Here is a 72,089-nt window from a genome sequence, read left to right as displayed (position 1 = left end):
CATGTGTGCTGGCTTCAACAGGGACACTGTATTTCCCTCTACTGTGCAGAACAGAGTCAGCCATATTTCACTTTTTTTTTTTTTTTAAACATTAGTAATGCATTGCACACACATACCCAGTGTCACTTGCTTAGAGGAGCCAGCACCAGGGTCAGACTGTACAGCACTTGCAATCCCATCCATAATCGGCCGCCCCTTGTTGTTACTCAGTGCCAACTCCTCCGCCACAGTGTATTCTGGAGGAGGGGGCCCTCCCCCAGTTTTCCTCATGTCACACTTTTTTCTGTTTGCTGCAAACAAGTGTTTGTGATTAAATGTTCACAAAAGTAATAAAAGGTTTTGGTAAATACTCACCACTTTTAATTATATTTTTATATTTTGTTTTGATCTGCTGCCAAGAACATTTGAAGTTGGGGTTGCATCTAAAAATCAAAGAATATCAATCTTTCTTAGGATGTAATAGCCTATACATACATCTACACACACACACACACACACTTATGTATGCATGTATATATCAGCACGAATACACATTTTAATTTTTAGCATTTAATACATTTTTAATATGATTATCCTACATAAATTTATATTGTTTAACTTAGCCTACGCATTAACGCAATCAGCAATCTTCCTCCAAGATTGTTCTCTTGCTTTGGCAGCAGATACAGTGTTACTGCGTGCTTGAAAAACACTCCTATATTCTTCATATTTCTGAATAATAATCTCTTGCTCCTGCGCGGAAAAATATATAGCTCTCGCTCTATCCATATCGAACACGATTGGTTGTTCAGTGTCGACGTCACTCTTTTATGTGCACGCGCGCGTGGAGTAATCATAGCTTAAGGATCAAAGCCTGAGTTGACAGAGAAAGTTGGTGAGCTGCGTCATGGTACCAATAAAGCCTGATTGCATCGGTTTGGTTTTGTCGACTCAAAACCAATCCTGTAACCCCGAGTTTGTTCAACTACCATCATGGTACAGGCCCCTGCTCTAGACTGAAAGTGTTACCAATCCTAATCCAGTCAACATAACCATTCAACCTGAGTCAGGAGAACTGGACGGGCAGAAACTCTCTTGCTGAGACAGGAGCTTCAAGAGCCATTAAAAGTTTCAGTAATCTGACCAATACACAAAAAACAGGACTGGCAGGAAAGGAGACTCTTGCTGGAGACTCAATAATCATCTGAAATCAGTCTACTAAACTGTATCAGTTTATATACTATTGTAGTGGAAACCTAAATTAAACATTTAATAAATTTGTAACACTACAATTTTAGCTAGCTTACTACACACTTTATGTGCATCTAACAAAACATTTGCTCACTGTGACACAGAACAATGCTTTCTAATATGAGTCACTAGATGACTTGATTGGGTGAAACTCTTCTCACACTGAGTACAGTCGTACGGCTTCTCTCCAGTATGAACTCGCTCGTGTGATTTCAGAGATCCAGAACGAGCGAAACTCTTGTCACAATATGAGCACTTGTAAGGTTTTTTTTTTTTCAGTATGAATTCTTTGGTGCCGTTTCAGATTCTCAGCTCTAATAAAGCTCTTCCCACAGTCAAAGCACATATAATCTCTCACTTCATTATGTGTTTTCTGGCAGAGTTTAAAACTTTTCAGCCATGAAAAACTCTTTCCACAGAGAGAACACACATAAGGCTTCTCACCTGAATGAACTTTTAGGTGATCTTTTAGATTTGATGATGAAATACATATTTTTCCACACTGATCACAGTTAAATGTTTTTTCTCCAGAGTGACGGAGCAGATGATAACTGAGAGATGATGCTTGAGTAAAACTCTTTCCACACTGAGTGCATGTATACGGTTTCTCTCCAGTGTGAAGTCGCTCGTGTGATTTCAGGTTTCCAGAATGATTGAAACTCTTGTCACAATATGAGCACTTGTAAGGTTTTTCTCCAGTATGAATTCTTTGGTGCTGTTTCAGATTCACAGATGTAGTAAAGCTCTTCCCACAGTCAAAGCACACATGATCTCTCACTTCATTGTGTGTTTTCTGGTGCAGTTTAAAACAGTCCAGCCATGAAAAACTCTTTCCACAGAGAGAACACACATAAGGCTTCTCATCTGAATGAACTTTCAGGTGTGATTTTAGATTTGCTGTTGAAATAAAATCTTTACCACACTGATCACAGTTAAATGGTTTTTCTCCAGAGTGAATGCGCAGATGATAACTGAGAGCTGATGCTTGAGAATAACTCTTTCCACACTGAGTGCATGTATACGGTTTCTCTCCAGTGTGAATTCTCATGTGTATTTTAAGGTTTCCTTTCTGTGAGAAACTCTCTCCACACTGAGTGCATGTATACGGTTTCTCTCCAGTGTGAATCCTCATGTGTGTGTTAAGGTTTCTTTTCTGTGTGAAACTCTTTCCACACTGAGTGCAGGTGTGCGTCTTTTTGGCTTTTGTTCTTTGAATTGTAAAGTTACGATGTTCCTCCTCCACTTCATTCAGTTTTTGTCTTTGCTGTTTCACTCTCACCTGGTCTAAAATACACAGAAATACAGTTAGAATCAGTTCAAGTGAACCCTTATTTAATAGCAGAAAGGAACAGAGATCAGATCTTTCACTCTTTGTTCTGTCATTCACTTGTTAATATAGTCAAAATATGTTTGACAACTGCTATATACAAGGTTATGATCATTCAGATGCATTTCTACATCATTTATAATCCATATACTGCTTAATAATTCACATCTACCAAAGCGTCAACAATGAAGAATCAAGAATGGACACCAACCTGTTTGTTCCTCAGTATCTTCATGTTTTATTCTGGATAGTTCTGGATCACTCATGTCTTCAATCTCCTCTTTAATAAACTCAATATTTAACAGCCACACATTTATTGGTGTCAAGAGGCTTGTGAAATTTCACTTCCATCGGGTCTGAAACATATTAAAACATTAAGTTGTTAGAATGAGTTCAAGGAGGATAAATGTGAATTTTCAAGCAAACCCTGATTTAATAACAGAAAACAAGTGAGATCTGCTTATCAAATAATATGCTTATATAATATTTTTGATGTACTAAACGGTTAGTTTTGTCATCCTCTTGTTAATAGTCAATATGTGAACGACAACTGCTGTACACGATTATGATATAATAAGTGTATTTATATTCCTAGATTATTTGCTTATTTTACAGCAAAAGTTCATAAAATCAGCCATAATTTTTTTAAAGGAACACTCCGACTTTTGGGACTGACTATACAAATCCCAACATGTAAATAGGAAAATGTTTGCGCTATTTTGTCACTTATTTGGATTAGTATGCTAGCTGCAACCATTTACATCCAGTCTTTGTGCTAAGCTAGGCTAGCGGTGGGTGCGTCAGATAGAGTTACAGCACGCACGGACATGAAAAAGGTATGTATGGACTTATCTAACTCTGGGGGATAAGGTGAATAGGCTAAAGTCCCAAAAAGTCAGAGTGTTCCTTTAACGTTTAAAATAATGTTTTGTGTAGAAGGTAACTATAGAATTAAACAAGAGAATCTGGTTATTCAGACAATAGGCTAAATGTTTTGTCTTTAAACTTTCATATAAATCAAAATTACACACCAGTGAATTTAGTAAAAAAAAAAATGTCTTTAAATATATAGCAGATTTCACCCAGCAACACAAATGAATCACATCTGCAGTTTATTGACAGAGGACAGACAATGAACACAGTTCTTTCCAAATAGAGCTATTCAAGTCATCTAGTGAAATTGTTTTCATATCGCAGAAAAATAAAATAACGCAATTCCAATTTTTCCCAATATCGTGCAGCCCTAGAGACAATAAACACACACACCTTCAGATTCACTGTCTTTCTGCTGAAGGATGCATGAGAAAAGACATTAATTACTGTCCTCCCTAACAATAAATTCATCCAATACACAGGTCACGGATAAAAACATACATTAACATCAAAATAAAAACTAAACCCATTTAAACGATATTTCCACAGACTCAATCCACCAAAATGATATGTGGAGATTTTTTTTTAATCGCGCGTTAATTAAAGTCCAAAAATACATCAAACTGTTGGCAGAAAAACGCATACACCATACATAATAATGGCACTTCTATAATATAAACTCAAAACTTCACTTAATTGTAACGAGGCTTCCATTTGCAGCTTTATTGTAATCTTGGTCGTAATATCAGGGTCATTATCCAGCAAACACAACATAGAGACAAAGAAACTCGTAATCTGAACACAGGCATAAAGTCAGGCAGCAAACTTACATAAATCAGTCCACAGTAGAAAACAGTCCAGGACAGACAGCAAACAATCACGAAGAGAATAAACAGTCCAAGAGTAATCCACGGGAAGACAAAACCACTGGAAGAAACGCTCAGAGATGTTCACCAGGGCAAAACAAAACTTCTTCTTCTTCTTCTTCTTCTTTTTTGTTTTATTGGCAACCGCACTTTACAGTGCATTACTGCCATCATCAGGTAGCTTGGATCAGAAACACCTCCTCTTTCTTAACATTTCTACCCCTCCCCACCCCTAAAGAGAAAAAAAAAAAAAAAAAAAAAATTTAACCCACTGACGCTGCGTGTTCAGCTCCTCCAGTTTCCACCCCACCTCCCTTTAACTCCCACTTCTCACCAAACCTTACTTAACCTTCGGATTAACTTTTCCTTGTCCCACACTTTACTTCATACACATCTCTCTACAAGCCTATACTTATTAATCCTACACTCTTTTCATTAAACCTGTATTGTTCAGAAACTGAAACAACACATTGACTGTACTATTTCCTACATTTGAGTCTAATATATTCTTTAATGTTAACTCTTTCCCTTCATTTTTCCATACTTCTTCTCTTAGCACTTCTCTTTCTTCTTCATAACCCTTACAATTAATAATCACATGTTCCACAGATTCACTCTGTCCGCATTTATCACATAATCCTGTTGGATGCTTAGATATTAAATGTAATGTTTTATTCAAACCTGTATGTCCCACTCTTAGTCTTGTAATTATACTTTCCTCCCTTCTATTTCTCCCTTTTTTCCTCCCTTCTCCCACTTTCTTTTGTATTGCATATAAATGTCTCCCTTTACTCTCATTATCCCAATATTGTTGCCACTTTTTAATCACTTTCTCTTTTATTACTGATTTTCAAAACAAAACTTCCCACTGAGGAACTTCTTCTTCTTCTTCTTCTTCTTCTTCTTCTTCTTCTTCTTCTTCTTCATCTGTGTTTTTTTTATTGGCAGTTTGCAAACAAAGTGCATTACCGCCATCTTCTGGATTGAGGTACAACTCACTGGGATGTCATTTTATTATGTTACTAAACAAAAAATAAATACATAAAAATAAAATAAAATAAAATAAAATAAAATAAAATAAAATAAAATAATATAATAAAACCTAAATCCAATCTGCAAGCTCAGTTTCTTTCATAAAGATCATAACATCCTTAATTATAGATTGCGTGCCAGGCAAACTCAATAGGTTTTTTAAACTCAATCCATTTTCCGTTGCCTTCTCTAGTTCTTTCCTTTTTTCAGAGTACTTTCTACACATCAAGAGTATATGTTTTACATTCCCCACTTCTCCACAATAAATGCATAATCCAGTCCGGTGTTTTTCTATTAACTTTCGGCAGCTGTTTAATCTTGTTCTATTCTCAACCTTGTAAGCATAGTTTCCTCCTGTCTTCTTATAGCTGTTCTTTTTAACCATCACTTCTTTCTGGATGCTTTATAAATGTTTTCCTTTCTCTTTGATCCCATGTATCCTGACACTTTTTATTTATAGTATCTTTAATAATAACCTTAATTTCTAATTTGCTAAGTGGAACTTGTATAATTATGTTCTCTGCTTTCAGGGCTTCTTTTGCTAATGTATCCACCTTTTCATTTCCCTCAATACCCACATGCACTGGAATCTAGTAAACTGTACATACATTTTTTGTTGAGTTAATCTAAAAATGAATGCTTACATACAGATTTTCCACTCTGAATACTTGATAACGAGGACATGGAATCTGAGCAGATTACTATCATATGCGGTTTAACTTCCTCTGACCCATTGCAATGCTAAAATAATGGCCATTATTTTAACTGAGAAGACTGAGAGGTGACCTGAAGTTATTTTTTGGATGTTAATGTTGTATTTTGCGATGAATAAAGTTGCACCCGTCTTGCCAGTTATTGGATCTGGATCCATCTGTGTATATCTGTATTGAGTGACGACATCATACCTGGTTTCTACTGTTGGATATTTTGATATATGCCTCTAGATTTTACAATGTTTTTTGTTTCATATTTACTATAAGAAAGCAGAAGAACCATGGGTGGACGGCAGTCTTACTTATTGTTTTGCATCATGCAATATTGTTTATTCCCATCTCTTTTGCCTCTTTTCCCCCATTCCATCCAAAGCTATGTTAGTACGGCCATACTCCCAACTAGGGTTGCCAACTTCCGAAAAGAAAAATGCGGGACAATCGTGGTTCTTTACAGGAAAATAAGGGACACTGAAAATATTTGTACTGTATCACACAGGAGGCTATGATGTCATTTCAGGTTCGTATGTGTTTAAAAGGTTCTCAGACATAAACATATTTGTTTTGTTTACTTTTTTTGTAGCCTACAATTTAATTCTAAAACGAATTTTAAGGTCACGCAAAAAAGTCACATTAATCACACACAAAACATAGTTCAAAATAATAGCATTTATCTGAAATATAGCATTAATGCATTATACACTACATTTTTGAAATTAAAGAAAGTAATAGCCTACTTTTATTCAGCAAAGACGCATTAAATGAATCAAAAGTGACATAAAGACATTTATAATGTTACAAAAGCTTTTTTATTTTGGATAAATCTCATTTGAACCTTCCATTCGTCAAATAATCTTGACTTATAAAAAAAAAAAAAAAAAACATTAATAATAATCAGACATGTTTCCTGGGCAGCAAATCACATCAGCATATTCCCTCGGGTAGATTTTATGTTTTCTTGCGTGGCTGGATGTTGCACTCATGAACAATAATCACGTTGTTTCAATTCACCAAAACTGACTCGCCGAAATCAAAACCCTGCCGGACAGTGAAAGGGATTTGCCGGATCGAACCGGGAGCGACCAGACAGCTGAAGATTCTGTTCGCAAATTAAATTATTTGTCCCAAAAGAATAATTAATTCTCAATTAATAGTTTATTGGTATGGTCTGATGCTCGTGATTGGATGATGACCGGTGTCGTGGTCATTCTCAAGTGTCGTTTTGCTGTTGTATCAGTCAGATCAGCGTAGCACTCAATAAACAGGACAAGAGAGGTCCCGCGCGGGACAAATAAATTAGGCCCAATAATCGGGACGCCCCGGCTAATTCGGGACAGTTGGCAACCCTACTCCCAACACTCTTCAAGTACCTTTTTTGTAGAGTGTGTCATTTCATGTCCCTGCAGATTTGTCCAGTTTGACATTGCCAATTTGAGCCCCTGATCTTTAATGGCATCTCTCCTACTTCTACTTGCAATGAGGCTACAGGTGATGTTGACCACAGCCTGCAGGCCCTGAACTTACATGTGCTCATGCAGGAGAGAGAAGACTCTCTCTCAACCAGAACAAAGGACAATCTCAGGAGTTCGGCCCAACGACTCCAATCACCCACTCTTCCGACTTCCTCACTTCTCCTGGGTGCTCGGCGTGGCCTCAACAGGGCCCCAGGCCTTGACCAAACCAGCCATGTGCTCCTGGAGAAAGAGAACTCTCAACCAACTTCCACTTGACACTGCCGGAACCATCAACGACTTCAATTTTCAACAACTTCAAGAATTGTCCCCACACTGCAAAGCTATGCAAGTATCAATTCAATGAACTATGAAAATGAAATTCTGATGGTTCTTCTCATAGTTAGATGGATCTTCTTCATCGTTACATTTCGGGTTTCCAACTTCATTCCATCTCTCACTCCTTTTCCTACACATGTATTTATGTATGTTTGTTTAGTTTAGTTATGTTTATGATTTAATTAATAAAACTCGTGCACAATATGTAGTTGGTTCTGATTTTCTTGCAAAAACAAAGTCTCTTTTACGATCTTGCTACATGCTCAAAGCGCTGTACATGCTAAGAAATAATTATTCTTCTGTGGATAAATTAGAATAAATTAATAAATCAAAGAGTTCGTTGGATGAACTGATTAATTGATTGTAATATTAATTTAGCCATGTGAAGTTAATCCAATTAACTGACCCAAATATTCATAATTGATCATAACAAGTTATTATTGACTATTAATATTTCATAGAGCTAAGTTCGTTACAAAAGTTTGTTGTGTATTTACGAAATGCAAATTGACCTTTCTGTGTTTCCTTATACCCTCCTATGTTACGTGATTGTTCTACGTAAACACCGTAGAGTTTGGTGTAGCATTCGTCAAAATAAAACGGCAAGCACTGGTTTACACTTACTCCTGCCTCTCGTGTATTTATCTAAAAACATATAATATATAACAAAGTTAAATTGTTATTATTCTGAAAATAAGGCCTTGTTTACACTACTTTAAAAGCAAGGCACAAAGCAACGCAGAGCTGCTTGTCATTGGGTTATAAGCGTGTCCATCCGACCTGTCCTTACGAGTGTGTCAGCCAATCAGATATCGTCTTGGGCGGGACTTACGCCCCGTTCTCCGGTTCTTGCACGTAATTAGCATAGTGTTCACATGATTGTGTGTGCTCAAATATCTAAGAGTTTAGTTAAACACTTTAATAAGCCAACTTTCATAGTTTAAATATGGTGCATCCTTTATATTAAAATTCTAGAAATCGTTTACCTATCAAGTAGGTAGGCCTACCAAATAACATATATTTCCCATAGTTGAGGTTGAAGTTAATAAGGATTTAGCTATGATAAATGTTTAAGACACAGAATAAACGAAGGTGATATAAAGCATACATAATACAGAGGATATACGAGGCAACTTCTGGTGATTAGTTCTTATAACTGAGGTAGAAAAACCTAAGAATAGGCTGTAATAACTGTTAAACACACAAAAAGAACTCCACAGGTTATATAAAACATACATGATACATAAGATATATGTGAGGTAAATACTGGCGATCAATTCAGGTTATTGGAAGCAATTTTGAGACCGTTGTTGGTTAGAAACCACAAGTGGGTTAATTTCAGTCTATTGGTTTTGGAGACAAAAGTCTCTGTAATTTACAGCTGCAGAAAGGAGGTGTCCCTGGTTTAAGGTTTGTGGTGATTCTGGACCATTGGGAATGCCTTAGCACCCTTCGTTTCCTGATAAGGCTATGGATTTATGCATTGGGGTCACCACAGGGTTTCTTGGCCATTTGCTCTTAAGTTTGGGGAACAAAGAGAAATCTTTTCGTGCTGTCCTGGCATCGCTGGTGTGAGATTAGACAGGCACAGAAAGGGAAAGGGGGCTGACATCTCCTTTAGACATCTTGGCACCATGAATGCGTTTTATGACTTACTAATGGTGCGATGGGGAATCGTTCCGAACTGTGGGATGCGATGTTGTGTTCATTAAATGGCCTGTTCAGGGATAATCCTACAATGTTGTTTTAGCTAAAGGGATTCAGTTTTTTGTATTTAATAATTTAGGGAACAGACCCAGTCTCTATATGATGATATCTAGGTCAGGGGTTTTCAAAGTGTGGGGCACCAGGGCATGCCAGGCGAGGCGCGGAGAGTGGTAAAAAATTATAGCCAATTAGTTTAAATTAATACATTTAAAAAAGTTAAATTGTTATTATTCTGAAAATAAGGCCTCGTTTACACTGCAGGTCTTGATGCCCAATTCTGTGTTGTTACCTTTATCCTATATTTTTTTACTGTCCGTTGTAGCGACAATGACTTGTTTTGGGGAAATTATTAACTCAAAGGGGGAATGCTATTCATAAGATAATGAATATGCATTATCGCATACACAAATTAGATTATCCCAAATAGGAAATAGGCTAAACCTCACCGTATATGAATCATTAACACGATTGCTCGTAGTAATTATTAATATAGGTCGGTAAAATCAGTTCAATTATCAGGGTAAATTTTCATGTGATTCAAATTTAGTTTATCACGCAGCAATCTGTCCGTCCGGCAGGCAAAACTTCCTTATCACAACTTACCAGCCTGTAAACAGCGGCAATAACTTTCCTGTGGCCACAAGAATGATATTTTCGTGTAAGGCACTTTCGATATTTCGATAGTTAAACCAAGTAGAGCTTGTAGCTTAAATCGACATTTTCAGGGATTTCAAGTTTATGGAACAATGAGACAGATTCAATTCAAAGGATTATGAAATTTAATAAAACAAAACTAAGGATTACATAAATCACGCAGGAGTAAATATGTATAGCAAAAACAAACAATTACCAAAATGATTGCAATACGAAATATTGGAGAGAGAAAGTTAGAGAGAGAGAGAGAGAGAGAGAAATCTTCTCAGGACAGAACAGTTCAAACAGTTACTTCAAAATGAGACCCCAAAGGCTTTCTGGGAAGTTAATCTAGACAACCTTGAAACAGCATTTCTTTTAGATTGTACTTGCTTTGACATGGCCCCTTTTGTGCAGCTGGTTTGAAAAGAAGCTTAGTGTCCGAAGTTTCTTCCGGGCGGAGGTAACTTAGATTTTGTGAAACTTAGATTAAAACAAAATTAGAAAACGACGAAGAACTCCGGCTGGAGTTCATAGTGGAAAGTGTGGCCCTCTCTCTGGTGTAGAAACTGCAAAGAACAGACGTGGCGCTCCGAGTTTTGAAGGAGGTAGAGGTACGCCTTTCTTACCTGCCTGATCCAATCATTTGGGAGGAGGCGTGGCTGCAAACTTCTTTGCTCGCGAAGTACACGCCCTCCAGGCAATGTACAGAGGAGACAAAACTGGGTCATAATACACTTATAAACTGGTATTAATAAAAGAATGCATCATGTTGCACTTTGGGTTAAGGATTCAATACCATTGGATTTCTCTGATCACAATATTACCACGCACGGTATTCCTGTGAGCTAGTAAGATAAAAATACATGATTCTTCGTGATTAAACGCATATCAAGTTTGATTATACACCATAAAGCTTATAGTTATAGCAATTGGTCACATGGGGATCGTGAAACACACAAGAAAAACATTTCATACATTTAAAAAGGTACTTTGACCACACGTGGTCACAAATGAGTGTTCCTGTGTGTGTGTGTGTGTGTGTTATAGGGTTCATTCAGCGTTCGGCGGACGTGGTGAACTTTTGCTCACCCCCCTCTCCGGGGAATTATATGTGTGTGCGTATTCTTTTGAGTTGATGAGTTTAACATCGGAATAGTGGTTGAACATCTGGTTACACAATGTTCGTCTTGTGAGGTGTCATCTTCAGAGGAGACCCTGGGGAGTTCCCCTGCGGGGTCTCCAGCCAGAGCGGCGCCTTTTGGTCACATGTCTGTAAAACAGGGCATTCCTTTGTTTACTCATTAGAGAAAAGCGCCGCGTGTGCGAATCAGAATCGGTAACTTAATCAAGTCCAAACACCATTTGCTTTGTGTCACAGTCCATGAAGAGTGGAGCTGTGTTTGCAAATTAGAATCCAGTAAATCAATCAAATGGCAGAACTGGCCATCTGCTTGCTGTTACACCGTTTACACATTCTTTCAACTGTATCTGATTCATGTGTTTACACTTGCCATATATTTGAAACATTGTGCATGCTTAAAGGGTTAAATTCTCTTGCACAGATGGACGAAGGCGAAACATGCTTGATGCTAGCTCTGCGATATATGCGAAGTTCGCCAAACATCATCATGATTTTGAGGTGGAGGACGAAAAGTGCCATCATTGCCGCCTGCGCATAATGCTTCAGTTATTGTGTGCGAGAGAGATCTCAGGATTGGTGGGAACATATTGTGTTTAAATATTGTGTTTAACGAGGAGCAGTGGGTCCGAAATTTTATGATGAGCAAGCCTGTCACGATATTAGATATTGGGGGGGGGGGGGGGGGGGGCGGGGGGTTGTAGTTATCAGTCAAATTAACAAATGAATTTTTACTTTGTTTATATAGTTTTTCTTTTTTACCCAACAAACATAAGGGTACTGATAAACACAAGGCACATGTATTTTTACTTCTTGCGTACTCAATATATGGCATTTTTTTGTGAAGGAAGACAAGCATGTGAAGTTTATCTGGTTTCAAACTGAAGCGAAACACTGTCTGAATGTTTCCTGAAGAACTGAAAAGCTCTTAAACCTATTGTTGCGCTGGTGCCAATAAAGTCATGCAGATAGCAGATTTGAATAAAAAAAAATCAAGTGCAAATACAAATACAAAAAAAAGATGAGTAAAGAAAATGGGGTTCTTAATAATCACCCTTAATAAATTCTATGAACACAGAAACCCCCTGTTATCAGGTTAATGTCACGTTTCCCATTCCATGACTAATAAAATAATCGCTATCTATTCTCTGTAAAATTGCGTAATCCGCGGGGTGATGGACACGGAGATGGGTAAAAGGGTTGGTGGCTATCACATTCTGCAGCGCCACGTCGCGTGTAGGACAACTCGAGGTGTCGCACACCGGACGCGCACTTTCTCAGTTTATGGCCAGCAGTATTCTTATGTTTAAGGACATTATGAAATGAAGATAATGTCTGTACTATGCTATGATTGTACTGTACAATTAAATACAATAGTTGCTGAGTGTGAGCTGAACACTTTACCTCAGAGCGTCCGTTAACTGAATGAATTGAGAATATCACCTGAATATCACCTTGAATTTTCATTCAAGCAGCTGATTTCTGTAAATGAATGTAAAACTAAATGTATATTGCAGCACAGGGTGAAGTCATTTATGATGATTTGAGACAAATATAATGTACATTTAATATAAAACTATGTAAATGGCGCTCTGTGTCACGGCAGGATTTTAAAGGTCCTGAGCCGTTGCTGGGCGCCGCGGACAGACGCTGAATGGCACGCCGGTGTGTGTACACTCGAAGTGAAAATGTGTTCGAATTTTAAAGACGTGGTACTGCGCTTCTCGTCCGGTGTGCGACCCCCTTTAAAGTGCTGTTTTCTTTTGAGCCGAAGAACTCCCATACAGGCGAGCTTACTTTTTTCGCGTGTGGACAGTGTTTCACTCTCTCGCTCAGACGACATTCTTCTCAGAGCTGCGCGGCCCGGGCTGCGTCTTCTTGTTTGATAGGTGTCAGCGGGTGCAATACAGCCACCTGAGAGGTCAACCAGGTACTCGCGCTAGAGTATTTACGTGTCATGTTATCATAACAGTCCTATTCATTTTAAACATCGTGGTTATCGCCAATACCGGTATATTGCCACATTCTATATTAACACTATGATAGTCTCTATAGTCTCTCTGAGCACACTCAAAACTCGATAAGATCTTATCTGAGCGACAGACACCAGTGTGTACAAATGAATAACATCCAATCCACGTTTAGAGCTACCCCGATGGGAGTGCCGCAAGGGTCTATTTTGGGACCCTTGCTTTTTAGCATCTATATAAATGACCTCCCTAGAGTGTGTTCGGACGTTGATGTAATCATGTACGCTGATGATACGGTGATCTTCACTTTTGGGGAAAACGAGCTGGAGGTTGCTGACAAATTATCAAAAGAGATGCAAAAAGTTTCAGAATGGTTGCAGATGTCTTGTTTGACCTTAAACGTTGATAAAACGGTCTCAATGTTTTTTTCAAATAAACGTAAATTACAACTAACTCCAGAAATTCAAGTAAATGGTAAAAAAATTAAGAATGTAAATGAAACAAAATATTTAGGTCTAGTACTTGATTCGAACCTTGGTTTTAAAAGTCACATAAAAAAATTGGAAATAAATTAAAATTTAATTTGATGAACTATAAACATTTTAGAAATTCATTAACTACGGAAGCTTCAAATATATACCTCAGTACTATGATTATTCCACATCTACTGTACTGCATGTCTAGTTGGTCGCAGGTGTGTAAAACATCGTTAAAATTACTTGAATCATTATATGAAAGGGCCATGAAAATTCATGATAAAAAGCATCGCCAGTACCATCATTGTAAAGTACAAAGTAAATATAACTTTTTGAGTTTTGAAAACCTCATTAAATATAATCAAATTTCTGCTTTATTTAAAATTATTCATAACATCGCTGCTCCCTCTTTGAGAAAATTTGTCACATTAAATTCGGAGAGAATTTCTAGAGCCACACGGTCGACAGTCAGAGTGCAGCGTTCCGAGACGTAGAACCACATTTGGTCAACAATCGTTCTCTTATAAAGCAGCGAGCCTTTGGGACACTCTCCCAAACGAAATTATTTCATGCACAAGCTATAGTACATTTACACACCTGACCAAACAGTGGTTATTATCAAAGCAAACCTGTACGCACTGAATGACTGTGATATGATTGATGTAAACTGTGAGTGAGTGAGTGATAGTTTCCTGAAGGGGAGAGTGTTTTTATGATGTGAGTGAAGTAATGCCTCCATGTGTTATTCTGTATATATTTTATGAATTTCTGTAAGTATAACATCAACCTGTTCAGGGACAGCGGGTGGAAATTAGCATTTTTTGCTATAACCTGGCACATGACATCTCTTCTTCTGTAGATTAATGTTTTTTTGTGCATTGTCCCTGATCAAATAAAGAAATTAAACAAATAAATAACACAATGTCGATATTTCATGCTTTGAATATAACGATTATCGTCAACACCGGTATATTGCGACACCCCTAATTTATACGTGTCAACGTTTGTCCACATTCCTCACCGACGACGTTTCGTCGGGCCATCCGTCCCTCTGCCGATGCGCGTCGGGGTTGCTCTCGTCATTAAACCGCGGAGACGTTGCCTAAAGCCTCAGAGAATCCAAACTGCCTGTTTACATGACAGTCGCATTGGCACATATCTGATTTATATCTGATTCATTTCCACATATGAATGAGGCCTTAGACCAATCTCGAAATATCCGAAAGCAAGCGTTTTTTTCCTGTTTACACGGTCATAGAACACATCCGATCTGTGTCACATATGAGCAAAAAATCGGAATTGGGTCACATTTCACTGACAGTGTAAACGAGGCCTAACTGCACTTTTCATGTTAACACAAACAATGATAAAAGTGAGGAGATAAGAGTCTGGCATTGCATTAGCTGTGTCCCAATGTGAAGGCTGCATCCTCCGAACGCCGTATTCGAAGGCCGATTGCGTCACAGCGGCGCGACGAAGGCTACCCTGATTCAAAAGCGACGCCAAATGCACCCTTCGTTTTCCCTTGAAAGAAAGGATACATAAACGGATCCTTAGCGGCCTATCATACCCCATAAGTCATTGCGCTGGTGACGACAGCATTTTTATTTTAACGCCGACTGTCGCGAATTCGCATCAAACCCCTTCCATTCAGTTTGCAGGCGAGATAGCGTGTGTATTCTCCCAATGCCTGTTTGTGCACATTCGATACATACCTAGGAACCTTTTGCACGCACTGGTTTCTCGTAGGACCGTTCGGAATGGGAACTACATCCGGTTCACGCAAGCTAATGTTTTGGTTCGACAAATCAGCATATCAAGGCCGCAAATGTGTGCTAAGATAAAAATATTTACCATCTTATTGATTGCTTCTATAGCTATGTTATTAAAATAGACTTCATGTGACGAATATTTTTTACGTACTTTGTAGATTTCTGTTTGTAGCAAATTCGCAACATTCGTCTATAACGGCTGGATTCGGCTATAATGGCTACCTATAATAATGCTGTATTTACATGCATTTTATTTAGGCAGATTATTTCTATAATTACAAAAATAGCATATTAGGATATAAAAGCAACTCCTGTCCTTTGTTTTAACACAGAACATAATGAATACAACAACGTTCTATAGGAAACGACCAGGCGGACTTAAAATCAGGATTCCATCAGTCGAAAGTGACGACAGCTGTCTCAGTGACAGTGGGGATAGTGACGAAGACTACACTCCTACACCAGGTGATGAAATCAGCGATGGTGAGAGTACTGACAGCAGCAGCAATGATGAAGACTCCGATGAAAATCATGATGTACATCCTAGCACCAGTGCTACTGCTGCAAGAGGGAAATCAGCTACCACTGCACAAAGAAAAAGACAAAAGGTAGTATGGAAGACAGTGAAGCAAAATAAGTCCTCAAAAGACATTCCAATTTGGCATGGTGCTCTTCCAGATGCTGATGCAATCAGATTGCCCATTCACTACTTTAGAGACTTTTTTGATTCTGATCTTTTGGAAACTATTGTGGAACAAAGCAATCTTTATTGCACACAACAAAATCCAAATGGTTCCCTCAAAATGAATCAGAATGAACTGGAGCAGTTTATTGGCACAGTAGTGTACATGAGTGTTTTTCATTTACCAAGGTCAAGAATGTACTGGTCCGGTGCATGTCGAGTGCCGCATGTTGCTGATGTGATGTCCCGAGACAGATGGGAAGAAATAAAACATTTTATTCATTTCAATGACAACATGGCACCCAACAACAGTGATAGACTTTTCAAAGTCAGGTCACTTATTGATTCACTCCTCCCCAAATTTCAGGCTCTCCCTCAAGACCAAATGATGAGCAAATGGTGCCTTTCAAAGGAAAATCAAGTCTCAAGCAATATATCCCCAATAAGCCTTACAAATGGGGATACAAGATCTTTGTTCTTTGTGACACAAAAGGCCTGGTGCATTCATTTAACATCTTTGCAGGGAAAATTGAGCCTGTACCAGGACTACCAGACATTGGGGCAAGTGGAAACATTGTGCTAAAGCTTGCACAAGTTATCCATGGTGCTGTCAATCATCTGGTGTACTTTGACAACTGGTTTTCCTCCTTGGATTTGTTTGTTGCTCTTGCAAACAATGGGATACCAGCTCTTGGGACTGTACGGCAGGGTCGCCTGCGAGGGTGCAGTTTCAGTGCAGACACAGAAACGAAGAAGAAGGGAAGAGGCACATTTGAAGAGCAACAGGTTGTTGTTGACAATGTGGAAATAAGAGCACAGGGGTGATTGTTGCAAGCACTTTTGCCAGTGCACAGCCTGTTTCCAACATTGAAAGATGGGATAAAACTCTGAAACAGAAAGTGACTGTGGAATGCCCAAGCATCGTCAGCCTGTACAACAAGTTCATGGGCGGCGTTGATGCTCTTGATGCACTGATTGCATATTACCGCATCCACATAAGGTAAAAAAAGTACTACCATAGACTCTTTTTTCACTTTGTGGACATGGTCATTGTCGATAGCTGGTTGTTGTATCGGCGGGATTGTGAGTCACTGACGGTCCCAAGAAAGAAGCAGAAGGATTTGCTTGCTTTCAGAACATCTATTGCACAGGCACTCTGCATGCAAGGCAAGGATCTGTCAAAGAAGAAGAGGGGGCGGCCTTCATTGGATCTTGAAAGGGAGTTTGAGAAGAAACATCGAGGTCCAGCTACGGTTATACCGACACAGGAAGTCCGTTCAGATGCTGTGGGTCACTGGCCAGTGGTTGAAAGTGTGCGACAACGCTGCAAACTCCCACATTGCAAGGGCCAGACTGTAGTCAAATGTGCAAAGTGCACTGTTCACCTTTGCCTCAACAAAAACAATAACTGCTTTCGTGAATTCCACATGTAAGACTGCTTCATGCAAAGACACTTCAAGTGACATGGTCACTTTCCACATGACCCAGTATCGCATGATACATGAAAACTTCAGTAATTGTTTGAGAACTTTGAAATCTAAAAGCAGGTAAAAAGTTAAACAGTGTAATTTACTTGTTATAGTGTGCTTTTTGTTCATTATGCACTGGAGAAACTGTTACGGTGTGCACGGAGATGAACCCAAACGCAGACGGTGTACAATGAACTCAGGGTTTATTGGGACAAAACAGGAAAACAAAACCCACGAGGGGGCAAAACAGACGAAACAAGGGATATAAGACTGGCAAGACTAGACTTGATAATGACTGAACAAGAAACAAACAACACTTTGTATAAAACTAACAATGACTACTAACTACGACTTTCAATGACAAGACTTTCCACAGAATACTCACAGGTAACATTTGGCAATGAACCGACAAAAGACAGCGAAACACAAGGGGATAAAATAGGGAGACTAATCATGACATGACAGGTGACACAGATAAAGCAATAATGACTAAATCAGGATAACAAGGGGGCGGGGTAAAGAGACGAGACAACACAAGCACATGACCAAAACACAAGGCCATGTGCTTGCACACAGAACATGGGTCTGTCATGATCCTGCCGCAATACGAGAAAATCACGGACATGATGGCAGAATCATGACAGAAACAAGGAAAGAGTTTGTTCACTATGCACTAGAGAAACAAGGAAAGAGTTAAACAGTGTTATTTACTTATTATAGTGTGTTTTTCTGTTAACTATGCACTGGAGAAACAAGGAAAGAGTTTAAACAGAGTGTAACATGCTATGTATAAATCTACTGTCAATGTTAGGGAGTAGGAGAATGTTTTGTTTCTTGCTGTTGTCAAGATTCATTAATTAAAGTTTAGAAGTTATTACAACTTTGTGACAAGAATAAAATCTACATACCTGAGATGGGAAAATGTGTTTTTATTAATTTTACCATTTTGTAAAAAAATTGACCATAAATGCCTGTTGTCGCTAATTTGCATCATACCTAAATTTATGTCTATTCTATGCTATAGAAAAATTAACAATCTCAACTTAATTTAGCATCAGCTTGGAGCCAGAAACACACATAATAATTTTTTTTATATAATTGTAAATAAATTCTGGCGTCAAGGGGTTAAAAAAAATGACGGCCGAGAGTTAGGTGGTGGACGGCAAATTCACATTTAAATGTAAGTATTATGTTAAATGTAAGTATTATTTAAGCATTATGTTTTCATTTACTTAAATAGCTAGCGAAACCAGAGGTAAAATCCATGTTTTTCTTTCTTATAAACTTCATCTTAACTCCTTCTTTAACTTTTTTTCACTTATATTTTTTAAAAGGAAAAAAATAATTTCTGTTCATTATTTACTTTTATGCAACTTTAAATGTGTAAATAAAATAATTCATTGCTCTGGAAATTATTTATTTTTGTAATGACAGTCATAATTTCTACATGAAAAATTCTTCTATACCTTTTTTTTTCCAATTAAAATTGGTAAATGAAAATAATTAGGTCTAGGCTACATAAAAGTACTTTTTCCAACTATTTACAACATACTTTAAGCATCCCAAAAAACAACATATATTTTTTAACATAATTAAATTTACAGTATAAAATAATAAAAAATTATTCAACATGGTGATGAAAACTAAAACTAAAAACCAATCCACTTTCTTGCGCCTGAAAAAGCCTGAAAAAGTTTGCTCAAACTAATCTCGAACTTTTCCTGTTAGCAACTGAAACCGGCTTTGTGCAACAGGCCACAGGACGTTTTTATTGTTTTACTAGAGACAAAGAACTGCCTTACACTGACAGCTAAATGACAAGTCAGAAAGTTACAACTTAAAAACAACTTCCACAAAACTAACGTCACATAATTAAAGTTTATTTCACTATACGTTTGCTTTATCTGAATTTCACAGTTAATTTTAATTATTGAATCTGTAGAAACCCTTTACTCACAAAATCACACATTGTCAGTAAAATTGTCATTTTATTTGTTGTTATTGTGCATACATGTAATCACAGGCTTTATGTAACTAAAAAAACAACAAAAAAATATATTCACATATTAACAAATAACTGATTGTTGTTGTTTTTCTGCATTTGTTTCCAGCCTCTTTTAATTTTGGTATTTATTTGAGTAAGCATTCTATCAAAATAATTTTCAATAATATTCTTGTTCTCTAACATAAAACACAAATCTCGTGGCATTCACATCATCACTAGTTTATTAGCTAGCTACTTATGTGCATCTAACAAAACATTTGCTCACTGTGACACAGAACAATGCTTTCTAATATGAGTCAATTTACTTCTTGAAGATGTGAAACTCTTCTCACACTGAGTACAGGCGTACGGCTTCTCTCCAGTATGAACTCGCTCGTGTGATTTCAGGTTTCCAGCCTGAGTGAAACTCTTGTCACAATATGAGCACTTGTAAGGTTTTTCTCCAGTATGAATTATTTGGTGCTGTTTCAGATGCTCAGCTCTAGTAAAGCTCTTCCCACAGTCAAAGCACATATAATCTCTCACTTCATTATGTGTTTTCTGGTGCAGTTTAAAACTGTCCAGCCATGAAAAACTCTTTCCACAGAGAGAACACACATAAGGCTTCTCACCTGAATGAACTTTCAGGTGTTTTTTTAGTCTTGATGATGAAATAAAATCTTTACCACACTGATCACAGTTAAATGGCTTTTCTCCAGAGTGAATGCGCAGATGACGACTGAGAGCTGATGCATGATTAAAACTCTTTCCACACTGAGTGCATGTATACGGTTTCTCTCCAGTGTGAATTCTCATGTGTGAGTTAAGGTGTCCTTTCCGTGAGAAACTCTTTCCACACTGAGTGCAGGTGTGCGTCTTTTTGGCTTTTGTTCTTTGAATTGTAAAGTTACGATGTTCCTCCTCCACTTCATTCAGTTCTTGTCTTTGCTCTTTCACTCTCACCTGGTCTAAAATACACAGAAATACAGTTAGAACCAGTTCAAGTGAACCCTTATTTAATAGCAGAGAGCAACAGAGATCAGATCTTTCACTTTTTGTTCTGTCATTCAATTGTTAATATAGTAAAAATATGTTTGACAACTGCTATATACAAGGTTATGATCATTCATATGCATTTCTCTATCATTTATCGTCAATATACTGCTTATTAATTCACATCTACCAAAGCGTCAACAATGAAGAATCAAGAATGGACACCAACCTATTTGTTCCTCAGTATCTTCATGTTTTATTCTGGATGGTTCTGGATCACTCATGTCTTCAATCTCCTCTTTAATAAACTCCATCTTTAACAGTCACACAGATTTCAGCTGCTACTCCTGGAGTTTGTCCTTCTCTTGTAGGATGATGGGAATATTCCCAGTATTTATTGGTGAATTGTTGTGGGAGGGGCTTCACTGCAGGTGTGAACTGTGATCACTGTGTTTTTATCCAATCTGCATTTAAAAAGTACAGGGCCATCATGTTAAACTGAGCAGCTGAAAAACCTCTTTGTCTCCAAAAGTTCCCTGTTTTCAGCTCATTCATTATGGTGATGTCTGAGATCTTCTGTAAATTTGCACATTAAATTGTTTTATTGGTGTCAACAGGCTGAAACAAACTACAGTATCATCACCTTTAACTTCAGTTCTTGTCTTTGCTCTTTCATTTCCATCGGGTCTGAGACATTAAAACATATTAAGTTGTTAGAATGAGTGGAGGATAAATGTGAATTTTCAAGTGAACCCTGATTTAATAACAGAAAACAAGTGAGATCTGTTTATCAAATATCATATTTTTGTAGCAAATGTTAGTTTTGTCATCCTCTTGTTAATAGTCATAATTTGAACGACAACTGCTGTACAAGATTATGATCTAAGTGCATTTATGTCATATATTCCTAGAATAATTGCTTATTTTTCACAGCTCTTATGATTGGTATCTAACAACACTGTAAACCCTAATGCTCAAAATAATTAATTGGTTTGAGTAGGACAAACTTAAATTAAACAAATTAGTTCAGTCAAATTAACTTTTATGAGTATTTAGCACTTTCTTTTTCTTTCAAGTTCACTGAACTGATATATTTTAAGTAAACTGAACTGTTTCATTGTTTTGAGTTTTATGAAATTATTTATTTTAATTTAGACGAACTTAAGTTTAACTGAAACAGCTGGGATGTCTATTTCCCAGCATGCTTTGACGATGGCACTCGAAAGGGAGAGTAAATGCTAAAATTAAGTGTAATATAATGTTTTTTGTGTGTAAGATTAATGTTATGTGTGAGATTTAGTAGTGATTCATGTTTTGTTATGCTCATTTAGAAGAATTTCTGTTAATGTTGGCTTTAGGATAGTTACCATCATGGTGACAAGTGGTGCATGTAGCTTGATTTGAGAGCAAATAATCCATTTATATTGCTGTGCTCATACAGCAAATGTTTCTGTATAACATACTATTGCTAATATGTTAGCATTTACTATGTTAGCAGATTAGCTTATTAAAGCTAACTAAGTTTATACTCATAAAAGTATTTTAAGTTCTGCCAACTTATTTGGGTTTACAGTGTGCATAGATTTAAGTTATATTAACTGAATGGAATTAGTACTATTAACTTTAGTACTATTAACTAACCATTTACCCAAGTTATCATAACAATAAGTTATTGAGTTACTTGAACACAAATCAAATATTTTTTTAAGCTTAAATTGTTTGAGTTAATAAACTTAAATGATTTAAGGCAATCGGTTTCCTCAAACGGTTTGAGTTGAACTAACTCATCAGGTTTTACAGTGAATACATATATATATATATATATATATATATATATATATATATATATATATATACAAACTAAGCCAAACAGTCAGTAATTATCATGCATTTGAACTAATTGAAACCATTCATAAATTCAGCCATGATTTTTGTGTGTGTATAAAGGTAACTATAGAATTAAACAAGATAATCTGGTTATTCAGATAATAGGCTACATGTTTTGTTTTTTAACTTTCATTTTACAAATCAAATTACACACTAGTGTATGTTGTAAAAAAATTGTCCTGTAAATATATTGCAATTTTCACCCAGCAACACAAATGAACCAGTTTATTGACAGAGGACAGACAATAAGCACACACACCTTCAGATTCATTGTCTTTCAGCTGAAGGATGCATTAGAAAAGACACATTATTACCATCCTCCCTAACAATAACTGCAATTCATCTAATACACAGGTCACAGATATGGCTAAAAACATACATTAACATCAAAATGAAAGCTAAACACATTTAAACGACATTTCCACAGACTCAATCCACCAAAATTATATGTGGAGAATAATCAAAGATCAAAATTAAATCATAATCAATATTTATGATCATTTTCTAATAAGAAACATGATCTAAATTGTATAATCATTTGAAATTGGAGTCAGATTAAGCGCAGAGCTATGGTAAAATTGAAACTAAATTCTACAAATTAAGTGAACTTCACAGAACGCTGAAAAGACACACACAAATTATGCCTTCATTAAAAAGAAGATTCTATAAATTACAGCAAAACCTTTGCCTTTCAGACGAGGCTCATATTTATAGCAGTAATCTTGGGGGTAGACTCCATTTAAAGTAATGTAATTGTTTGATTTTAGTCAGGTTTCAGTCAAACACAGCACTTCTACCAGAAAGACTCGTGAGAATAATACTGTAACAATTAACCATTTATTAACGGCCCAGCAAGCAATATGATATAAAGTTCTTTGGCGTAGCTCGTAATCTGAGAGTACGGACTCTGCATTTCCTGCCTGAAGACGAAGGCAGGGGCGCAGCCGACCCCCAAAGAACGGTAAAGAAAAGTATACCCACCAGTCGCGTATCCTGTAGTGCCTAAAACATAGAAAGAAAAGAGAGTTAATAATGAGCATGAACATGGAATGCATCATAGGCCAATAGCTAATTAGTAAGAGGCCACTTGATCATAGTGAGAAAAGTGAGCCTGAAAGGTACTATGTGAAGACGTGAATAATGCATTTATGCATTTATATTCTGTTGCTTTATATACATTAACCTGTTAATGCAACCCCATTTTTGAAAAATCCCCAGATATAGCATACCCAAACTAAAACAGATACAGTTCATGAACCCTTTGTATTAAAAGCACAAGTAAGATCTCATTTGAAAGCTGACACCTGGAAGTTCATTGTAAATGTAGAATTAATTATTGTCATAATGAAAAAAATGGTATAAATAGCTTCAAAGTTTTGTAAAGTTATTATACATTTATTTTTATGAAACATCTTCATGAAAATAAAATTGAAGTTGGCATTGTAGCAATCTAGAAATGCACTGCAGCTAAAGCCACATGTCTAACCATGTTATATTTAAAATCTGAAGATGATAAGTCTAAAACTCTGTATTTAGTTCAATGTTTTTCAAGATCATGTCATATGACTTTATTTTGATTACTCTAAAATGCAAACTGGTGTTTATTGTCATCTTATAAGCATCTATTCAGTCTATTGCCTCTTTTGTTTTGTGATGCAAAAACGAGCCCCATTCAGTCTCAGTCTCCCCTGCACATATTCACACCTCTCCAGCCTGGTTATTGCTCTAAATATGCTTTTCTTTTGTCTGCATTATAATCACTAACGACTAGCAATTCACACTGTTTCAATCCCTCATTTCTTTTATAAAAGTTCTCACTTCACAGTGAAACTGTATCAAATGCCCTTTTTGAAAAAAGAAACATTTCAGTAAGCATTCTTATTTAGAAAAAATCATAAAAATGACAGCGAAGTTAGGTAACGTTAGCAGCCTAGCAGGTGCACAGAGCTAGCTAGCATGTTAGCTTAGCACACCATCAATACACGACAATTTATGAGATTAAAATCATGTTTTACTCTAAACTTACTTTATAGTGCAAGTCGAGTGTTTTAAATAACTTTCTGTGATCTGATTTGGCTTCAGATAAAAAATCTGATAGAAAATATATTATTTTATTGTATTCTGCACATTTCTGTGATCTGATTTGGCTTCAGATAAAAAAATCTGATAGAAAATATATTATTTTATTGTATTCTGCACATTGTGAAAGTCTATTTCGATTAGCATTACATTATACATATAATCTATTATTATGAAAATACCTGACATGGCTCGAAGAACACAGGTAAATCAAATATCATTGCAATCATGTTTATTGTCTTCAAAACGAATCGGTTACCTAACGTAACCTCGGTTCTCTCTAGAAGAGGGAACGAGTATTGCGTAAGCTAGCTTACGCTGCGGGAAAGATTCATCTTTGCTGAGATATTGAAGCCAAAAATTATTTCATAATTTGTATCCATACACAACGCAGTTCCTCTGCGGCAGACCTAGAGCAGGCTAGCTAGCAGCTCATTGGTTCGCTCAGAGAGAACTGCTTAAGCCTATGGGAGAGCGGGGCTGAACCCGCTTCCAATGAGAGGCGCCCGCGCGCTCATTGCGTCATGGCCCGCCAGAATGGGCTTGGCTATGGAGTATATAACAGTCTCTCCCAGGCTTATTATGTTGATTTATTTCAGCGTGAAGCGAAACGCTAGTAGCGCAAGCACGGCCGGGAACGCAATACTCGTTCCCTCTTCTAGAGAGAACCGAGGTTACGTTAGGTAACCGATTCGTTCTCTTACGAGAGGTTCTCTCGTATTGCGTAAGCTAGCTTACGCTGCGGGAACACCTGGTCAACGCCGTGCGCGCTATGAATCCACTCATGAATCCCAGGGTGATACCGGGGGATTTTTAACGTGGAGTGAATGTATTATGAGGCCGGCAGAGCGGGCACATGAAGTGTTTAAGCATTTAAGGAGAGCACAAGGGGCGAACCGGTTGTGAGGGACTCCCAGTAATGCAGCTTCTTAGGGAGCTGGTCGTTTAGACAGCTAGTAATTTTGCCTGCAAGGCGGGAACTTCCAAGTTGTAAAACCTGACAAAAATGGACGGGGAGGCCCATCCCGCGGCCACACAGATGTCATGAAAGGAAATTCCACAGGACCATGCCCACGATGAGGCCATGCCTCTAGTGGAGTGCGCCCTGATGCCCAGAGGGCAGGGCAGGCATTTAGATGCGTAAGCAGAGGCGATAGCGTCTACTATCCATCTAGACAGTGTCTGTTTAGAGGCGGCCAGACCTTTGGTGCGCCCCCCAAACGACACGAAAAGCTGCTCAGCGCGTCTGAACGCGGCAGCGCGCGTAGTGTACAATCTCAGAGCCCGCACCGGGCAGAGGAGATTGGCGTCGCGCTCACTATCGGATGAAGGCAGAGCCGATAGAGAAATAATCTGAGCCCTGAACGGGGTACCAATCGCCTTCGGGACATAGCCATGTCTAGGTTTGAGAATGACAACAGAATCATTCGGACCAAACTCGAGACACGCGGCGCTGGATGAGAGCGCGTGAAGATCCCCCACGCGTTTTACTGAGGACAGAGCCGTCAGAAAAACGGTTTTGAGCGAGAGGTATTTCAGGTCCACAGACTCGAGCGGTTCGAACGGGGGTGCTTTCATAGCTTCGAGAACTATAGAAAGATCCCAGATAGGAACCGAAGGGGGGCGCGGAGGGTTCATCCTCTTAGCTCCCCTGAGGAAGCGGATGACTAACTCGTCTTTGCCCAGGGACTGAGCGCGTCGGGGTTCAGAGAACGCCGCGACGGCTGCCACGTAAACCTTGAGAGTGGAGGGGGACCTGCCCTTGTCCAGCATCTCTTGAAGGAAAACAAGCAAAGACGGCACCTCGCATGACCTTGGGTCCAGATGTTTGTCGGTGCACCATTTTGAGAACACAGACCATTTAGACGCATAGAGCCTTCTCGTGGAAGGTGCTCTAGCCTGTATGATAGTGTTTCTTACTCCTTCTGGCAGATCAACGAATAGTCGTTGATCACCCATGCATGTAGCGCCCAGCGCCGTGGATGGGGGTGCCAGATCGTGCCGCGAGCCTGAGAGAGGAGATCTGCTCTGACTGGGATGGGCCACGGGGCTGTCTGCGACAGCTGAGTGAGCTCCGGAACCCAATTCTGACTCTCCCAACGCGGGGCTATGAGGAGCACCGAGTGGCGTGTGTCCCTGATCCTCTGAATTACCTGTGGTAGCAGAGCGATCGGAGGGAATGCATAGAGCGGACGGCGAGGCCATTCCTGGGCTAGCGCGTCCTCGCTCCTTGAGAAAAATATTGGGCAGTGAGTGTTCTCTTCTGACGCGAAGAGGTCTACTTCTGCTCTGCCGAATAGCCGCCACAGTATTTGGACCGTTTGTGTGTTCAGGGACCATTCTCCTGAGGAGATGAGGTTCCTGGACAGTATGTCTGGGCCGTCGTTCAGATGGCCCGGCACATGCGTCGCTCTGAGCGAGAGCAGGCGGCTCTGAGACCAAACTAAAATGCGGTGTGTCAGTAGGAAGAGATTCCTGGACCTGACACCGCCCTGACGGTTGAGATAGGAGACCACAGCCATGTTGTCCGAACGGATCAGGACGTGGTGTCCCCGAATGTGCGGGAGGAAGCGCGAAAGCGCGTTCTCGAACCGCAAGCATTTCCAGACAGTTTATGTGTAAGGGGCTTTCCTGTGTCGACCAATGGCCGAAGGCCGGTGAGCCCTCGCAGACTGCACCCCAACCCGTGTTGGATGCATCTGTCGAGATGACTTTTCGGCGAGAAAAGGTCCCCATCGTGACGCCTTGTCGAAACCATTCTGCTACTGTCCATGGCTGCAGCGCCGTGAGACATGTCTGCGTAACTCTGATCAGCTGGCGGCCCGTGTTCCACGCGCGGTGGGGTACACGGCTGTTTAACCAAAGCTGAAGCGGACGCATGTGCAGAAGGCCCAGCTGAAGCACAGCGGAGGCTGAGGCCATGTAACCCAGCATCCTCTGAAACGTTTTCAGAGGTGAGCGGGTGCCCATCTGAAACGAGGCGGCCAGTCGCTGTACACTGCGCACGCGCTGTGTAGACAGGCGAGCCGTCATCGTGACCGAGTTCAAATCTATTCCTAGAAAGGAAATCGATTGACTGGGTTGAAGGGAGCTCTTTGTCCAGTTGACAGAGAGGCCCAGCGTTTTCAGATGGTCGAGGAGAACTCCGCGGTGCGACAGAAGCTCCGTTTGTGATTGGGCCAAAATCAGTCAGTCATCCAGATAATTCAATATGCGCAGCCCCTGGCTCCGCAGGGGGGCAAGCGCCGTATCCATGCACTTCGTAAATGTGCGGGGTGCCAGAGATAAGCCGAACGGGAGAACGGCGTATTGATAAACATGACCCTCGAAGGCGAAACGTAAGAATGGCCTGTGACGGGGATTTATCTGGATATGAAAATAGGCGTCTTTCAGGTCTAGCGAGATGAACCAGTCCCCCTGACGCACCTGCGCGAGGAGTTTCCTGGTAGTGAGCATCTTGAACGGTCTCTTCATGAGCACTTTGTTCAAAGACCTGAGATCTAAAATCGGTCTGAGGCCGCCGTCTTTCTTGGGAACCAGAAAATAACGGCCGCAAAACCCAGACTCGGTCATAGATGGTGGGACTCTCTCTATGGCGCCCTTTTGCAACAGCGTCGCAATTTCTGAGCGGAGCGTGCCGGCGGCCAGCGGGCTGACAGTAGATTCGAGCCGCGCGCGCGCACGAGGCGGACGGCGGCGAAACTGTAACAGATAGCCGTTCTTTATAATGCTTAGCACCCATGGGGAAATGCCTGGAATGGCTTCCCACGCTTTGGAGCATGCGGCTAGTGGCCGAATGGCTATATCGCCCTGATTGCTGCACATAGCGGGCTGGACACAGTGTGTGGGCGCGCTTTGAATGTGTGTGGCAACGGGATTTGCACTCAGAGAGGAGTCTATGGGCCGTGGAACAGAGCGAGCAGAGAGGGGACACGCGCACGAGCTCGCGGGCGTGTTTATGTTCTCTGATATTAGAGCGGGCTGTGCCCGTTTCATGTGATGGGGCTCTGATAGAGACACGGGGTATGTTATGCTTGTGTGTATGGGTGAGCACATGATTGTGGGCAAGTTTTTTACACAACTGGCAAATTTTCTCTTTTTGAGATTTCTCTGGGTAGCCGTAAAAACGGCTTTTTGTCGCTCGCAAGCGGGCTGGGACACTGGCTTGTTTGTGGCGGTCAACACTACAGCAGTCGGCGAAATAACGGGGACTGGCAGAGGGCGAAGCTTTGACGGCGGTCCGGCCGCAGCGGGAGAGCACCGTCGTTTTCTTGACTTTGCTAGGCAGACTTCTGATGATCAGGCTTCAGGATGATCTTAGGTCGCGGGCCTCGTGGGGGCGGCGGTCTGCAGCGGCTGTCAGAGCGAGAGCGAGGGCGGCCGCCCTGTCTGCGCTGGGCTGATTGAGTCTGCGGAGGGGGGCGCTGTGATGGAGCTCTGGCAGGAGGCTCGCGAGAGCGGCCCGCGGAAGAGCTAGCGCGGCGGGGCAGAAACAAATTCATCGCCTGAGTAGCTTTCTGGACCTCAGAAAAGCGATCGACGATTCCCGTGACAGCAGATCCAAAAAGGCCCGTCGGGGAGAGGGGCGCGTTAAGAAACGCGGCGCGCTCAGCATCTCCCATGTCGGCGAGCGTGAGCCATAAGTGTCTCTCGGCAACACAAAGGCTGGCCATGCATCTTCCCAGAGCTTGTGCGGCGGCTTTAGTGGCGCGAAGGGCGAGGTCCGTAGCACTTCTCAGATCCATGACAGCGGGGGAGGGGTTTCTACCGCCTTCGGCCCACTCACGGAGAATATCGCTCTGTAAAACTTGGAGGACAGACATTGAATGTAGCGCTGCGGCGGCCTGACCGGCGGCGGCGTAGGCGCGAGCATGAAAGCTCGAGGTCGCTCTGCAAGCTTTCGAAGGAAGCGTGGGGGAAGAGCGCCATCTAGCAGAGGGCGGGCAGAGGTGTGCGGCGACCAAGTCCTCGACGGGCGGCATGGCTGAGTAGCCTTTCTCGGCGGCTCCGTCCACCGAGCGCAGCGAGGCGGAAATATCAGAGCGGTTTCTAGCCGAGAGCGGGGCATTCCAGGACTTCGTCAGCTCTGCGTGAAGTTCAGGCAGGAATGGAGCGGCCCGGTTGCACGCGGGGGTCGAGCGCCGATGAAAAAAGCTGCCGTCCATCCGGTTCGGGGCCTGCTCGGGTGGAGGAGACCACTCGAGACCGAGGCGTTCGACGGCCTGTGCGAGGAGGCGCATTAGTTCCTCCTCTATTCCGGCGCGGATCCCCGCCGATTCTCTCGTGGATCCGAGAGATGACCATTCTTCACTGTCAGAAGCGAGCAGTGAACAGGAGTCCTTCTCCTCCGCGGCGTCATCGGAAGCGACAGAGCGGCCACTCGGCGGCAACTGTATGTCCGGCAGGGGCGGGGAGGGAGAGCGGGAAGCGGGAGGCGGCGGCGGCCCGCATTGTTCCGCTGGGGGCTCCGGCGGCCTCTGGGAGCGGCGTTTTTTCTTACGCGGCGAAGAGGAAGGCGGCGCGGGAGCGGATTTCACTGCCAGAAGTCGTGCCCGCAGGGACGACAATGGCAGGCTCTCACAGAAATCGCATCCTCCATCCGCGAGGGCGAGTTCTGCGTGCTCGAGTCCCAGGCAGAGAGCGCAGATGACATGGCGGTCTCCGTCCTCGAGACGAGCGCGGCAAGAGCCGCAGGAAAAACGAGACATCTTTAAAAAGACGCTCGGCTCTTTTAGGTATAATAGAGAAGGATACAGTCGTCGGATGGCGCTAGCTTGCAAGGGCGGCTGAAGGTGGCGAAGACGGCCGGCTTCTTCAGGGTCCGGTAGCTCGCTAGAGAGATGCCTTTTCGACGGCGACGGCTTTTCTCAGGACAGCAGAAGCGTGCAGCTTGCTGAAGATGAAATGAATCAACATATAAGCCTGGGAGAGACTGTTATATACTCCATAGCCACGCCCATTCTGGCGGGCCATGACGCAATGAGCGCGCGGGCGCCTCTCATTGGAAGCGGGTTCAGCCCCGCTCTCCCATAGGCTTAAGCAGTTCTCTCTGAGCGAACCAATGAGCTGCTAGCTAGCCTGCTCTAGGTCTGCCGCAGAGGAACTGCGTTGTGTATGGATACAAATTATGAAATAATTTTTGGCTTCAATATCTCAGCAAAGATGAATTTTTCCCGCAGCGTAAGCTAGCTTACGCAATACGAGAGAACCTCTCGTAAGAGAACATCTTTATCTGCATGTTACAGCAATCTCTGTTAGCTTTGTTGTCAGGCAGTTCCTGGAATGTCACATGGTCATGGCTCTTCTTCATGTGATCCATAAATGGACTTTACTGAACACACAGCGCCCCAGACTGTCAGTATGAATTGAAAACACAGTACATCAGAGTATACAGCCGCGCTCATAATGATTACATCGACGCATTTGGGTATAAATTCAATAAATATTATTCCTGTCTATAGAAATCTGATGTAAACCTATGAGAATCTATCAATATTTCTCCAAATCTGCACATGTTTGAGCTAAAAGCCCTGAGGGACGTTGTTTTGTCAAGCACTGTCATGACGATCGCACAGGAGTTTTTTTCTGAATGAGAGCAGCTGACGCTCATAATTCACATTAAAGGTAACGACTCGTTTTTTAATTTCATAACTCCTGACACAAATTAAGACATAACTGTCACTATAAGTTTCTCAAAATACAATAGTGGTCAAATACTGAAACTTGAGTCTTATATCTTTTTAATTATGTATAGTTTGTCAAGTTAATAACATTAAATATGATAGTAACTTTGAACTATTTAAAAAAAAAAAACGCTTCAGAGCGCCCGCGCACTGGTGAAGCTTAAAGGGCATATTGCAGGTTAGAGGACCCAACGAGTCAATGTATAGAAAAACAATGTAGTAATTAGATTTTCTTTAAAATATACTGAAAAAAACGTTACATTGGCTTCTGGAGTCGTTTTTGTGAGAGAATTTTACTTCCGCATCTGAAAATGGGCGTGACGGGCGTGACGTAACGGGCGGGAGAGCGGTCGATTCAAACCATTCAAACAACAGGAAAACAATGGATCGCAATGACATTTCGGACTTACTGCTATGACAGACCACGGACGACAGCCTTACAATTATGAGCCTGCTATGCTGCTGAGAGAGCAGGGACAGGCCAGGATTAATGTTAGACAGAACAACGGTCAGAGGAGACACACATTATTGCAAAAGTATTATTATAAAAAAACTTGCGTGGAGTGAGTGTGCAGCCGCAGTTTATTGCATCACTTAATCACGCTATTTTTGATTAGCCTAGCTGTCAGATACTGAGTAAACATTAAAAGAACAGGCCTATTCAATCTTCCCTGGATGTTTTTTTAACGAAGAAATTAAATAATAGCAATCAGGAGAATGGAAGCAGGAATAAAAAAATGAGGACTATATAGTGCTGTCGGCAAACCATTATACCACTGCAATAAAAACTGCACTGCAACAAAAAGGTAAGGCATATGTGTTTTTATATTTAATGCTGTTCACTGTGAGTTTTAATTAATAGTGTAATAGAGTTAATAGTGCATCGTTCATTCTGTTTGGTAAAATCAATGTGAGGTGTATATCGTTCGATAATGTTGTTGTTCTACATGCACAGAGGGGAATGCAGGCCTATTTAAAACGCCGCCACGGCAGGTGTCGTGGTGAGAGACCACCGCTAACTTATAGCCTATATACACGTTCGCTAACGATATACATTGTGCTCACAATATTGTACAGATTATTACCATCGTATATCAGTTAATAGCAAAGCTATTATTGGTCATCTAGGAGTATTGGAATTTACCAATAACAGAATAAACTATAACAGGGTTCGAATTACAAAGTGGCTTTCGGGGGAGCCCTATTTTCCGATCCTCCCTGACTTTAACGCTTTTGGTGCATGTTCGGGCATTTAAAACAATATGTTTACAGTAAACCTATTGTTTACTTAGTAAACCGTTTACTTCAAAATGCAAGCGTCAGTCAGTGTTGTCAGTGTTAGGGCAAACAGCTCTGTCCACGGTTCTGAATCAACCGAGCTTAGGCCTACATCATGCAAATCATGATAAAAACAGTATAACTCACATACCAGCGGTGGTTTCTGGCGCCCAAGTCTCGCTATCCTCGGTGCTGGTGCTGTCACTAGCAGCAACTTTTAGCGGCGGCGGCGGTAACACCGACAGCTAGTTGTAGCTGGTGCGCTGTCATCACTCCTCTTCGTTTGTTTTGTAAATCCAAATTGACTGAGGTTTGGCTGCTTTCTTTTTGACGTTCTTATTAGTATCCACAGAGTGTTCCCAAAAAAACGAATAAAGTATGTTTTGAACTTGAAGCTAAGCTAACATTCAAATACCAACTCAGTGAGAAGTTCAAGCGGTGACGTAAACGTAGTAATTTCAGTGCAGCGCCGCCACGCATGGATGGTCACAGCAGGAGACACAGCATTGCATTTATTAGTGGAGACAGATGTTCGGAAATATTAATGTAATGAGCGAATAAACACTGACACATTTTTAATATCATCATTTATTTCAGGAACCTTAATGTACAGAAAATCAAAATCTATATGCGACACAAAAAATGGACAGTGTTTTAGAGCTCCCCCTAAATGTCTCAAAGTAGGCTTTCAGGGGAGCCCGGTCCTTTTCAGGGGAGCCGAGCTCCCCTTAGCTCCCCCGTAATTCGAACACGTTAGTCTGGATGGATATTAATGAGCATGACATACGCGCCTGATCAAAGCTTATATCCATCCAGACTAACGTTACATGATATAACTTAGCGTTTTCTCATCGAGAGACAGATAGATATTTTCATTCCTGATATACACGTTTTTGTTCCTCCGATCTGGTGTACGCTACACACGACCGCGTTTTTCGAAGCCGATGCAGAAGAGAAAGCCTGTCTCTACAGCTGCACAAACCGCACACAGGCACGAAAGATATACAGCACCGTCCCTTTTCTTGTTAGGAAACCTGTGGACTCGATGTCCTGACAGGCCGGAGTTTTTGCAACCTCCACAAACACAATAATTTACCATGACGATGATAAATTAAAATACAAAAACTACCGAAAACACTGATTCACGACCGCTCTCACTGACTTTTTTTTTTATTCGATGCCACAAGAACAAGAGGTTTTACATATTCACAATATCACATTAACATTAGCTGCCAGGAAATAAAAAATACAAAAAAAGTTTTACATAAAATCCAGTGCTTTCAAAGCATTACATGTTTTCATTGCTTTTTTGTTTTTAGTTTGTTCCAAGAGATGTACATATAATGTGAAGTCATTTATAAAATGTGAAAAAAAGCCCAATTCGTTTTATGTATATGGTATTTTCCTAATAAAACAAATAACTGTATAATATGTTGTTCTTTACATTCCAAATTGTGATTCTGAGTATAAAAAAGCAAATTTACCCGCTCGTACATACAAACCTATCTGCGCTGCTGAGGCTCCCTCCCTCTGGTGACGTAAAATGACGCGATGTTGAAAAAAAACGGTTTTTACGAGCAGTCAAAGAAATGCTCACTTTATCTACTAAATTTGTGCCCTTATGTCGTTTTAAAACATTTTAAATCCTGCATTACCTTTTCATATGGTATTTTCATACAAGGTTATATATTAATTTAGAATTTTTTTTTAACCTGCAATATGCTCTTTAACAGGTTAAGCATTAATCCATTGCTGACGCTTTCATCCAAAGCGACTTATGATACGTTTCGAGACACACTTACGTCTGATCAAAACCAGTTTCCCTGTGAACGAGTTGAAGGTAAGCAAGTGTTGTGGAATAGTGAACATGAACTCAGAATGAGGCTAACTTAGTACATAGGAACGGTCATTGGAAACAGAAGCCATTATAGACCACACAGAGACAAGGCTGCGATTGACCACACAGAACGAGGCCACCTTGGGCCACACAGAACCGGCCATAGTGACCACAGAGCAGTGCTACGCTAGGCCACATGGCCTTGCCAGACCACAGAGACAAGGCCGCACGGCCACACGGCCTTAGTAGACCACAGAGACAAGGCTGGCGATCAGCCACAACGGCCTCTAATGCCACATAGAAGACGAAGTAAGACTGGACAGGCAACGATGTCTCAAGGCCGCTTGACCACACAGACAACGGCCACATAGAACCAATGCCGCTAAGGGCCACGAGACCACTGGCCATTTTTTACATACATGTCAAGGCAACGATATGCCACAAGGCCACAATAGGCCACACGGAACAAGCCACACAGAACAATGGCCACTAGGCCACATTGGACCGAGCCACTAAGGGCCACAGACCAGTGGCCATTTTTTACACACAGGACAAGGCAATATTGTGCCACAAGGCCTGAGACCCACACAGAGACAAGGCCCGCTGGGCCACAAGGCTGCTAATGCCACACAGAAACAAAAACACTCATAGACAAGGCCACTAGGCCACACAAAACCTGAGCCCCGAAGGACCATACTGCCAGCGATAGGCACAAAGGCCAAGGCAACGATATGCCACAAGGCCATGGGAGACCACACAAAACCTATGCCCCGGAGGGCTACGCTGCCACGAAGGCACAAAGGACCAGGCAAACAATATGCCACAAGGCCACTAAGGCCACACTGAGACAAGTTGAACAGAGACAACGACCACTAGGCCACACTGAACCGAGCCACTGAGGGCCACAGACCACTGGCCATTTTTTACATACAGGACAAGACAACATTGTGCCACAAGGTCTTCAGACCCACACAGAGACAAGGCCCGCTGGGCCACAAGGCTGCTAATGCCACAGAGATACAAGGCCAACGAGACACAGCCACTAGGCCACACAGAACCAATGCCATAACTGTCCACAAGACCACGGGACAAGGCCACATTAGGCTACACAGTCACAGTAGACCACACTGAACATATATCATACTCTTGCATTATCATTATTATTATTTTATTTATTTTTCTCTCAAGACCATAAAGGCCACATGGTACAAAACCGCAACGGCTACTACTGCCACATAGAGACAAGGCCACACTGAGACAAGGCCACTAGGCCACACATAGACGATGACTCATTGGCCATTTGTAGAATGCAAGCTAGAGACTATTGACAGAATAATGGGAGAGCATAACACCACCACCAGTAGTTGCATAGGTATTTACCTGAACCGTCACTGCTGAGCTTCGAGGATGATTTTTGAATCGGGTCTTATATATATGACTCTAATGCAGAGGAAGACCATCTGCACAGGATCTTGATAGCTGAAGTAGAAATGCCACGTTCAGCTGTGGAAAGGCAGCCCTGATCCTGAAGGAATGACCAGTAGACTGGGAGGGAGATAGACTGCAGCTTTTGAGGACAGAAACTGAAGAGTCCTTAACCAGGCTTTAGAGAGAGGTGCTCCATTAGTTAGGATAAATAGAGGGGAGTTTTTTTAGAAATGTAATCATAGATGAGAAGGGACAGCATTTATCACTAATTTTAGAAATTGTATACCAGAGCCTGAGAGTCATTCTTAGAGATCTTAAGAGTAAAGAAATTAGGTGAGAAACGTAAACCAGAAAAATACCATGGGGAAGATCGGAGTGTTTAGCTCCTGAAGTGAATTCCCCTGGATGCATGAGCCATGAACGCTGTAAAAAACACGTCTACAAACTGAATATGACAATAAAAAAATAGAGACCGTTGCGGACGGGAGGTAATAAAAGGGTGGTTGAACGGATTTCTCTTTTCTAACTTAGTGTGTAATATCAAGTCAAGTCATCTTTATTTATATAGCGCTTTTAACAATGTAGATTGTTCCAAAGCTGCTTTACAGTGATAATAGGAAATCAAAGTAACAGAGATTGTTTTGGCTTGTAATGTGGCTGTTTAAGGATAAACAACATCTGCAAAGTTACAAAGCTCAAAGTTCAAGCAATGGAAGAATTTCATTTAAGAAATTGCTTTTTAAGGACTACAACAACACTGAGAGGAACTACATCCCTCCCGGGTTAGTGGCATCACAAACCCTAAATTTACTTAAATCCTGCCCACGGAACATGATTTATTTAATATCGAGACAGAATAAGCTAATCAGTGACTAGATGACAACTACGCATAAGCTACATAATTCATCAACTAACCATTCGGAATGTTGTCTACATGTTGAATTTCTTGAGTCTCTCCATCTTTGTCTGACTCCGGTTGAACAAAGCTAAAGTTTTGAAATTTGTCAGTGAGAGGTAATCAAAGCTGCAAAACGAGCTGTTGAAACTCCGACCCTGTGCCGGGAGCAGCAGCCCGCCCGCATCCAAAGGGACAGACAAAAACTATACTCTTTACTCACTACAGCCTCTCACAAGTTAGAAAGAAAACACAAAGCCAATCAGTTTAGCGATGTGTGTTCAGGAGGCGGGACTCAGATCTTTTATCCGTGTGTGTTATTGGTAATTTCTTTGAACGATGACAAGCCGGAATGACAACAAGCCGAAATGTAATAGGAGTAACGAGGCTATTTTTAAAATGTAAGGAGTAGAAAGTACAGATAATTGCGTAAAAATGTAAGAAGTAGAAGTAAAAAGTCGGCTGAAAAATAATTACTCCAGTAAAGTATAGATACCCAAAATTTCTACTTAAGTAAGGTAACGAAGTATTTGTACTTCGTTACTTGACACCTCTGCCAACATGTAAAGTGTTAGCTCAGGCTTTTAGCTCAGGCTTTTAGCCTTTTTCAGATGGTTTATTTTATTATTATTTTAGTTTTTTTATTAAACATTACCGAACACTGGTGAGTGAGGAGACATTATGAGGAGCGCGACCTGTGAATATGGCATATGAATAAAAAGCTCTTAAGTACTCTTAAGCTTATTTTATTTCTATACAGTTAAGCAGTTGTTGTGGGTATTTTGCAAACTGCCCATGTGAGCGTGGTATCGATGACGCTGATATTATTAGATTACCATCAAGTGTAGTGTCAGTTCTGGCAGGTCACGTTAGTCAAGCTCGCATCAGCTGACTCTCAGCTGATCCACGTCTACCTATAGGAATACGACGCCTATTACAGCATCCATATATAAGCTCTTTCAGTATTATCAGCAGCTATCGCGTTTCTCAGGAGCGAATTACCCTCCACCATCCCCAGCTCCTCCTCTCATTAGTCAGTATTTGGCATTCTGAATCCCCTTGAATCAGAATAAATTCTCGAATTATGTTGTATTTTAAAATCTTGAATTTATGATATCTGCAATACATTCATGTTGGTTCAGTTCTGGTTACCCTAAGGGGGGTTATTGCTGCTCTCCCTGCTCTTATCCATGCTAGGCTGCATGGATGCGCAGGGAGTTCTCGCCCAGAACGGAACCATACCGCCAATCCTAACTGTATGCCAATTGTCAATCGTATTTGACGATAGTGGTCCTGACAGAAATTAAGGTGAGCTATCCGGCCCTCCTGTTTAAAGCATTGCAGTATGTTGTGTTGAAGTCTGCAGATCAGCAGTTTTTAAGAACACGCCACGTCACCGTAGTCACCAATTTGAACTCTGCCGCTGGTGTAGGAAGTGTTGGGGAATTTCATTTGTCTCATACATATCTCATACATGAGTCTGAATATAAGATGCTGTAATGCTAGAGAAAACCAGGTCTAAATGCTGTAATATTGGAGAAAACCAGGCCTAAGGATATGAGATGAACAGAAAACTAGGCCTGAGGGGAGGTTGGTTAAGGACAGGAGAAGAAACTGGGTGAAAGGGCATGGAAAAGTACCTGAAAATCATGTATAAAGCCATTTTTAAAAGATACGCATGCGCAAAGAAGGTTGCCCCAATTAAAAAATAAAATAACGATGCAGGTGTTTTAATCGAGGCGAAGTAATAAGGAGGAGCAAAGAGAGAAAAGATAACAAGTTGAGCGCTAATTGGACACCTAACGATAAGAAAAAGGTATAAGATTTGAGCACTGACCATTGTAAAATCAGATGACTAGCTACCATCTCACTTTGTTGAACTGCTCAATAAAGTTATTCTTCTGAGACCTGAAACTTCGACTCTGAAAGATTTCTTCTGAGACCTGAACCAGACTTTGAAGAATTGAACCAAAGATCGAGAATTTGCCACAACAGAAGCAGCGGAGAAATACTTACCTGAATGAAGTTTAATCATGGTAGGGGGACATATTAACAGTGGCTGGTGGAAGCGCCTACCGAAACTTGAAAAACCGACTTGAAACCCTTGGAAGTGGAGCTTGAACTTGAAAACCAGTGTGAGAAGATCGTCTCTCGTGAATTGCAGAGTTGTTGATTCATGTCGGTGGGATCGGTGATCTGCGGAACAAATGGCACCCGTGCAGACAGCGAGGTTCTTTATGCTGGACAAGTTGAGGATTATTTTGGCTGAGCTGACGATGTTGAGGCTTTTGGTGATGTGGAATGGAAACTGATGGGTTACCCAGGGTGTTTTGGGCCAAGAAAGAGCAGGACTTCTCTTGAGAGGCCTTGGCTGATCAAACTCTCTGAAGACCGCTGAGCCCATGGGGAGATGCGGCACTAAATGCGGGAACTGCGACGTGCAGCAGGAGAGACGGCGGGACGAATTCATCGTCGGAACTTGATAATCGCAAACAATATGCGTGTCCTGAAACATGTAGGTTGGCGACTGAACGAGAGCATAAATGGAAGTGTCAGCATCTGCGAACTCAGACATGTGTAAGTACCTATCTTTTATACCACAAGGATTAGAACACAATTGGATAGGTGAGAAGGTAATGAGTGACGTAAGATTTGAGTCTTCCCGGCAGAACTTATGCTAGAGCTTCATATCTAGGTTATGATCTCTAATCATATCATTTACAATAAGTGCTTTTGAAGAAATGGATTGAATATTCAGCAACGCAAGCTTTGTCATTTGTTCATCTGAATTATATCTGTTTTTAATTTGTTGAACATCAATAACATTTTTACCCGTAAATGGGTTTGGAAATTTTTTGTGTTTACTATCTCGGGGACAGACCCAGTATTAATGTGATAATATCTAGTTGAAAGAGTCTCTATGTGATGGGATTTGTCTGACTTCTGTGACGTGAGACAGACGGTCGGTTTAGCCGGTCTGTCTGCTTCCAGACCTGAGCCCCAGTTAGTCAAGGTTCAACTCTAAGACTATGTGCCCTAATCACACTGTGCAATGCAGCGCCAGGCGCGACGCAAGTGTTTTTTTGTTAGTTTCAGCCTGAAGCGGTTATCGTTTTCACATCCAGCGCCACGTTGTTTAAATAGCAAATGAATTTGCGCCGCTGGTCTGAAAACGAGGTGTGTTCAGGCGCATTGATGGCGCGTTGCTATTTTGAGGCAACTGAAATATTTTTTTGTAATTTAAAAAGCGTGTGTTAGTAATATGCGCCTATAGTCGGGTCCATGGACCATGCACTTAGATCGTTAAAATAGGGCCCTATGTGCCATATTACAAGAGAGAAGAGCAGCAGCATCCCAGGAGGGATGAATACAATCTCTTTTCAACAGGTCAGGTCTGCCCCAAAAACTTTTTCCAAATGTCTATACCGAATTTTCGGTATAATGATATACACTCACCGGCCACTTTATTAGGTACCCCATGCTAGTAACGGGTTGGACCCCCTTTTGCCTTCAGAACTGCCTCAATTCTTCGTGGCATAGATTCAACAAGGTGCTGGAAGCATTCCTCAGGGAGTTTGGTCCATATTGACATGATGGCATCACACAGTTGCCGCAGATTTGTCGGCTGCACATCCATGATGCGAATCTCCCGTTCCACCACATCCCAAAGATGCTCTATTGGATTGAGATCTGGTGACTGTGGAGGCCATTTTAGTACAGTGAACTCATTGTCATGTTCAAGAAAACCAATTTGAAATGATTCGAGCTTTGTGCCATGGTGCATTATCCTGCTGGAAGTAGCCATCAGAGGATGGGTACATGGTGGCCATAAAGGGATGGACATGGTCAGAAACAATGCTCAGGTAGGCCGTGGCATTTAAACGATGCCCAATTGGCACTAAGGGGCCTAAAGTGTGCCAAGAAAACATCCCCCACACCATTACACCACCACCACCAGCCTGCTCAGTGGTAACAAGGCATGATGGATCCATGTTCTCATTCTGTTTACGCCAAATTCTGACTCTACCATCTGAATGTCTCAACAGAAATCGAGACTCATCAGACCAGGCAACATTTTTCCAGTCTTCAACTGTCCAATTTTGGTGAGCTCTTGCAAATTGTAGCCTCTTTTTCCTATTTGTAGTGGAGATGAGTGGTACCCGGTGGGGTCTTCTGCTGTTGTAGCCCATCTGCCTCAAAGTTCGACGTACTGTGCGTTCAGAGATGCTCTTCTGCCCACCTTGGTTGTAACGGGTGGTTATTTGAGTCACTGTTGCCCTTCTATCAGCTCGAACCAGTCTGGCCATTCTCCTCTGACCTCTGGCATCAACAAGGCATTTCCGCCCACAGAACTGCTGCTCACTGGATGTTTTTTCTTTTTCGGACCATTCTCTGTAAACCCTAGAGATGGTTGTGCGTGAAAATCCCAGTAGATTAGCAGTTTCTGAAATACTCAGACCAGCCCTTCTGGCACCAACAATCATGCCACGTTCAAAGTCACTCAAATCACCTTTCTTCCCCATACTGATGCTCGGTTTGAACTGCAGGAGATTGTCTTGACCATGTCTACATGCCTAAATGCACTGAGTTGCCGCCATGTGATTGGCTGCTTAGAAATTAAGTGTTAACGAGCAGTTGGACAGGTGTACCTAATAAAGTGGCCGGTGAGTGTAGTTAACAAATTTGCAAATGTTACAATTAAAAAAATTATCAAATTCAGGTAATTGTTTAATTTATTAACATATAACTGATTGTTGTTGTTTTTCTGCATTTCTTTCCAGTCTCTTTTCAAATTGGGATTTCTTATTTCTTTGAGTAAGCGTTCAATTAAAATAATTTTCAATAATTTTCTTGTTCAACTTGTTCAACAACAAAACACAAAACTTGTGGCATTCACACAGGGCCGGCGATTGCTATAGGCGAACTAGGCGGTTGCCTAGGGCGACAAATGTGTTGGGGGCGCGGGCGCCCTCTAGTGTCGCCCTTGGCCTACTTCCCATTAATCATAGAATTACAATGACAAGCGAAACAAAAACATGTTTATTAAACATGATCATGGGCGCCCCTCGGCCATACGTTTAATTACTTGTCAACCTGATTATTAGATTGAATGGATGATTATTGTCGATCATTGCCTAAAGGGGGGGGGGGGGGGGGGGGGGGGGGCAAGTGCTCGTTAGGCAAGTGCTCGGCTGCTGCGCGCGCTGATCGACAATGAAGCGGTCTAAACCCTCTGGTGCACAGGGACGAAAACGGAGAAAGCAACTAGATAAAAAGAAAGCCCAGTATAGAGGTAAGTCTTCTCATCTCATCCATTAAGGTGTCAAATATTCTGGCCATCGGGACAACCGGGAGATTCCCGCGGGCCCGACGTGCTTTTTGGGCCGATATATACATGATCTCATACTTTTATTTGTCTATTTTTGTCTTAACGGCCCATAAAACTCGTACATCGGTGGCCTATTCGTTTTGTTTTGTTTTGCTTAATTGGCGGCGCTGGGTTACTTCCAAATATATAACTTACTTTTAAGTATAGAAATTTGTACAATACTCATGAAAGTTTCCTTTATTTTTCAGTGCATTTGTTTTACAATATAGCCTATTGCAATTACTGTCATGGGATTAATATTATATCTATTATTATGTAGTAGTGTAATGTAGACAGACACTGTAATTAAAAGAGGTTTGAATGTTTCTTTGTTCAATTTGCACACTGAATATGGGTTGGAGCTTTTAGTTTTGAACTCTCAAAGTGCACCAGATTGATGAATTTAACATTAAAATGCACGAAATTTTCTTACGGGGAAATACCCCCGAAACCCCCTTAACCTTGTAGCAGACCAATGGATTGTAATAATAGTAGGCCTAGTGGTGGTAGTAGTTGTAATTGATCTACTAAAAGTTATTTATGGTCAGATAAAATATAGTTGTACAATGCAACTATGATATAAATATCCTTGAACGGTCTTTGTAGTATTTGTATGAACAATTTATTGTTTAAGTTTTTGAGTAACTATAAGAGCATGTTTAGTTTAATAAATACTTATAATTTTTTTTTTTGGGGGGGGGGGGGGGGGGGGGGGGGGGGGTGTTTGGGGGGGGGCGCAAAACTCAATATCGCCTAGGGCAACCAAAGGGTTAGAGCCGGCCCTGCATTCACAGCAACACTAGTTTATTAGTTAAGTAACTACACATTTACTTCATGTGAATCTAACAAAACATTTGCTCACTGTGACACAGAACAATGCTTTCTAATATGAGTCACTAGATTACTTGATTGGGTGAAACTCTTCCCACACTGAGTACAGTCGTACGGCTTCTCTCCAGTGTGAACTCGCTCGTGTGATTTCAGAGATCCAGAAGGAGTGAAACTCTTGTCACAATATGAGCACTTGTGAGGTTTTTCTCCAGTATGAATTCTTTGGTGCTGTTTCAGATTATCAGATGTAGTAAAGCTCTTCCCACAGTCACAACACACATGATCTCTCACTTCATTATGTGTTTTCTGGTGCCGTTTAAAACTGTCCAGACATGAAAAACTCTTTCCACAGAGAGAACACACATAAGGCTTCTCATCTGAATGAACTTTCAGGTGATTTTTTAGATTTGATGATGAAATAAAATCGTTAGCACACTGATCACAGTTAAATGGTTTTTCTCCAGAGTGAATGCGCAGATGATACTTGAGACCTGATGCATTGGAATAACTCTTCTCACACTGAGTACAGTCGTACGGCTTCTCTCCAGTATGAACTCGCTCGTGTGATTTCAGGGTTCCGGACTGAGTGAAACTCTTGTCACAATATGAGCACTTGTAAGGTTTTTCTCCAGTATGAATTCTTTGGTGCAGTTTCAGATATTCAGATGTAGTAAAGCTCTTCCCACAGAGAGAACACACATAATGCCTCTCATCTAAATGAACTTTCAGGTGTTTTTTTAGATGTGATGGTGAAATTAACTTTTTACCACACTGATGTGTGCGCATATGACGACTGAGACCTGATGCATGAGAATAACTCTTTCCACACTGAGTGCAGGTGTGCGTCTTTTTGGCTTTTGTTCTTTGAATTGTAAAGTTACGATGTTCCTCCTCCACTTCATTGAGTTCTTGTCTTTGCTCTTTCACTCTCACCTGGTCTAAAATACACAGAAATACAGTTAGAATCAGTTCAAGTGAACCCTTATTTAATAGCAGAAAGCAAAAGAGATCAGGGGTCTCATTTATAAAGCGTGCGTACGCACAAAACGGGGCTGGAAACGTACGTACGCCAGTTTCGGTTGTGATCTATAAAAAACAAACTTGACGGGAGAATGTGCGCACCTTTAAGCAAACTTTGAGCCGTGCGTACGCACATTTTGGAGACGGAGTAGTTTGGCGACACCGATGGTGAGCTGGAGCTAAATGTCTTTTTGGTCACTTTTAGACCGAAAATCTAAAGAAAATTATACATATAGTATACAGAAAGATAATACAAATATAATTTCACTCACCAAGCCTATCACATGAAGCAAACATCCATCCCTTTTTAAATGACCATCCCTTTGTTCTCTAGTGAAACTGACGCAGCCTATCTAAAACCGTAAATCTTCATTATAATCATAAATACAGTGTTCTGTGAAATATGTTCACAATAACAGTTTAGATAATTAAAACTATGTTTTACTTCTGATATAAACATTTAGATTAAATATGCCATTCTGATTAATGGAGTTACACTTAAATTACATGAAATCATTGCTGAGAAGTTACAACATTTTTTTTTATTCAATAAATAGAAATATGCAATGCTTTCAAACACTTTTCCTCTAGCATGCTGTGTTTTAATGTTTTAACTACAGAGATAATTGCTTATCATGATAATAGCAGATTGTCTTTTCGTGCAAATAATGCACTACAAGGTCTATATGTTTCCATTAAAAATATAAATCAATTAAAAATACTCTTTGGCCAGTGGAAAAGATTGAGAAAAACTTTCTCTGAAATGTATTTTACACTATTTGATTTATTTATTCAAAAACAAGGCAAGGATATAGGCTACTAAATTATTTTTTATTAATGTAGCCTAACTAATGTGACGGCACATCCGTATTTCATATTTTCCAAATGTCTTGTACCGTTAAACATGTTATCACGTGGATGAATAATCATATGCAAATGATATGCAGATGAGGATATGCATAGTAAAACTAGGCGTTGTAAGCTCCATATATGGTTGTTTCGGGGAGGAGACGCGTGTGCACAATCTTCCGCTGACTGGGATTTATAAAGTGAATTCTGCGCAGGTTCTGCTGTACGCACGGTTTTATAAGTCTGAATATTTGTTTGTGTACGCCATTTTTGGCTTTCGGACGCACGTACACTTTTAGTAAGGATCCTACGCACAGTTTTATAAATGAGACCCCAGATCTTTCACTTTTTGTTCTGTCATTCAATTGTTAATATAGTAAAAATATGTTTGACAACTGCTATATACAAGGTTATGATCATTTAGATGCATTTCTATATCATTTATCATCCACATACTGCTTATTAATTCACATCTACCAAAGCAGTCAACAATGAAGAATCAAGAATGGACACCAACCTATTTGTTCCTCAGTATCTTCATGTTTTATTCTGGATGGTTCTGGATCACTCATGTCTTCAATCTCCTCTTTAATAAACTCCATCTTTAACAGTCACACAGATTTCAGCTGCTACTCCTGAAGTTTGTCCTTCTCTTGTAGGATGATGGGAATATTCCCAGTATTTATTGGTGAATTGTTGTGGGAGGGGCTTCACTGCAGGTGTGAACTGTGATCACTGTGTTTTTATCCAATCTGCATTTATAAAGGACAGGAACATCATGTTTAACTGAGCAGCTGAAAAACCTCTTTGTCTCCAAAAGTTCCCTGTTTTCAGCTCATTCATTATGGTGATGTCTGAGATCTTCAGTAAATTGGCACATTAAATCGTTTTATTGGTGTCAACAGGCTGAAACAAACGACAGCATCATCACCTTTACCTTCAGTTCTTGTCTTTGCTCTTTCATTTCCATCGGGTCTGAAACATTAAAACATGTTAAGGGACTGTTCGTTATTTATTTAAGGAGCCACCGGAGGAGTTTTGAGATCTATAGTCAAAATAGACTTGACCCTCCCCTCGCCAGCAATACATTTTGACCCTCCAAAATGATTGTGAAAAAAGGAATGACCCTCCCCGATAATTTATTGATTACTTCTGTCCTGATTTGCGCTTGGCAAAGATGTTCAGATATATTTATGCGTATAGACCTACACCAAACGTTCATTATAAAGGGTCCTGTAGGCTACACCCGCCTTTCTCAAACTGGCGCAGCGCTGACTCGCGGTAGAACATGCATGATTTGATTGGTTAAACATGAAGAGGATAGGATTATCCGTCCGGCATGGCCGCTCACTCTAACATAGATAATTGTTCGCTATTATAGGCGCATAACCAATTGTGTGTGCGGAGTGTGGAGCGCGCGCATGACATGGAGGCGCCGACGCAATTACCGGTAGGCCTACTTGCATATTCCTATCAACAGTGGAAAGAAACAACTTAAAATACTCCATGTCTGGCCATACAGAAAATAATAATGCATCAGTCGCAATACTTTTATTTGTGTGCAATCACAATAACAAGAAAACGTTTTGATTTCGTAAAATAAAATAAAACAATCAGGGCGCGCGCTTTCATGGTCTCCGTGAACTGAAGCGCGTCAAAAAAAATAAGCAGAAACAGCGTTGGCTATAGCCTGTCTCACATATATGGAAAAAATATCTATATCTTGATATGTTCACTTTTAAACGAAAAAATAAATCGAATAGCAAATATCATCTGATTAATCCGCATGAAAGATGCATTTCTCTCTATTAAAAGCGCACTTTACAGCGGAGATGGAGACATGTTTGCAGCCGACACTGATTTAGCCAATCAGTTTAGCGATGTGTGTTCAGGAGGCGGGACTCAGATCTTTTATCCGTGTGTGTTATTGGTAATTTCTTTGAACGATGACAAGCCGGAATGACAACAAGCCGAAATGTAATAGGAGTAACGAGGCTATTTTTAAAATGTAAGGAGTAGAAAGTACAGATAATTGCGTAAAAATGTAAGAAGTAGAAGTAAAAAGTCGGCTGAAAAATAATTACTCCAGTAAAGTATAGATACCCAAAATTTCTACTTAAGTAAGGTAACGAAGTATTTGTACTTCGTTACTTGACACCTCTGCCAACATGTAAAGTGTTAGCTCAGGCTTTTAGCTCAGGCTTTTAGCCTTTTTCAGATGGTTTATTTTATTATTATTTTAGTTTTTTTATTAAACATTACCGAACACTGGTGAGTGAGGAGACATTATGAGGAGCGCGACCTGTGAATATGGCATATGAATAAAAAGCTCTTAAGTACTCTTAAGCTTATTTTATTTCTATACAGTTAAGCAGTTGTTGTGGGTATTTTGCAAACTGCCCATGTGAGCGTGGTATCGATGACGCTGATATTATTAGATTACCATCAAGTGTAGTGTCAGTTCTGGCAGGTCACGTTAGTCAAGCTCGCATCAGCTGACTCTCAGCTGATCCACGTCTACCTATAGGAATACGACGCCTATTACAGCATCCATATATAAGCTCTTTCAGTATTATCAGCAGCTATCGCGTTTCTCAGGAGCGAATTACCCTCCACCATCCCCAGCTCCTCCTCTCATCAGTCAGTATTTGGCATTCTGAATCCCCTTGAATCAGAATAAATTCTCGAATTATGTTGTATTTTAAAATCTTGAATTTATGATATCTGCAATACATTCATGTTGGTTCAGTTCTGGTTACCCTAAGGGGGGTTATTGCTGCTCTCCCTGCTCTTATCCATGCTAGGCTGCATGGATGCGCAGGGAGTTCTCGCCCAGAACGGAACCATACCGCCAATCCTAACTGTATGCCAATTGTCAATCGTATTTGACGATAGTGGTCCTGACAGAAATTAAGGTGAGCTATCCGGCCCTCCTGTTTAAAGCATTGCAGTATGTTGTGTTGAAGTCTGCAGATCAGCAGTTTTTAAGAACACGCCACGTCACCGTAGTCACCAATTTGAACTCTGCCGCTGGTGTAGGAAGTGTTGGGGAATTTCATTTGTCTCATACATATCTCATACATGAGTCTGAATATAAGATGCTGTAATGCTAGAGAAAACCAGGTCTAAATGCTGTAATATTGGAGAAAACCAGGCCTAAGGATATGAGATGAACAGAAAACTAGGCCTGAGGGGAGGTTGGTTAAGGACAGGAGAAGAAACTGGGTGAAAGGGCATGGAAAAGTACCTGAAAATCATGTATAAAGCCATTTTTAAAAGATACGCATGCGCAAAGAAGGTTGCCCCAATTAAAAAATAAAATAACGATGCAGGTGTTTTAATCGAGGCGAAGTAATAAGGAGGAGCAAAGAGAGAAAAGATAACAAGTTGAGCGCTAATTGGACACCTAACGATAAGAAAAAGGTATAAGATTTGAGCACTGACCATTGTAAAATCAGATGACTAGCTACCATCTCACTTTGTTGAACTGCTCAATAAAGTTATTCTTCTGAGACCTGAAACTTCGACTCTGAAAGATTTCTTCTGAGACCTGAACCAGACTTTGAAGAATTGAACCAAAGATCGAGAATTTGCCACAACAGAAGCAGCGGAGAAATACTTACCTGAATGAAGTTTAATCATGGTAGGGGGACATATTAACAGTGGCTGGTGGAAGCGCCTACCGAAACTTGAAAAACCGACTTGAAACCCTTGGAAGTGGAGCTTGAACTTGAAAACCAGTGTGAGAAGATCGTCTCTCGTGAATTGCAGAGTTGTTGATTCATGTCGGTGGGATCGGTGATCTGCGGAACAAATGGCACCCGTGCAGACAGCGAGGTTCTTTATGCTGGACAAGTTGAGGATTATTTTGGCTGAGCTGACGATGTTGAGGCTTTTGGTGATGTGGAATGGAAACTGATGGGTTACCCAGGGTGTTTTGGGCCAAGAAAGAGCAGGACTTCTCTTGAGAGGCCTTGGCTGATCAAACTCTCTGAAGACCGCTGAGCCCATGGGGAGATGCGGCACTAAATGCGGGAACTGCGACGTGCAGCAGGAGAGACGGCGGGACGAATTCATCGTCGGAACTTGATAATCGCAAACAATATGCGTGTCCTGAAACATGTAGGTTGGCGACTGAACGAGAGCATAAATGGAAGTGTCAGCATCTGCGAACTCAGACATGTGTAAGTACCTATCTTTTATACCACAAGGATTAGAACACAATTGGATAGGTGAGAAGGTAATGAGTGACGTAAGATTTGAGTCTTCCCGGCAGAACTTATGCTAGAGCTTCATATCTAGGTTATGATCTCTAATCATATCATTTACAATAAGTGCTTTTGAAGAAATGGATTGAATATTCAGCAACGCAAGCTTTGTCATTTGTTCATCTGAATTATATCTGTTTTTAATTTGTTGAACATCAATAACATTTTTACCCGTAAATGGGTTTGGAAATTTTTTGTGTTTACTATCTCGGGGACAGACCCAGTATTAATGTGATAATATCTAGTTGAAAGAGTCTCTATGTGATGGGATTTGTCTGACTTCTGTGACGTGAGACAGACGGTCGGTTTAGCCGGTCTGTCTGCTTCCAGACCTGAGCCCCAGTTAGTCAAGGTTCAACTCTAAGACTATGTGCCCTAATCACACTGTGCAATGCAGCGCCAGGCGCGACGCAAGTGTTTTTTTGTTAGTTTCAGCCTGAAGCGGTTATCGTTTTCACATCCAGCGCCACGTTGTTTAAATAGCAAATGAATTTGCGCCGCTGGTCTGAAAACGAGGTGTGTTCAGGCGCATTGATGGCGCGTTGCTATTTTGAGGCAACTGAAATATTTTTTTGTAATTTAAAAAGCGTGTGTTAGTAATATGCGCCTATAGTCGGGTCCATGGACCATGCACTTAGATCGTTAAAATAGGGCCCTATGTGCCATATTACAAGAGAGAAGAGCAGCAGCATCCCAGGAGGGATGAATACAATCTCTTTTCAACAGGTCAGGTCTGCCCCAAAAACTTTTTCCAAATGTCTATACCGAATTTTCGGTATAATGATATACACTCACCGGCCACTTTATTAGGTACCCCATGCTAGTAACGGGTTGGACCCCCTTTTGCCTTCAGAACTGCCTCAATTCTTCGTGGCATAGATTCAACAAGGTGCTGGAAGCATTCCTCAGGGAGTTTGGTCCATATTGACATGATGGCATCACACAGTTGCCGCAGATTTGTCGGCTGCACATCCATGATGCGAATCTCCCGTTCCACCACATCCCAAAGATGCTCTATTGGATTGAGATCTGGTGACTGTGGAGGCCATTTTAGTACAGTGAACTCATTGTCATGTTCAAGAAAACCAATTTGAAATGATTCGAGCTTTGTGCCATGGTGCATTATCCTGCTGGAAGTAGCCATCAGAGGATGGGTACATGGTGGCCATAAAGGGATGGACATGGTCAGAAACAATGCTCAGGTAGGCCGTGGCATTTAAACGATGCCCAATTGGCACTAAGGGGCCTAAAGTGTGCCAAGAAAACATCCCCCACACCATTACACCACCACCACCAGCCTGCTCAGTGGTAACAAGGCATGATGGATCCATGTTCTCATTCTGTTTACGCCAAATTCTGACTCTACCATCTGAATGTCTCAACAGAAATCGAGACTCATCAGACCAGGCAACATTTTTCCAGTCTTCAACTGTCCAATTTTGGTGAGCTCTTGCAAATTGTAGCCTCTTTTTCCTATTTGTAGTGGAGATGAGTGGTACCCGGTGGGGTCTTCTGCTGTTGTAGCCCATCTGCCTCAAAGTTCGACGTACTGTGCGTTCAGAGATGCTCTTCTGCCCACCTTGGTTGTAACGGGTGGTTATTTGAGTCACTGTTGCCCTTCTATCAGCTCGAACCAGTCTGGCCATTCTCCTCTGACCTCTGGCATCAACAAGGCATTTCCGCCCACAGAACTGCTGCTCACTGGATGTTTTTTCTTTTTCGGACCATTCTCTGTAAACCCTAGAGATGGTTGTGCGTGAAAATCCCAGTAGATTAGCAGTTTCTGAAATACTCAGACCAGCCCTTCTGGCACCAACAATCATGCCACGTTCAAAGTCACTCAAATCACCTTTCTTCCCCATACTGATGCTCGGTTTGAACTGCAGGAGATTGTCTTGACCATGTCTACATGCCTAAATGCACTGAGTTGCCGCCATGTGATTGGCTGCTTAGAAATTAAGTGTTAACGAGCAGTTGGACAGGTGTACCTAATAAAGTGGCCGGTGAGTGTAGTTAACAAATTTGCAAATGTTACAATTAAAAAAATTATCAAATTCAGGTAATTGTTTAATTTATTAACATATAACTGATTGTTGTTGTTTTTCTGCATTTCTTTCCAGTCTCTTTTCAAATTGGGATTTCTTATTTCTTTGAGTAAGCGTTCAATTAAAATAATTTTCAATAATTTTCTTGTTCAACTTGTTCAACAACAAAACACAAAACTTGTGGCATTCACACAGGGCCGGCGATTGCTATAGGCGAACTAGGCGGTTGCCTAGGGCGACAAATGTGTTGGGGGCGCGGGCGCCCTCTAGTGTCGCCCTTGGCCTACTTCCCATTAATCATAGAATTACAATGACAAGCGAAACAAAAACATGTTTATTAAACATGATCATGGGCGCCCCTCGGCCATACGTTTAATTACTTGTCAACCTGATTATTAGATTGAATGGATGATTATTGTCGATCATTGCCTAAAGGGGGGGGGGGGGGGGGGGGCAAGTGCTCGTTAGGCAAGTGCTCGGCTGCTGCGCGCGCTGATCGACAATGAAGCGGTCTAAACCCTCTGGTGCACAGGGACGAAAACGGAGAAAGCAACTAGATAAAAAGAAAGCCCAGTATAGAGGTAAGTCTTCTCATCTCATCCATTAAGGTGTCAAATATTCTGGCCATCGGGACAACCGGGAGATTCCCGCGGGCCCGACGTGCTTTTTGGGCCGATATATACATGATCTCATACTTTTATTTGTCTATTTTTGTCTTAACGGCCCATAAAACTCGTACATCGGTGGCCTATTCGTTTTGTTTTGTTTTGCTTAATTGGCGGCGCTGGGTTACTTCCAAATATATAACTTACTTTTAAGTATAGAAATTTGTACAATACTCATGAAAGTTTCCTTTATTTTTCAGTGCATTTGTTTTACAATATAGCCTATTGCAATTACTGTCATGGGATTAATATTATATCTATTATTATGTAGTAGTGTAATGTAGACAGACACTGTAATTAAAAGAGGTTTGAATGTTTCTTTGTTCAATTTGCACACTGAATATGGGTTGGAGCTTTTAGTTTTGAACTCTCAAAGTGCACCAGATTGATGAATTTAACATTAAAATGCACGAAATTTTCTTACGGGGAAATACCCCCGAAACCCCCTTAACCTTGTAGCAGACCAATGGATTGTAATAATAGTAGGCCTAGTGGTGGTAGTAGTTGTAATTGATCTACTAAAAGTTATTTATGGTCAGATAAAATATAGTTGTACAATGCAACTATGATATAAATATCCTTGAACGGTCTTTGTAGTATTTGTATGAACAATTTATTGTTTAAGTTTTTGAGTAACTATAAGAGCATGTTTAGTTTAATAAATACTTATAATTTTTTTTTTTGGGGGGGGGGGGGGGGGGGGGGGGGGGGGTGTTTGGGGGGGGGCGCAAAACTCAATATCGCCTAGGGCAACCAAAGGGTTAGAGCCGGCCCTGCATTCACAGCAACACTAGTTTATTAGTTAAGTAACTACACATTTACTTCATGTGAATCTAACAAAACATTTGCTCACTGTGACACAGAACAATGCTTTCTAATATGAGTCACTAGATTACTTGATTGGGTGAAACTCTTCCCACACTGAGTACAGTCGTACGGCTTCTCTCCAGTGTGAACTCGCTCGTGTGATTTCAGAGATCCAGAAGGAGTGAAACTCTTGTCACAATATGAGCACTTGTGAGGTTTTTCTCCAGTATGAATTCTTTGGTGCTGTTTCAGATTATCAGATGTAGTAAAGCTCTTCCCACAGTCACAACACACATGATCTCTCACTTCATTATGTGTTTTCTGGTGCCGTTTAAAACTGTCCAGCCATGAAAAACTCTTTCCACAGAGAGAACACACATAAGGCTTCTCATCTGAATGAACTTTCAGGTGATTTTTTAGATTTGATGATGAAATAAAATCGTTAGCACACTGATCACAGTTAAATGGTTTTTCTCCAGAGTGAATGCGCAGATGATACTTGAGACCTGATGCATTGGAATAACTCTTCTCACACTGAGTACAGTCGTACGGCTTCTCTCCAGTATGAACTCGCTCGTGTGATTTCAGGGTTCCGGACTGAGTGAAACTCTTGTCACAATATGAGCACTTGTAAGGTTTTTCTCCAGTATGAATTCTTTGGTGCAGTTTCAGATATTCAGATGTAGTAAAGCTCTTCCCACAGAGAGAACACACATAATGCCTCTCATCTAAATGAACTTTCAGGTGTTTTTTTAGATGTGATGGTGAAATTAACTTTTTACCACACTGATGTGTGCGCATATGACGACTGAGACCTGATGCATGAGAATAACTCTTTCCACACTGAGTGCAGGTGTGCGTCTTTTTGGCTTTTGTTCTTTGAATTGTAAAGTTACGATGTTCCTCCTCCACTTCATTGAGTTCTTGTCTTTGCTCTTTCACTCTCACCTGGTCTAAAATACACAGAAATACAGTTAGAATCAGTTCAAGTGAACCCTTATTTAATAGCAGAAAGCAAAAGAGATCAGGGGTCTCATTTATAAAGCGTGCGTACGCACAAAACGGGGCTGGAAACGTACGTACGCCAGTTTCGGTTGTGATCTATAAAAAACAAACTTGACGGGAGAATGTGCGCACCTTTAAGCAAACTTTGAGCCGTGCGTACGCACATTTTGGAGACGGAGTAGTTTGGCGACACCGATGGTGAGCTGGAGCTAAATGTCTTTTTGGTCACTTTTAGACCGAAAATCTAAAGAAAATTATACATATAGTATACAGAAAGATAATACAAATATAATTTCACTCACCAAGCCTATCACATGAAGCAAACATCCATCCCTTTTTAAATGTCCATCCCTTTGTTCTCTAGTGAAACTGACGCAGCCTATCTAAAACCGTAAATCTTCATTATAATCATAAATACAGTGTTCTGTGAAATATGTTCACAATAACAGTTTAGATAATTAAAACTATGTTTTACTTCTGATATAAACATTTAGATTAAATATGCCATTCTGATTAATGGAGTTACACTTAAATTACATGAAATCATTGCTGAGAAGTTACAACATTTTTTTTTATTCAATAAATAGAAATATGCAATGCTTTCAAACACTTTTCCTCTAGCATGCTGTGTTTTAATGTTTTAACTACAGAGATAATTGCTTATCATGATAATAGCAGATTGTCTTTTCGTGCAAATAATGCACTACAAGGTCTATATGTTTCCATTAAAAATATAAATCAATTAAAAATACTCTTTGGCCAGTGGAAAAGATTGAGAAAAACTTTCTCTGAAATGTATTTTACACTATTTGATTTATTTATTCAAAAACAAGGCAAGGATATAGGCTACTAAATTATTTTTTATTAATGTAGCCTAACTAATGTGACGGCACATCCGTATTTCATATTTTCCAAATGTCTTGTACCGTTAAACATGTTATCACGTGGATGAATAATCATATGCAAATGATATGCAGATGAGGATATGCATAGTAAAACTAGGCGTTGTAAGCTCCATATATGGTTGTTTCGGGGAGGAGACGCGTGTGCACAATCTTCCGCTGACTGGGATTTATAAAGTGAATTCTGCGCAGGTTCTGCTGTACGCACGGTTTTATAAGTCTGAATATTTGTTTGTGTACGCCATTTTTGGCTTTCGGACGCACGTACACTTTTAGTAAGGATCCTACGCACAGTTTTATAAATGAGACCCCAGATCTTTCACTTTTTGTTCTGTCATTCAATTGTTAATATAGTAAAAATATGTTTGACAACTGCTATATACAAGGTTATGATCATTTAGATGCATTTCTATATCATTTATCATCCACATACTGCTTATTAATTCACATCTACCAAAGCAGTCAACAATGAAGAATCAAGAATGGACACCAACCTATTTGTTCCTCAGTATCTTCATGTTTTATTCTGGATGGTTCTGGATCACTCATGTCTTCAATCTCCTCTTTAATAAACTCCATCTTTAACAGTCACACAGATTTCAGCTGCTACTCCTGAAGTTTGTCCTTCTCTTGTAGGATGATGGGAATATTCCCAGTATTTATTGGTGAATTGTTGTGGGAGGGGCTTCACTGCAGGTGTGAACTGTGATCACTGTGTTTTTATCCAATCTGCATTTATAAAGGACAGGAACATCATGTTTAACTGAGCAGCTGAAAAACCTCTTTGTCTCCAAAAGTTCCCTGTTTTCAGCTCATTCATTATGGTGATGTCTGAGATCTTCAGTAAATTGGCACATTAAATCGTTTTATTGGTGTCAACAGGCTGAAACAAACGACAGCATCATCACCTTTACCTTCAGTTCTTGTCTTTGCTCTTTCATTTCCATCGGGTCTGAAACATTAAAACATGTTAAGGGACTGTTCGTTATTTATTTAAGGAGCCACCGGAGGAGTTTTGAGATCTATAGTCAAAATAGACTTGACCCTCCCCTCGCCAGCAATACATTTTGACCCTCCAAAATGATTGTGAAAAAAGGAATGACCCTCCCCGATAATTTATTGATTACTTCTGTCCTGATTTGCGCTTGGCAAAGATGTTCAGATATATTTATGCGTATAGACCTACACCAAACGTTCATTATAAAGGGTCCTGTAGGCTACACCCGCCTTTCTCAAACTGGCGCAGCGCTGACTCGCGGTAGAACATGCATGATTTGATTGGTTAAACATGAAGAGGATAGGATTATCCGTCCGGCATGGCCGCTCACTCTAACATAGATAATTGTTCGCTATTATAGGCGCATAACCAATTGTGTGTGCGGAGTGTGGAGCGCGCGCATGACATGGAGGCGCCGACGCAATTACCGGTAGGCCTACTTGCATATTCCTATCAACAGTGGAAAGAAACAACTTAAAATACTCCATGTCTGGCCATACAGAAAATAATAATGCATCAGTCGCAATACTTTTATTTGTGTGCAATCACAATAACAAGAAAACGTTTTGATTTCGTAAAATAAAATAAAACAATCAGGGCGCGCGCTTTCATGGTCTCCGTGAACTGAAGCGCGTCAAAAAAAATAAGCAGAAACAGCGTTGGCTATAGCCTGTCTCACATATATGGAAAAAATATCTATATCTTGATATGTTCACTTTTAAACGAAAAAATAAATCGAATAGCAAATATCATCTGATTAATCCGCATGAAAGATGCATTTCTCTCTATTAAAAGCGCACTTTACAGCGGAGATGGAGACATGTTTGCAGCCGACACTGATTTATAAAAAAAAAACTAGTTTATAAATAAACATTTAAAATACATCGTTATTTTTTAAGACATATTTATTATCATTAGCCTGTTTTTGCGGCAAGATTTATGCATGTGCTTGAGTGCAGAATGGGCTATATTCCTCCATGTGCCCAGTATTTAAGTAGAGATTAATATAAACGTGCTTTGGCAACTCTAATAAATACATTTACTAGGCCTATAGTTCACATTATTTAATTAGTAGGCCTAATAAATATCCAGCTCTTTACATTTAATTTGTTGAGTTAACAATTAGGCTAGTTATTGAACTAATAAAGTAATAAAACAAATATTAAATTAAGATAATAACTATAATTATATATTAGCTTCCACCACGCAAATTGCTGTTTTTAAAGTGCACAATCTGTTACACATTTGAAGATTTACTATAGCCTATCTTGAGAGATTGTTGTATTGTGTTGTAGCCTATCTTCTGTTATAAAGATTACGATTGACATTTCGTTAATTAAAAAAATAAGCACATCATTTTTTTTAAATCTTAGATGTTCTGTGTTTTGACTACTTTTTGAATTTTGTATAATAATATATCTTGGTAATGAAGAAATTTTAACAAAAAAAATCGTATATATTATAGGCTATATAAAACATATATAAAATAAAATAGGTCCTCATAATCATTGATTAATTTAGCCAAATCCGATCACTCAAACCACTTCAGGAGGAGGTCCGGGCCGCTTTCCAGACCAAACTGGACAAGTAAATGCATCTGGATGTCGAAACCACATTTGTAAATTTTACTCCTCCCAAAAAATGCTAAAAAATAAATAAATAAACGTGTGAGAGCGTGTTAGGCTATATGTTATGTTATAGCCAGATATGACGACGCATCACCGCAGATGAGCATCTATTCATCAAGCCAACGCGCAAACTATCGCAAATCAAAGTGAAAGTAGCCTAAGTCACAGACGCTTAACACAATCAGCTTCATTAAAAGTAAAGAAACGAAATGATCTGCTGTTGCCAACTTGCCGCTCTCTCCTATTGCGGTCTTTGATTTTGACATTTTAGCTGATGATCAATAAAATGCAGCTCATATCTGTTGTTTTCGGTGACGTGAACTCCATTAAATCTCCATATAGCTCGGGAATTGAAGATCGAATCGGATTTTTTCAGACATGATAACTCCACGATCTGCTTTTGAAGAAATATGTTAGGCTAGTATCATGCTACAGCGCACATTCTATCAGCGTTCTGTTCTGACATGCATTTTTTCTGATCGCGCGCGCGCTGTCAAACAGCGCCAAACTGGACCTGGGGTCTCATTTATAAAGCGTGCGTACGCACAAAACGGGGCTGGAAACGTACCTACGCCAGTTTCCACGCAAAGGTTGTGATCTATAAAAAACAAACTTGACGGGAGAATGTGCGCACCTTTAAGCAAACTTTGAGCCGTGCGTACGCACATTCTGGAGACAAAGGGAATTGGCGACACAGATGGTGAGTTGGAGTTAAATGTCTTTTTGGTCACTTTTAGACAGAAAATCTAAAGAAAATGATACATATACAGAAAGATAATACAAATATAATTTCACTCACCAAGCCTATCACTTGAAGCAAATATCCATCCCTTCTTAAATGTCTGTCACGATCCACACACGGGAAAACAAGGGTAAGTTCCAAAAGCAGTAGTTCTATTAAGGATAATCCAAAATCGTAAACCAGTCCAAAGCAAGGGTCAAAATCCAAAAGGCAATCCAACATGAACAGGAACAAAACAAGAAACAAGGAAACTGGATAACAGAAGTAGCGTGATGCATACAAGGACTCCGTAACACATACTAAAACAGACAGGGTATATATACACAGGGAAATGACAATGCTAATGGGGAACAGGCTGAGTGCAATGATCAATGATAAGAGACAGCTGAGTGCAATGAAAAGACAAGGATCATGGGGAATGTAGTTCAAGAGTGTGATGGACACCGTGGGGAAGGAGGACATCTAGTGGTGACCCAAGGAACATAAACCAGACACTGTGACATAACCCCCCCTCTACGGAGTGGCTACCAGACGCTCCAAGACGTGACAGACAAACAAGTGTCCAGGCGGGAGGTGGACTGGTGGAGGATCAGGGGGAGGGATGGGGGGCCAGGTCCATGGAGGGAAACGGGGACAGGGAGTGACAGTTCATCTGGCGGCCAGGGCGGAGACTCTCCCTCGGGCGGCCAGGGCGGAGACTCTCCCTCGGGCGGCCAGGGCGGAGACTCTCCCTCGGGCGGCCAGGGCGGAGACTCTCCCTCGGGCGGCCAGGGCGGAGACTCTCCCTCGGGCGGCCAGGGCGGAGACTCTCCCTCGGGCGGCCAGGGCGGAGACTCTCCCTCGGGCGGCCAGGGCGGAGACTCTCCCTCGGGCGGCCAGGGCGGAGACTCTCCCTCGGGCGGCCACGGCGGTGAAGACCCTTCAGGCGGCCACGGCGGTGAAGACCCCTGGGCGGTGAAGACCCCAGGGCGGTGAAGACCCCAGGGCGGTGAAGACCCCTCGGGCGGTGAAGACCCCTCGGGCGGCCAGGGCGGTAGCTCAGGCGCAGGAACAGCAGACACCGGCTCAGGAACAGCAGACACCGGCTCAGGAACAGTCACAAGAACAGACAAAAACACAGAAACAAACACAGGCACTGGCTCTGGAACAGACGACACTGGCTCCGGCTCTGGAACAGACGACACTGGCTCCGGCTCTGGAACAGCAGACACTGGCTCCGGCTCTGGAACAGCAGACACTGGCTCCGGCTCTGGAACAGCAGACACTGGCTCCGGCTCTGGAACAGCAGACACTGGCTCCGGCTCTGGAACAGCAGACACTGGCTCCGGCTCTGGAACAGCAGACACTGGCTCCGGCTCTGGAACAGCAGACACTGGCTCCGGCTCTGGAACAGCAGACACTGGCTCCGGCTCTGGAACAGCAGACACTGGCTCCGGCTCTGGAACAGCAGACACTGGCTCCGGCTCTGGAACAGCAGACACTGGCTCCGGCTCTGGAACAGCAGACACTGGCTCCGGCTCTGGAACAGCAGACACTGGCTCCGGCTCTGGAACAGCAGACACTGGCTCCGGCTCTGGAACAGCAGACACTGGCTCCGGCTCTGGAACAGCAGACACTGGCTCCGGCTCTGGAACAGCAGACACTGGCTCCGGCTCTGGAACAGCAGACACTGGCTCCGGCTCTGGAACAGCAGACACTGGCTCCGGCTCTGGAACAGCAGACACTGGCTCCGGCTCTGGAACAGCAGACACTGGCTCCGGCTCTGGAACAGCAGACACTGGCTCCGGCTCTGGAACAGCAGACACTGGCTCCGGCTCTGGAACAGCAGACACTGGCTCCGGCTCTGGAACAGCAGACACTGGCTCCGGCGCTGCAACAGGCGAGACAGGCACGTCCAGGATTCGAGCTAAACGCTCCAAATAGTCACTTAGTATGCCCCCGATTGAGATAATGGGTATATCCAGATCCGTTTCTGACTGGTCAGACGGGACGTAAACAGTCACTGGCTGGGCAGACGAAACGTGAGCCGTCTCTGGCTGGGCAGACGGGACTCGAACAGTCTCTGGCTGGGCAGACGGGACTCGAACAGTCTCTGGCTGGGCAGACGGGACTCGAACAGTCTCTGGCTGGGCAGACGGGACTCGAACAGTCTCTGGCTGGGCAGACGTGACGTGAACGGTCTCTGGCTGGGCAGACGTGACGTGAACGGTCTCTGGCTGTGAAGACGTGACGTGAACGGTCTCTGGCTGGGCAGACGTGACGTGAACAGTTTCTGGCTGGGCAGACGTGACGTGAAGCGCAAGCTCGGTGTGGCTGACGTGAACAGTCTCTGGTACGGTCTCCGGGCACTTGAGGAGGCTGGAGGTCTTACCCCTCATCCGCCATCTCTGACGGCGATGTGCTGATTCCGTGCTGGATGAGATCAACGGCGGATGGAGTTCTGGACTGGACATCACCAGCCCAGGGTCGAGGAGTGATCGAAGCGGAGAGTTGTTCCGGGATTCACCTCTGGCACCTCCTCTCCTGCGACCTCCGCGGGTCCCCGAAAACCTGGCCAGACGAGTTCCCTCGAATGATTCCCTTCTCTCTAAGGAAGGGATCTCGGGTAACTTTCTCACCGCGGTCTCCTCCGTGATACGAGCCCACAGAGCAAAACATTCGAAAATGTTCATACACGGTGGCACTTCTCCAGATTGCGACCTCTCCCCTACGGTGGCTGGGGAAGAGGACCAGAACCCCCTACTGCTGGAACTATTCATGACGGAGTCCTTCTGTCACGATCCACACACGGGAAAACAAGGGTAAGTTCCAAAAGCAGTAGTTCTATTAAGGATAATCCAAAATCGTAAACCAGTCCAAAGCAAGGGTCAAAATCCAAAAGGCAATCCAACATGAACAGGAACAAAACAAGAAACAAGGAAACTGGATAACAGAAGTAGCGTGATGCATACAAGGACTCCGTAACACATACTAAAACAGACAGGGTATATACAGTGGGTATAGAAAAGAATCACCCCCCTTTAAAATAATCACATTTTGTTGCTTTGCAGCCTGAAATGAAAACGGACAAAAATCATTTTTGTTTTATTCAGCTGTATTTACAACTTATAACATCCAAGTGAAAGATATAATACCAACTTGTCAGAATTTTATTTTTACAAATTAAAAAACAGAATCACTGAGTTGGAAAAAGAATCACCCCCCTCCTAAAAATGACTTGTAAACCCAACCAGGTGTAGTTAATCACCTTCTCAATAGCACACAAAGCCAATTGACTTTCAAATGTGATCAGCTGTGGTCATTTTGATTAGCTCAGCATGAAACAAGCTTTTCCTGAAGCATTTCAGTCCTTGGTAGTGCAACTGAAGAAAACAATCAACTATGGGTGGCAAGGCATTGAAAAAAGATCTCCGGGATAAAGTTGTGGACAGGCACAAGTCAGGAGATGGATACAAAAAATTTTCAAAGGCGTTATCAGTGCCTAGAAGCACAGTGAAGTCTATTATTAAGAAGTGGAAGGTATTTGGTACAACACAGACCCTCCCTGGGTCAGGACGTCGCTCCAAACTGGATGAAAGAGCCAGGAGGAAACTGGTCAGAGAGGCTACCAAGAGGCCTACAGCAACTCTGAAGGAGTTGCAGGAATTCATGACAAAGAGTGGTCATTGTGTGCATGTGACAACAATATCACAAATTCTCCACAAATGTGGCTTGTATGGGAGGGTTGCAAGAAAAAAGCCACTCCTCAAGAAAGGCCACATGCAGTCACGACTGAGCTTTGCCAAAACACACCTTGAAGATTCTAAGGCCACGTGGAAAAAGGTGTTATGGTCAGATGAGACTAAAATTGAATTATTTGGCCTCAACGCCAAACGATATGTCTGGCGAAAATCCAATACAGCTCACCATCCAAATAACACCATTCCTACAGTAAAGCATGGAGGTGGTAATATCATGTTATGGGGTTGTTTCTCTGCAGCAGGGACTGGAGCACTAGTCAGGATAGAAGGAAAAATGGATGGGGCAAAATACCGTCAAATTCTTGAGGAAAATCTGCTGCTCTCTGCCAGAAAGTTGTCAATGGGAAGAAGATTTACCTTCCAACATGACAATGACCCAAAGCACACAGCAAAACTGACCACACAGTGGTTAAAGGAGAAAAAGGTGAATGTCCTTGCATGGCCTAGTCAGAGCCCAGACTTAAACCCCATTGAAAATCTGTGGAATGACTTGAAGACAGCAGTCCACAAACGGTCACCATCAAATTTAACTGAACTTGAGCAGTTCTGCAAAGAAGAGTGGTCAAATATTGCAACGTCTAGATGTGCAAAGTTAGTAGAGACATATCCCAACAGACTAAAGGCTGTAATTAAAGCAAAAGGTGGTTCAACAAAATACTGAAACAAGGGGGTGATCCTTTTTCCAACTCAGTTATTATGTTTTTTGATTTTTTGAAATTTTTCTGATATGTTGGTGTTATATCTTTCACTTGGATGTTATAAGTTGCACTGAGTAAATACAGGTGAATGAAACAAAAACTGTGTCTGTCTTAATTTTAGGCTGCAAAGCAACAAAATTGGATTATTTTAAAGGGGGGTGATTCTTTTCTATACCCACTGTATGCACAGGGAAATGACAATGCTAATGGGGAACAGGCTGAGTGCAATGATCAATGATAAGAGACAGCTGAGTGCAATGAAAAGACAAGGATCATGGGGAATGTAGTTCAAGAGTGTGATGGACACCGTGGGGAAGGAGGACATCTAGTGGTGACCAAAGGAACATAAACCAGACACTGTGACAATGTCCGCGCCAGCGAGCGCATTGGGCCGTTTAGTGAAACTGACGCATATTTAGGCTATCTAACGGCAGATGAAGTAAAACCGTAAATCTTTATTATGAGTCATAATTATAAATAGAGTGCATGTTCACAATGACACTTTAAATAAATAAAATAATGATTTAAACTTAAATTTAAAAAATGTTTTACTTTTGATATAAACATTTAGATTAAATATGCCACTCCCATTAATGGAGTTAAACACTTAAACTACATGAAATCATTACTGAGAAGTTACAACATTTTTTTATATTCAATAAATAGAAATATTTGTTGTGGATGCAATGCTTTTGAACACTTTTCCTCTGGCATTCTGTGTTTTAATGTTTTACATACATAATTGCTTATGATAATAGCAGATTGTCTGAGAAAATAGTTTCGTGCAAATAATGCACAAGATCTATCTGTTTCCATTAAAAATATAATCAATTAAAAATACTATTTGGCCAGTGAGATTGAGAAACTTTCTCTGAAATGTATTTTACACTATTTGATTTATTTATTCAAAAGCAAGGCAAGGATAGGCTTATGATTTTTATTACTGTTGCCTAATATTTGACAGCACATGCGTATTTCATATTTTCCTAATATCTTGTATCGTTAAACATGGTATCACGTGGATGAATAATCATATGCAAATGATATGCAGATGAGGATATGCATAGTAAAACTAGACGTTGTGAGCTCCATATATGATTGTTTCGGGGAGGAGACGCATGTGCGCACATTCTTCCGCTGACTGGGATTTATAAAGTGAATTCTGCGCAGGTTCTGGCGTACGAACGGTTTTATAAGTCTGAATTTTTTTTTAGCGTACGCCATTTTTGGCTTTCGGGCGCACGTACAGTTTTAGTAAGGATCCTACGCACAGTTTTATAAATGAGACCCCTGATCTTTCACGACGCGTCTGATTTTTGTTGGGTCAGACCATCTGCCCATGATGGGGGGGTAGAGACTGAGAAAGCTACATGGAAAATATGCATTAAACAAGCCACTTTGAGAGTTTGCTGTTATCATGCATATAAAAGTTGGGTGACCCTCCCTCTAGACTAAAAAAAGTTGGATGACCCTAACCTCAACAAAGAATAAAAAGGCATGACCCTCCCCTATTTTCCTCCGGTGGTCCATTCCATAAATACCGAACAGTCCCTAAGTTGTTAAAATGAGTTCAAGGAGGATACTTGTGAATTTTCAAGTGAACCCTGATTTAATAACAGAAAAAAGTGAGATCTGTTTATCAAATATCATATTTTTATTGTAGCAATTGTTAGTTTTGTCATCCTCTTGTTAATAGTCATAATGTGAACGACAACTGCTGTACAAGATTATAATCTAAGTGCATTTATGTCATATATTCCTAGATTAATTGTTTATTTTTCACAGCTCTTATGATTGGTATTTAACAAATATATCACCACACCGTCACCGCAGAACTTGTCCTTTGTGTTCATCACCTGCCACATTAAGGCACATTTTGACAGGATGTAAGGTGGCTCTTAGCTAAGGTCGGTTTACTTGGCGCCATGACCAAGTACTGCAATGTTTGGCTTTAGCATTGGAAGGCAAGCGTAGTATGACCAATAAGTTGCCGCCTGTTCTAGCAAAACATTACACGCAGAAGACAATATTCCTCCGCCCAGGCGAGCAACCACGAAGAAAAGGTGTTAACACCAATTCTCGCCCAGGACAACTGGAAGCTGCTAGGGACTGGAAGATGCTGGCTGATCAACGGCTTATTTTTCCACCTGAGATTGCCACCACTAACCTACGACCAGACATTGTTTTGTGGTCTGGATCAGCACGCATTGTTCAACTGATAGAGTTAACAGTGCCATGGGAGGATGCGGTAGATGAGGCATATGAGAGGAAGAAACTGCGGTATGCTCATCTGGCCACTGAAGCAGAACAGCGAGGATGGAGAGTCCAGGTTTATCCAGTGGAAGTGGGTTGTCGAGGTTTTGTGGCATACTCTACAACCCGGTTCCTCAGAGACGTCGGATTCAGCGGCCAAGAGTTGCGTCGCACAGTAAAGAACTTATCTGAAGCAGCAGAAAGGAGCAGCCACTGGCTGTGGTTGAGACGGAAAGATTCTAGCTGGCTGTGTACAGGCCGCCACGCTACGGTTTCATAGAATTCTTGAAAACTTGAAGAGGCTGTTGATTTATTTGTATACGTTCCTGTGGATATTGCGTGAATGACGGGTGGTTGGGCAGATATTGTGTTTCGCAGTAGGCGGTATGCCATACAGAACCGTTGCCACTGAAACTGCTTTAACGCACCAGTTGGGCTCGACAGCCTTAGTCAAACGGGTTAGCGCGTATGGTTGGGTTGCGGAGAGATTGTGGTTAGGTCTCAGCAGCAGGAGGGATGTAGAGGTCAGTAAGCTGGGCTGAGTTGAGTGGGGGACGGAGGGGGGGTGACTCTGGGACGCCAGAGTCACTGTCGAGCCCTCTTGAGGTGTCGTGGGCTAGTCGACGAAACACTGAGGACGGAAGGTGCCCACTTGAAGACCCTAGAGATGTCCCCTACTCGGCTCAATCCAGACGGTTGTCGTGCTGGTCCACCAGGGAGACCACACTCTAGTTGCAGCCGTCGTGTGTGCTGACGCGCCAAGTACACTGCAACCGTTAACGCCGGACAAAAGGGGAGTCACACCACCATATGGAAAGAAGCTTAAATGGATGGAGAAGCATAGTTTACTGTAAAGCAACGTCGTTGCTTATCTTGGCGAAAGCCGAGTACAAATCAGCATGAAGTTTTAACATCTACTCTCGTGTAATGGAAATCATGAAGATCTGGATACGTCCAGTGACTGCGGTGAATAGTGCTGCTGGCAACAAGGGAAAGACCTTGTGACAGCCTGGAGAGACAGCTGACAGAAGGAAAGAGACCCCAATGGGGCTGGTAAGGGTTAGCTACCCTTGTCGGCAGTATCCAGCTCCGTGTTTACAGGATGCTGGAGACACCTGCCCAAGGCTTCTGAGAAATTAAAGAGAAAAATACCCCTAGAGTCTGCGAGAGCGGGGGCGGAAGATGACTCAATGTTGGACAACATGGTTAACGACTTAGGAATGGAAACGGATATGAGTATGGAGAGTAAGACTAGTTCAAGATCTGCAGTTCGTAAAGTCATTGAACTCCAAGTTTGTGTCTGTGGCTGGAGCAAGGCGACAACGGTCAGGGGTTTGAAGGTTCATCAAGGGAAAATGAAATGCTTGAGGGAGAAGGGACAAGGGCCTCGCATTGATCAGTACTCTTACGAAGTCAGTCAAGTCAGTCGAATGAAATCCAGCGACAGGAAGCAAACCACAGCTCGCAGGATATCAGCACCCCTGTCATAGAGGAGAGGAGGGCTTGCACAGTTAGTGATGAACATATTCATACTTGTGAAACCGGTCAGACTAACCAGCATAAGAGAGAAAAGAACCTCAAAGGCATGGGCCTGGAGTTAGATGGCCAAGAGCTTGCGAGAAAACTGCATGGGACATGGTAAACACAGATCTATGCTTTGCATTGGAAAGATTACCTGGTACAGTTGAAAAGAAGCTGGATAAATTTGGGGACATCATTTACGCATATGGAAGTGAGAGGTTTGGTGTGGAAAAAAGGAAGGAAAAAGTACAAACTACTCCTGGAATGTCTAGACGGCAGCAGAAAATTGAAGGGTTGGTTAGAGAAAGGAGACAGCTGAGGAAGCAATGGAAAAGAGCAGAACAAAGTCAGAAGGAGGGACTCAATCTCTTACAAAGGGCAATAAAAGATAAGCTGGCAACATTACGCAGAGCTGAGCGCCTACGGAAACGCTACAAAAAGAAGGAACGTGCGAGGGCTAATTTCTATAAAGACCCAGTCAAATTTGTAAAGAAGTTATTCACCAGGGAGAAGAATGGCACTTTAAAAGCATCTAGGGTTGAGCTAGAGAGATATTTGGAGGAAACGCATACAGATGCAAAAAGGCATGAGCCTATGTCAGTTCCATCAGACATACCACCTATCAACCCACCAGAATACCAAATGGAGGTCTGTGCACCTAAGTGGAAAGAGGTAGAGCAGGCTGTGAGAAAGGCAAGGGCTTCATCATCTCCAGGGCCTAATGGAGTTCCGTACAGAGTGTACAAGAGTGCTTCAGGAGTTCTGCGAATTCTGTGGAAATTGATAAAAGTGGCATGGGAAAAACAGGTTGTACCTAGAGCATGGCGCAGAGCAGGTGGAGTCTTTATACCTAAAGAAAAAGATGCTACAAGCATCAGTCAGTTTCGTCTTATTTCACTATTAAACGTTGAAGGTAAGATTTTCTTCAGCATTATTGCCCAGAGATTGTCCACCTACCTATTGAAGAATGGCTTCATTGACACCTCAGTTCAAAAAGCAGGCATTCCAGGGTTCTCAGGATGCTTAGAACACATCAATGTTATCTGGCAACGAATTCAGTCAGCTAAAAAGGAGAGGAAGGAGCTCCATGTGACATTCCTGGATTTGGCTAATGCATATGGTTCAGTGCCACATGAGCTTCTTTGGGCAGCATTTGATTTTTTCAGAGTACCAATGTCAATAACAAATTTAGTGAAAGCCTATTTTGGAGATTTGCAATTTAGTTTCTCAACTCCAAAATTCAGCACTGCATGGTAATGCTTAGAGGTTGGAATAATGGCAGGATGCACCATTTCTCCACTGGCTTTTACCATGGCAATGGAAGTAATCATTAGGGCATCAAGATGGGTAGTAGGAGGAGAGCGCTTGGCTTCTGGGATGCGACTCCCACCAATCAGAGCATACATGGATGACATGACAACCATGACTACAAAAGTAGCCTGCACTAATCGGTTATTGGGGAAGTTAACAGATAATATTGAATGGGCACGAATGCAATTTAAGCCCTCTAAATCAAGGAGCATCTCGATAGTTAAAGGAAAGGTAGTAGATAAAACATTCTTCATTAATGGTGAGGCAATACCAACAGTTTCTGAGAAGCCAGTGAAGAGTCTTGGGAGATGGTACGATGGGGATCTAAAGGACACAGTTCGAGTGGGAGAAGTTAGACGACAAGCAGTGGAAGGGTTGAGCATAAACAGCTGTGCTCTACCAGGCAAACTAAAACTCTGGTGCTTTCAGTTTGGTCTACTGCCAAGGTTACTGTGGCCACTGACTGTGTACGAGGTTTCTTTGACAACAGTGGATAAGCTGGAAGCGTTAATAAGTTCATACATCAGGAAATGGTTGGGAGTTCCACGCTGCCTCAGCAGAGTGGGACTTTATAGTAAAGGAATATTGCAGCTGCCAGTCTCTGCTTTAACCGAGGAGTTTAAGTGTGCCAAGGTCAGACTGGAAATGACATTAGTAGAGTCACGCGACAAATGTGTAAGGGAGGCAGCCTCTGTGTTAAAAACTGATAGAAAGTGGTCAGCAAAGAAATCTGTAGTAGAGGCAAAGGCTGACCTTCAAATTGGGGATATCGTGGGACAGGTACAGCATGGAAGAGGGGGTTTTGGGCTCAGGTTAGCTCCTCCTAAATGGCACAAGGCAGGCCCAGCTCAAAGGAGGAAGCTGGTAGTCAACGAGGTGCGAAAGCAGGAGGAGAGGATGAGGTGTATAAAGGCCATTTCCCAGGCCAAGCAGGGAAAGTGGATGAGATGGGAGAGTGTGGAACAATGCAAGATGGGCTGGCAAGACCTTTGGTCAATGGAAGAGTAGGATCAGTTTCCTTATTAGGTCAACATATGATGTTCTCCCATCACCGCAGAACCTAAACCCTTTGGGTAGGAGAGGATCCCTCTTGTCCTTTGTGTTCATCACCTGCCACATTAACTCTCTGGGGTCGGCGGTCTCGCCGGCGATACCAGCTGACTTTTTTCCTTATCAGTGCAAAAGAGACTCAAATTACTCTGTTGATTTTGATCTTACATTTAAGTGTTTAATCTACATCATTAGATCCTGTTAAGTGTCTATTTTTTTTGTGGGTACTCACAATGAAAACAAAGTGTTGTGCTTTTCGTCAAATAAAGAAAAATAAACATGATGCGCGTTCTGCGTTCTCTCTGTCAGTGAAGTCCATTCTGAAACGCGTCCGAAAAAATAACTAACTCTGTCAATACTTGTCACAGAGATATGAGAGATTTCTCTTTATGAAGCTGAAATTCTCTTCTTTTAAATGAAGTAATTTATTAAAAAAAATATATATTTCCAGTTTATGTAATCCGTTTGAAACCAAGGAGAGGTACAGTTTTTTCGTTCTCCCTTCATTATCTTTAATGAGCTGAGGCCGCCACGCCCCTAGAGCTTTTCACATGGTAAATAGGCGATCTATGCATCGCACACGCGGCACGCCCCCCGATCAATGCCATAACAACACGAAGTAACTTTCTTCATCAGAATCACTGATAGTTCATCGCGTTTTGAGGATGGCAGCACGCTACTCCTTCAAAGGATTATGGACAGCGGGGACGAATTCACATTTTCCTCAGAGGAATTTGAAACTCGGACGACGAACGGCTGCATTTTGAAGAACGAATTGACCCCGCCGAGGATACAAGCTCTGAGTAAGTTGTTTAGTGTTTGTAATTCCTTTTCTGATCATAGAGCTCAAATTAATTTTCAGACTATATTTTGCCTAGTTTTGGCTAGCTTTTGACATAGGAAATATTACCTCACAATATCCCTAAAATTTGTGTAGGCTTATACGCTCATGTAAACTTTTTGAATAACTGCTTAGGTTATAATGATTTAGTGAAATATATCGATCCGCATATTTTGTGGGAGTACTTCAGTGGTCTAGTGGTAGATATTTTGCCAAGCATGTCAGAGGTTACGGGGTTCGAATCCGCCCTCGGTATAGTTTTTTTTTCTCTCATCAAAACCGAATATGTTCATCAGTGGTTACAGTCTATATCAAGCACACACGTATATAGGACACACGTTTGTGTGCATTTTATTTTGTGATTTCACCGGAATGAATAGTGTCCGCAACGGAGATAGATTGAAGAGCGCGTCCGAGTGAAGACTGCGCGCGCGCCGCCACAAGAGACTGGATCCATGACAATGATAGCAGCGGACACGAGTGCTCAGCTTGAGTTCAAAACCAAAACATTTTAGCACTAGATCTCTTATTTAAAGCTAGGGTATATGATTTCAAAGATTGTTCATTATTAATATCCTCATTTAGATGCTGGTTATGGTTATATAGTACAATCCTAACAATAGGAATAGAAAAAAGAATGAAAAAAATCCATTCACTCTATTGGCTGTACAGCCGCAGAGAAGTTGACCAATGTAAGCTGTCCGGCCGGACAGCTTACATTGGTCAACTGCTCTCATCCAATCACCAGCTCCACTTGAAACTCCGCCTGGCGCTCGCGTCTCCACCGCACCCGCCCCCCTCCTGCGTCATGAAATTGCGCACGTAAGCAGCTGACTGACAGTCTATGGTAGCTAGCTAAGTAGCATATCAGCAATGGATAAAAAAAAAAGACAGCAGCAAGCGTCCCCTGCTTGTCCCTACAGTAAAGTTAGGACGAAAGAGAAAGTCATTAGAGGAACGAGCAGAGATTGAAATGTGAAGAACGCCAAACTTTGAGTAGGATAAATATATGGACCCTCCACCATTGACCGTTGGAGGAAGCTTCAGGAAGATCTGGGACTGAAGAACGATGCTGACACGGCTGACTTTTTGTTGAGCAGGTAAACATTTATTTATACTTTTATGGTGTGACGTTTTACATAAATAGCTTTTTATCAGTTTGACAACTTGCTCATGCTGTCGGTCGGCATTGGAATGTTAGCCGTTTAGCATCGCCTATCACGGGTCAGAGTAATTATATTTCTTGAAGTCCTTAAATATATATCAGTAGGCCTAGCGGGTTTCTGTTCGAGCCGATCGACATTTGAACAAGATGCGCTGTGTGCTGCAATAACAATTACTGAAAACCTTAGCAATACTAGTAGTATTATACTAATGGTGGTGGGGAGTTTAGAACATTTCATGTGTTGCTAATCTTGCGTTGACGTGAACTCAAACGTGACATTGAATTGTTGATGAAGCAACTAAGTTCAAGTGTCTATAGGTAACATATGATGTGTCATTAGCGAGGTCATTAGATTGAACATTACATGAACTGACATTACATCTCAGTTCCGATGTTTACTACCGGTGATCACAGCTTGACTGAGTGACGTAGTTCAGTTCGTTTCCCGGTGGGAGGGATCAGGTAGCACAGAGGGGAGGGGTGTGTGTGTGGAGGGGCGGGATGAGTTTTTTAAAAATTCAGGCTTTCTCGACCGATTTTCAAAATCGTATACCATAGCTTTAAGAGCGGACTAAATGAATGCTCTGCTAGTTAACTGGAGATGTTTTATTTGTATCCGGTACATCCGTTCATTGAGTGTATCAGTAAATGCGTGCGGTCTATATGGGCCATAAACAGATACTCGCGGACCGTCGCGGTGACGCGGTCTACCCATCAATAGATGTTTTCTCCGTCCATCAACAGATACATTGTGCATCTATAACCATTAATTGTCCAGCAGTTTACTTTGGATAATGTGCTAACAGTTTTTTTGTTTTGTTTTTAGGAATGTGGCTGCAGTGCTCAGTGCCATCGAGAATCATATTGAGTAAGCGCATAGATGTAATATTTTACAGATGTACAGTAATGTAGCCTAATTGTGTTTTTTTAAATCAATGTTGGAAACAGTTGTGCTGCTTAATTTTTTTTAACCTGTGATAGTTTTTTTTAGGATTCTTTGAATGCATTTTATTTTATATAAAAAAAAACAAGTTTAGTCTTTATGTTTTGTTTTTGTTTTTTTTTGTTAAGTGATATGAATGACTTTAAGTCTTTATGTTCTTAGGAAAGATTTCTATTTTGAATAAATGCTGTTCTTTTTAACTTTTTATTCATCAGTGAATCATTCTTAGTTCAGGCTGCCTCACAGCACCTTGGGCCATTAGCCATTAGGGGAGTGTCTTTAGTCTCCCCAGGTGTAAATCTCATTAATATTCATGGCCATTCACACTACCACGCATACAGCAGTGATGACCAAAAACTGACGTAAGAAATTAAATTTGTTATATTGTTGTTTGTGAAAGAGTGGTCAGAATGATTTTCACTTCATTTTGAAGTAAAACTTCTAGCCTACAAGAATAGTAACTCAAAAGTATTGTGGACAACTATTCAGTATGTGTTAAATGGCCTTATTGCGGTGACATTTTTTTTCCCAAAACGTACTAACCACGCATAATATTTTTTTTCTATAAAATGCAAACATGTACATCCATTTTGGTCACATATTCTTGTAGCAGAGTTTGTGCTGAATACAGCAAATTTATATGTTGGCAAATGGTATGTTTTAAGTAGCTGAAATATGCAGAAATGTCAGGGCATGTC

At 41.5% G+C, this 72,089-nt stretch overlaps 3 protein-coding genes across 4 annotated transcripts in view; all 3 read right to left on the bottom strand.

The window, feature by feature from the left end:
- LOC130097317 (gastrula zinc finger protein XlCGF8.2DB-like) overlaps positions 1 to 2,863 on the bottom strand; it is a 7,297-nt gene extending 4,434 nt beyond the window's left edge. The window contains exons 1-2 of one of the 2 annotated variants that reach the window (XM_056264116.1): positions 2,769 to 2,844; positions 1,375 to 2,514 (exon numbers count right to left, since the gene is read on the bottom strand). In XM_056264116.1, the coding sequence (XP_056120091.1) occupies positions 1,472 to 2,514; positions 2,769 to 2,823 (1,098 nt within the window). In that variant the 5' untranslated portion in view covers positions 2,824 to 2,844 and the 3' untranslated portion in view covers positions 1,375 to 1,471. Of the gene's footprint in view, positions 1 to 1,374; positions 2,515 to 2,768 lie in introns of those variants that run through there. The other variant, XM_056264115.1, reaches the window with a different exon arrangement.
- Positions 2,864 to 19,944: 17,081 nt separating this feature from the next.
- Positions 19,945 to 48,887, bottom strand: LOC130097307 (zinc finger protein 271). Its single transcript, XM_056264107.1, has 4 exons — positions 48,632 to 48,887; positions 42,973 to 43,879; positions 34,560 to 34,762; positions 19,945 to 20,630 (listed from the first exon to the last, which is right to left on the bottom strand). The coding sequence occupies exons 1-4, from the start codon at positions 48,885 to 48,887 to the stop codon at positions 19,945 to 19,947; spliced, it is 2,052 nt and encodes a 683-aa protein (XP_056120082.1).
- Positions 48,888 to 52,563: 3,676 nt separating this feature from the next.
- On the bottom strand, positions 52,564 to 60,628 carry LOC130097306 (zinc finger protein 501-like). The gene is made up of 2 exons (XM_056264106.1): positions 60,241 to 60,628; positions 52,564 to 53,548 (listed from the first exon to the last, which is right to left on the bottom strand). The coding sequence occupies exons 1-2, from the start codon at positions 60,626 to 60,628 to the stop codon at positions 52,638 to 52,640; spliced, it is 1,299 nt and encodes a 432-aa protein (XP_056120081.1). The 3' UTR covers positions 52,564 to 52,637.
- Positions 60,629 to 72,089: the final 11,461 nt, after the last annotated feature.

The sequence above is a fragment of the Rhinichthys klamathensis genome, unplaced genomic scaffold (genome assembly GCF_029890125.1).
Source record: "Rhinichthys klamathensis goyatoka isolate OS25496 unplaced genomic scaffold, OSU_Roscu_1.1 h1tg000216l_1, whole genome shotgun sequence".
NCBI classification, from domain to species: Eukaryota; Metazoa; Chordata; class Actinopteri; order Cypriniformes; family Leuciscidae; genus Rhinichthys; species Rhinichthys klamathensis.
Note: the sequence above shows the minus strand (reverse complement) of the source record. Positions and strands in the feature narration are given on the sequence as shown.

Coding starts and splice junctions, on each gene's coding strand:
- LOC130097306 (XM_056264106.1), bottom strand. CDS start 60,628: ATGAATAGTTCCAGCAGTAGGGGGTTCTGGTCCTCTTCCCCAGCCACC. Junction 53,549..60,240: donor TCAGAGATGGCGGATGAGGG/GTAAGACCTCCA, acceptor TGTGTATTTTAG/ACCAGGTGAGAGTGAAAGAG.
- LOC130097307 (XM_056264107.1), bottom strand. CDS start 48,887: ATGAATTCGTCCCGCCGTCTCTCCTGCTGCACGTCGCAGTTCCCGCAT. Junction 43,880..48,631: donor GAACCTCGCTGTCTGCACGG/GTGCCATTTGTT, acceptor TGTGTATTTTAG/ACCAGGTGAGAGTGAAAGAG. Junction 20,631..34,559: donor CCGGTTCTGTGTGGCCCAAG/GTGGCCTCGTTC, acceptor TGTGTATTTTAG/ACCAGGTGAGAGTGAAAGAG.